Genomic DNA, 60,948 nt, shown 5'->3' with positions numbered 1-60,948 from the left:
TGTCATTATTGGTGGACTAGTTTTTATTTTATTTAAACATTCAATGCGATCAAGTGGAACATAAAGCATCGTTGTTGCTATGGTTACCAATGCAGTCCACAGTGAGTATTGTTTTAGAATCGCTTACTTAGACTTACTTAGAATCAAACTGCTTACTAGAGCGATGTTTGAGATGTCCCTATACAGGTCATGGATTTAATGGATGCCTGCCAGCAAATCAGAAACCAGTTGCCATGTTGCAGTATAATCGTATAATAAATGACCCACAATATTTGCAAGTCTTGTAGGCTGCTAAAGTTTAAAAAAAAAAAAAAAAGAAAAAAAAAAAGCCGAAACTACTGTGCTGTGACCAACTTGTTTGCAGTGAGCCGATGATGTAATCTATATAATACTAGTGACTTTCTGGGGATTTCTCACAACAAAGCCAGACACAGGACTTGTTTCCAGCCTTTTTTTGTTGTGCCTCCGCCACCATTGGAATGTGCTGCGCGCCATCACAGATCCTGGCGCCGTTGAAATCGAACCAGCCAGCTCCGCCGTTGAGTGCTGCACTAAAGCGGCGGGCAAAGCTGGCTGCTAGGTGGATGTCTGTCATCCACATGTTTGGGGGGGGGGGGGGGGGGGGGGTTGTTTTTGCTGAGCTGTTCCTCGCAGTCAGAACCGTTCCAGCTTGGTGTCAGGAGACGCCGCCAACATGGCCTTAACGGTGTGCAGAGGAACTTCCCCTGGCCCTCAAAGTTGGGCGAGGGTCAGAGGTCGGTATTTAGTCCGCAGTGTCGAGGCTTGGAGAGTGCGAGTGGAATGTCGTCAGAGGTATACAAACCTGTATGTGTGTTGTGCGCACGCATGGGCGTTTTTAAAAGCCAGAGGGAAGAGGGGTCGGTTTGAAGGCGGTGCACAGCAGCCCTTACATAAGATTTAAGAGGAGCTGCTCTGACTGAACAATGTGTACTGGGCTTCACGGAGAAGAGACTGAGCAGAGACTTTTCTGTTTGTTTGGAAAGACTGTACGTGTGTGTGCGTGCATGTGTGAGAATTAGCTGCTGTGGTCATATGAGAATGGAGTGTATAGAAGAACAAATCGGTATGTTATTGCATGGCTTTTATGTTTCTGCACAACTGTCTTTTAGTGTGTGTGTGTGTGTGTGTTGGCTGGCCTGGTCTTTGTTAGCTTGTGTTTTAAGATGTGTCTATTTTAGGGTGTTCCAGTATAGGTATGTAGGGGTATCCTAATTTTACACAGTGGCACTTTTAGTGATGGTTTTTATTAAGGCAGTAGGCCTGTTTTGCTCCCTTAAACAAGCAATAACGACTCACACTGGGTTTATCCAGTTTTATGTGTTTGCTGTTGGGGAGAAGAACAAGCCCTTGGATTAACCCTATTATTATTCACTCCCCTATTCAGCTCTGTTTGAGGTGTTGCTAATTTGAATAACAATGACCTGAATGTGTAAACCCGAATTTCTCGCTGTGTCAGATATGTCGCCACACAGGTACGGGCTTCAGTAACTATCAGCCCCGTGGCTTACTTGGTAGCTAGCTGTAGCATGTGGCAACCAAGTGATTACGAGAGAGGATAGTAATGCAAACACTTTTATTGGTCACCCCCCCCCCCCTCCCTGCAGTTTTGAGCTCCCCTCTCTATTCAAGTTAGAGGAGCTGATGGTGGTGTTTTTCACTCTGGTGAATGCTGTTTGATGTTGCGGCACTTTTTTAACATGAATACCGTATCCCAGATTGATTCCAACCCATGTCAAATGGCAACTAGGATTTAGTTTTAATGTGCAACTATATTCATATATAGGTGGGGTAGACATGTTGTGAAAGAACTTATTTTACAGCATGCAAATTGGAAACTCCTACCGGGAGTGTTGCAATACATTTTAAATTGACAACATTCAAATAGTATTGGTAGCAGCAACTAGCCTGGACCGTTTTTATACATTTTTGGTTCTGACCAATCAGGAAGTGTTACCTATTTGAGATTAGTCAGCAGTATTCAATCCTAACCTTCAGCAGCAAATGGAAAGAGATGTGTGTATGTATATATTATATTATATAGGGCTGCAACTAACTTATTTTCATTATCGATGAATCTGCCGATATTGTCTCGATTAATCGACCAAAGTGATGCCCTTTTCATATTTTTTTAAATTGCATCTTTTGTCCAGCCAGCAGTCCAAAACCCCAAAGACTCTTCATTTACCATCACAAACAACAAAGAAAAAGCAGCAAATCCTCACATTTAAGAAGCAGGAACCAGCAAACGTTTGACACTTTTGCTTGAAAAACGACAAACGATTTATGGATTATCAAAATAGTTGGCAACTTTATTTTCTGTTGATCGATAAGTCAAGTAATCGTTGCAGCTCCACTCAGTTCATCTGATTCGTCGATCAAAGTAAAATCAGCTGTAAACTATTTTGATAATTGATTAATTGCTCAAGTCATTTGCAAGCCAAAATGTCAAACCTTAACGCTTTAAATGTTGAAATAAAAAAATGGATTTTGCTGAAATTTTACAAAACTTAACTTTAGTGTTTTTTTTATATTTAAGAATCTCCTTTAACCAGAATTACTGTATTTTGTTTTGTTCTCCATGGCAACGGGAGATGTAGTGAAGTTACGGCATGATGCTGTTTCATGAAAGAATGGAGCAAAATATGACTGTAAAATCTTTAGAGATCGGGCTGAGGAAAGGGGGCAGTCCTTTCTTTAAAAGCTGCCAGTGCCTGGCCAGCCTGTTCCTCTGTCTCCCCTATTGTGTCAGGGCCAGCTGGTCTAACAACCCTATAAATAGCTGTCTTTGACCTCCAGAGCCATATCAGGCTCAGAGTGGGGGGGGGAAGTGACAGAGCAAGGATTACTGACAGAAGAGCGAGAGAAAGAAATCCAGTAAATAGAAGAAGAGGGGAGGGACAGAAAGAGACGGGGGAGGTGAGGTCCAGGAGGCAGAGCTACCCTTTCCCTTAGCTGGGACTGTGTGCTGTCTGTGGCCAGCTGGCCTCGTATTTGGTTCGCCGGCAGGGATGGGTGATCCAGCGACCCTGGTAGAGTCCGCCGCCCCTCCTGTCACCACGGCAGTCCCCGTGGTGGTAGCCGGGGAAATACAAGGTGAGGAAAAGCCTCCGTTCGAGGGCTGCTGGCCAGAGAGGAGGCCGAGAAGGACGGCGGAGCGTGGAGGTCATGGCGTGGGCCTGGTTGTGTGGTTGCAGGGTGAAGGATTGCGTGACTAACTGACATGCAGGCCTGAGGGCAGGTAGAGCCCCCTGGAAGCTCCAGTTCTTTTACCCTGGAGCCAAGATCTCAACTTACTGGTTATCTCTTGTTTCTGTTTTCGTTAGCTCAGTGAGTGTTGTGTCAGTAGTACATAAACACTTATGACCACGCCACTCAGTATTTTGATGGAAATATGTAACCAAGCGCGTTACTTGCGTTTCCAGCTGGTCGGACTATCTTTGACCCACATGTCCACTTTTAGATTAATCCTGAAATGGCGTTAATGCAGCATACCATATTCCCCCTGCTTCGGTATGTGTCCTAAACTAGGCTGAACTCCGAACAGACAGATGTCCGTAAAAGAAGCACAGAAACAAAGCCGACTCTGGTAAGGATTGGTGAAAGATGTGGGATGAACTGGGAAAAGTCTGTTCCTCAAACTTTTTGATCTCGTTGCTGAGTTTATCAAGCTATGGACTCGATGGATTATTATTGTTTTCTTTTTTTAAAGTGAAATTCTTGTATGCCATGAGCGTTAGCAAGGTATGTTTCACAATATGTCCTTGAACTATGCTCTTTTTAGCGCGTGTCTGAGTTTGACCTAGCACCATGTAGCGGACGTGGACACCTGTTCATTCTCTCTGCCACTATTTTCTCCCATCATGCTTTGTGGGATGTCATCGGCACCCCCCGGAATAGCTCCTGTGGATGTGGTTTACTTTTCTGTTCCCCTCTGATTCAAGTGTAAATATATAACCCTTCCTAGTGTCTTTTTTTAATGTTTCTGTGTAGTTTATCAACCTGACACATGGTTGGTTCTTCAGTCTAGCGTCGCCATAACTTGCTGTGAAACCATAACAATCCAAACGCTCCATCTAAATCAGAATCAGAAACTGTTTATTGCCAAGTAACATGCATTACAAGGAATGACATTGTAGGCTCTTCCAGCTGTTTTTTTTTTTTCCTCCACATCTGGCAGTTAGCCCATCTTCTATGGTTTTGGCTAAAAGACAAGTTTATACCGATGAGACGGCGCATCATTTCCATAGCAACAACTCTCTGTACTTCCAGTAGTTCCTTCCTTTTTGATGTCGAGGATGCTAAAGTTCTGCTAGGCAAGTTGATTTATCTCTAACTTTTGTTTTTTTTGTTGTTGCTGGAAATTATTTGTAGCATCTCTTTTTAAAATATGAATGGGTTAGGGTGATGGTGAGTCACTTGCTAGTATTTATCAGATTCATAATTTCAACTGTGATATTTGTTGCCCAGGGTGTACCGAACATCCCGCACTGAATGGATTAGGGGTGAATGCATATACAGTTGTACTCCTAGATCAAAGTCACCGCTAAGTTACCACAGTTTGGACTGTGCACTGTTTACTTTTGTCTAAAGGTAGTCTTAAGAGCTTAATTGGGTTTAAAATGATTAGAAGATGACAGGTGTTACTGTGTAAATTTGTGTGAGCGATGCAGTTGCTGAGGTTATCTTTTGCTGTTTTATTCCTAGACTTCACATCTATTTGAAAGTAAAGCATGGCTTTGAGTGAATGCCTCCCAGAAAACCTGTCAAAGTCCCCGTGTGAACCTGACATCACATACTCTTCTTTTTTTTTTTTTTCTTTTTTTCTGGGTTGCAGATGGTACGAAAACCCAATCAGCCAATAAGAATGGGAAGAAGGCAGACTCTGGGTCCAGCAGCAGCTTCTTCACCTGGTTCATTGTCCTGGCCCTGCTGGGCGTCTGGACGTCTGTAGCCGCGGTCTACTTCGACCTGGTCGACTATCAGGGAGTCCTCGGTAAGTACACAGCGCAACACGCATACATTTGGCTTAAAGAGTAGCTTTATGCATTCTTTTGCTGTAGTCTCTTCCACCTCCATGCACCTTTTTGCCGGAAAGGTGTTTTTGTCTTCACTCGCTTCATGTGTCGTCTGTCCACAAACACGTACACCTGCCACCTGTCCCCAACCATGATATTTACCATTCCCAGAACACCAACCTGACCACGAGCCTACTACAATCCTCCATGCTCCTTATCCCTCTTAATCCATTCTCTGATCACCACTCGCTTTTAAACCAAATATATAAGGGAAATAGGATGCACGTCAGGCACCAAAATGGCTGCAGATTAGAGTCAGTCAAATCATGTGTTTTTTGTTAACCATTAGATTACATTCATTACAGTGCCATTTCATGAACAACGTATATTTAACTCACCCCAACGAGCTAGCAAGCATTGCTACACCTGTCTGTGGCACGTGGTCCACATTATGCCGTACCCCATAACAATCTGTCTGCTTTAATGAGACGTACTGTCTGTCGCTAATCTGCACCCCTAATGATTACTGTTGAACATGTCTGTGTAGGACTCTATTGTTGTCTGAACTATGAATCTGTTTTTATTTCTTAATCTTGCTATTGTTTCAATATATGTGTTCTGTGTTTGCATGCAGACAAGGCTAAGGGCTTACAAATTAACCTGTCTGAGGCCTTGCAAGGTAAAAAAAACAAAAAGGAAAAAATCACAAGGCGTATTTCTCTTTGCACCATGATTGTTGTCTTATGATGTTGTTGTTGTTGTGCTCTCACTCCCTTACACACTCCTGTCAGAGCCCTGAATCTAAAAGCAATAAACTATCCAGATGTGCCACGAGTTAGTTTGGCACATTGTTTTCTGGCCCTTCAGTTGCATTGAAGGCGTCAAGTGTGTTCTTAAACTAAGCTCATCTCCCAAGACCGTGGCTGTATTATAAACCGCCTACTACGCTAGCAGTACGCACTGACTTGGCCAAAGTGTAGCATGTAGCATGCAGTATGCAAACAAAAGCTAAATATGTGGTATTTCACAAACACCCGGATGCCGTACTGATTTGGGGGGGGGGGGGGGGGGGGAAATCTCCAGTGCGCATCGGACCAGTCCACCTCGCATACTGTGCCCCATAATGCAAAGCGCTGGTGGTGGTCTGCCATTAACGTTGCATAAACTTTCACTAATTTCACCTCAGCGGTCCACCAACATCTGCTTCTGAACAAATCTGAGGCGATAAATAAGCGAGCCAGCTACTGAATGTTCACTCATATTAGACGTATGTAAGTATGTATTACATACTGCGTGTGTCAGTAGTATGTAGTAGGCAGTTTCGAATACAGCCTTGTACTATGGAGTACTTGTCGAAACACCCGATGAAGAGACGGCATGTTAACCGCTGTCTTCTTCTTCTGAAGACTTGACTTGAGTTCATGAATCTAACATTCATGTAATGATAAACTGTTCTAAGAGAAATGTTGCTGCAGCAGCTATAGGGCAACAAGTAAATTTAATACAAAGTCTCTCACAAACAAGTTTACTGAATGTATTCTTACCTTTTTTCTTTCTAAAAAATCATGTGGGCCACATTTTGAACACCCTTCCTCAGCTGGGCTCTGCTGGTTTTAGATCCAGGGCTTCTGTCCAACCTCATGTCCGCCCCCCTCCTCTGTGGCTGCTTTGATTTTGCCATCCTAAACCCAGAACACAAGTGGGAGGAAATAGTTGTCATTGTTAACAAGCTTTTTTTTATTATTATTTTGAGGGTAGGCTCCTCCCAAGTGTTCGTTAATGTTACTACAACAGTTTGGCCTTTGTTGACATAGACCATTCTAGCTATTGCCATTTCCTGTTTTTACCCAGTCTCACTGTGTCCCACATCCCCTCCACATTTTAAAGGAACTCACCAAGCTGTAAGCGGACTGCAGTCTTGGCCGACCAACCCAGCTAAATAATGAAGTATATGAAGGGTCCTCAATGATAAGTGGCCAGTCTCCCGCAAGCTTGGTGCATTTCTTTAAATGTCCGTCTGTGTTGTGTCATGCATGTAAATGTACAGTGTTCAATGTGTTTTGTTTTCGTTGTTGTACTTCCCGTGAGAACAACCAACAAGTCTACATGTGTGTTTGTTGCTGCTGTAGGTAAACTGGTGGCATACGACACCGATGGCGATGGTGATTTTGATGTCGAGGATGCTAAAGTTCTGCTAGGCAAGTTGATTTATCTCTAATTTTAGTGTTGTGGTTTTTGTTTTTTACAGTAAGTGTCTTGCAGAGGGGGTGGGGGGGGGGGGGGGGTCAAAGGGAATCAATTTGTGTCCAGTAACAAAAAAGCTACATGGTTTCCCCACAGCCACGATGCAGTCAAAACCTGATTTTTGATTTTTTTTTTATTTAAAGTCTGACCACTTCTGCAGGCCACTGATGAAGCGTGCATTGTGTTGGTTAATTGCACAAAATGGAAATTTGGGTTTCTTTTGCATGACTGTCTCCATGGTAACGGTCAGCTGTACAATCTAATGAATGAAAACGCAAAAAAATCTGAGCTCTCACTCGCGACCTTAATACCTCCTGTGAAGCTTTTTATGTTTTATAATCCAAAACAAACCGCATGCGTCTCTTTGAACGTCCTCACGCACTGATTGGTCTAAGAGCCCAAAGTCCCAACTAAGAAGGTAGGTGCTCTGTAGTAAAGCGGTAATGAACCAGTGGGGTTTGTGAAACGACTGGTTATTAAAGGGTGGAATGAACAAGGTTCATCACGCGCCACCCCGCTGACTTCCAAGGGACGTGTTCTTTTATTTGGGGCGACACCCATATCTGTGTCGCAGTGTCGTTTTTGGAGCATCTCCATGTGAAGCGCAACGCATTCAAAGACAGCTGGGCGCTTTGAGAAATGTCGTAGTTCCCAGTTGTCTTCAGTGCTGTTATTCCCCCATGTGGTGTCCGCTGCATGTTGCATGGTGTGTTGTTTTTTTTTTTTTTAATACCAGGATCCGCTTCTCATCTACACAACTCCAAACATGCTGAATGGTGTAAACACTCGTTTTGACGCGTTGGACCGCAGCTTTACGCCAGTGGCAAATTCCAACAAGGCATGAGAAGGTGTCCCCCATAGAATCCCAAAGAACAGGTTTTTTTTTTTCGTGTCTCGTTAATATTTTGTGCCCAGTTAAAACGGCTGCATTTGAGTCAAATGTTGAGGATCAAAACACTCTTATTCTTTGGATGGCACACTCGTATGCTCTGTATGCAATGTTCAAAATACTAGAATGATCTCTTAACCAATTGTTAGTTGACCTTCAATTTTCTGTTTGCTTGCTGGCATCAGTGTGTGTGTCTGCTCCCATAAGCTGAACTTCTCTTGCCCTTTTTCTTTTTTTATTATTTTGATCCTTTTTGAATCCCCCGCCTTTGCGTCCTTCTCTTTCTCGCTCTTATTGTGCGTTTTGAGCGTGCTCTTTAGCATCTTTGTAGGACGACATGTAGACGCACTTTTAATAGCTGGTACAGATTCTGCTGTACAGTGCAAAATAACTTCACCATTGAAACGTTTTCAGCACGCTAGTTTACCATGTCCCACTGGCTTTCTGTCTGCTGACAAATGCGTGCGCTCTCCACCTTCCACCGTAATAAATGTGTATTTACCAGCATGTGTCGGTGTCCGCCCACAGTTCAGATAAGGATAAGGAAATATCAAATCTACCTGCATGCTCGGCCAACTGTAGCTTCATTGATCTATGTCTATGCTTTTCTGTATTTATCTCCAGGGTTTTTTTTTTGTTTTTTTTTGTCCATCTCTCAATCACGTTTTTAATCTTAAAATAACCCTGAACATCAGAAAAACATGTCTTTCAAAATGTATTTTTGGCGAAAAGTAGGTTGTTGTTTTTGTTTTGTTTTTTACAGTTTTAGCTGCTGCTATTCTTAACACATGCTTTTATCTGAAAGCACGACCAGAAGGAATTGCAGTTTTGAGCTGCTTTTAACCTTCTCTAGTACAGTTTTTATGGAAACCCAGCTTCAGTCCCCCCTCCCCCCCCTTTTTTTTTTTCCTGTCTTAACTCTTGTCTATGATTCTCAGGCTGTCTCCACATGATAAGCACTGTGAGCTGAACTATCCCATGTTTTTATGATTTTTTTCTTCTTCTAAACAAGAAGGGTTAGGGTTAGAACTCCTTTTAAATTCAGCACAGCTATGAGGAAATAATGGCTCAAGCTGGCACAAAGTGTTGTTGTTTTTTTGTTTTTTTTTGATCATGTGTAGACAGCCCATCTCCAGCTGCTTATGATAAAGCCTGAGTAAAAGCCCTCGCTGCCTAACCTACGCTTAAAACTTCTCTTCCCTTCTCCTCTTGTTTCTTTCCCTCCTTCTCTTTACTCCTCTGCTCTTACTCCTTTCATTACATCTTTTTCTTTTTTCTCCTTTTGATTCCACATTTCTTTCTTCCTGCCTTTTTTCTTTTTTTAGTTTTTTTTTTTTTTTTCCACTTTCACTTTGTTCCACCTCCCTCACTTCCACACGTTGTGCTCCCGAACTTCCCCCTCCATCCACCCATGCCTCCATCCCTCCTCTTCCACCCCCTGCCCCCTGCCCCCCTCCCCTCTTGTTTGCGTAGGCCTGACCAGTGAGGGCGATGGTCAGGGTGAATCCGAGGTTCTGGATTGGTTAGAAGAAGTGGAGGAGGGCGGCTCTGATTGGTTAAACGGTTTCTTCACTTTCCTGTACGGTCTGATAAACCCCCTGGAGCCCTTGGAGGAAGAGGAGGAGGAGCAGCACAGTACCTCAGGAGGAGTCGTGGAGGCAGAGGAGGAGGAGGAGGAGGAGGATGAGGGAGGGGTCAGGAGAAGAGGAGCGAAGGATGATGGAAATCCCGGGCAGAAGATCGTCATAGTTGGCCTCCATAACCAATAGCCTCAGGCCAACTGCATTAGCCCAGTTATCCTCTAATGCACTTCAACCAAAGGGCCTCAACATCCAACAGCCCAAGCTATGATGTCTGGAAAACTGTCCCTACAGTATTTTCTCTGCTTACTTTGGAGATATTCATATCCAAAGCTACTGGCTGGGTTAAGTTGCCAGTCTAAGGTTGTATTGTGGGCCCGGGTTTCACATACTGGAATCCCCAAATAGTGTCAAACGTGACAAACAAGATTCTGCCAATTACAAGAATGAAGCTTGAGTGTGAAATCCTTTTTTTTTCTTTGAAGGAGTTTTTCTACAAGGTTGATCCCAGTGCTGGGATATGGATTTTGATACTCAGGGAAACATTGAGACGTCCCCCCCCCCCCCCCCCCCCTTTCTTTTTTCTTTTTAGACCCCGTTGGTAACACAAGCCAGCAACACTAAATCATGCAAGGATGATTTGCACTTGGACAGCTGCTTAGTTGTCCCTTTTCTCTGACATTTTGTGTTTCCTACTGCTGCATGCCATAAAAACTGATCCTCAACATTTATTCTGGACTCTTGGACTATAAGCATGAATTTGTACACTTTTTTCTTTTAAGAAAAAAAAAAAAAAACAACCTCAAGTTTAAGGCTCTTTGTTTTGTCTTGGACCGCATTTCTACTTGGCATTAACACGTGATTCATATCTGGATAAGAATAATGCGCGTTCATGCGGGCGTAAATGCACCCCCCCCCCCCAAGAACGCAATGCAATTGCGTCCGGACCACATCTGAAGGTGGTCTTGCTAATCTCTAATGGATCTCACCCAATTTCAATGACACCTGTACAGTTTGGTCACATCACTAAGAAAGAAATCAGCCTAACAAGTTGAAAGGTCACTGAACTAACCTCTGCCTGCTATCTTGGCTTCATGTGGAAAAAAAGCTACAGACAACTTCTGTTACTGGGATTGCCAACCTAGCACGAGACTTAGCAAGCTTCTCCACTGGCACCGATTACCTTAAGTGCCCTTTTTTTTTTTTTTTTTTTTTTTTTTGAAAGTGCACCTACATTAGTTGTCAGCCATGAAGCCTAAAACGTGCTTTAGTTAGAGGTTCAGGTTTGACCACACACGGGTTCATGTTCAAACTGTTGCCTTTCCAGTTTGTGTTGTGGGTCAAAGGTGAGCGAGGAGGGCTGAGACAAGTGACGCATAGAAGATTCACTAAGCATGAATCGACTAATTGCTGCGACAAGCTGAAACCGCTGAGAACCAACGGCGGGTGTATTGCCTGCATGTGACGGGGTGTGTCGACAGGTTTGCGATGAACTTGATGGCTGTTATGAATGCATGGGTGACAGCTGATTTAGAAACGGGCTCTTCCTGCTCCGGGGAGCCTTGACTTTCACTTTGTGTAAGAGCGACTCTACATGATGCCGTTGAAGCACAAACGCAAACACGGAAGGATGCAGGATGTACGTAACTCTATATCTGCTTTAACTTGAGTAACAGTCGGCCTGATACTCCCACACCCAACAAAACCCACCAGGTTTGTTCTTGCCTCTGATGCACATATTACTTGGATAGTCACAACAACTGTTAAACCATCATTATAAAACTTGATTTTACACCATTTTTTTTTTTAGAGCTATATTTTCCCAGCCACTTCATGAATAGTGCATAAAATTCCTCATGCTTTCTTCAGCCATCACTATAGACCCCTTTTTGTTAGTAAATATTGTGACTTTTTTTGTGGGCGGAGCTTAGGTGGAGGCGGAATAATTCCTCAACACGTTAGCTATCAAGTTTTGTTGAGGATAATAGGAGTTTCTCTGAATTTATACGGTCACTCACTCGGTTAAAGTTGAACCAACCGGGCCGGACTGGCCAAAGAGTTAACGAGAGAAATGGCCTATTCCTCAGAGTTCCCCAGTTGCTGATTAGGTTCTCATGACAAACCTTTAGACGCATAACGTTACCCATACCTACAGCAGACAACACTTTTATTTTACCTTACGTGATTCGAAGTCTGAGCCACAAACACGGTCCAATCCTTTTGTCTTATCGCGTTTTAACCATAGCTGTCTTTGATTTGTTTGACTGGCAGCGGCAGCTCGTATGTGATCAAATTTCAACGTGGAGCCATTACTCCTTCCATTCTGGCAGCCAACAACACGGCAAGCTATATTTTCAGGAGGTTATGTAGCCGAGTCGTGCTTTGCTTCCAGCGAACAGTGACATAATCATGACATTTGCGCTAAAAAGGTCTATAGTAGTATAAATACTGCTCGGAATCTGGCTTTCCAGCCTCTGTAAACCTTTTTTCACGCTGAGCACAGGTGTCATTGATGACATTAAAAAAAACGACTGCATTCCGTTTTTAGGCTAGTTTCAAAGGTCTTGGTATTATGCTTGCTGGCTGAATTTCATGGCTTATTGGGACACTTGCTGGAACTGTGTTTCACTTCCTGCTGTGAGTCAAATTGTCTGCTGTGATAAAGGTCCATACCAGGCTGAAGTCAGATTCTGCACAGCTGAAGTAGAGTTTGGGCTCACATTGCTGTATGGCCAAATTCTCTGTTGCATAGCAACAGTGCGCTTCAGTTTGAGGCTGAGATTAACTTCATGCAGCATTGGACTTGGACAGCATAGAGCCATGTAAGTGGCTCGTGTGTAAAGTGCAACTGATATTGGACAGTAGGAATGACTTAACATTTGTGTTAATGGGCTGATCACTTTGCGGTGTGTCACAGCGACAAAGTTATTGCATGTGCAAGTCAAGCGTTGTAATTCTCGCCTTGTTTGTGTGCAACATCAGATGAAAAACCCAGAGACGCAGCCAGGAGAGGAGCTAAGAAAGGTATCGTCATGCAGCCACGTGCATGAAGCTGTGCTGTGTTACCGTGTGGGCTAGACTAATGGGTGAAGTTTCAGCTACTCACAGCTCGGTGTGGTCTCGGATCCCACTGAGTGTCTTTATCTGATTAACAAGCAGGAACCCTCCAGGTTCTTGACCTGTTTTTTGAAGGGTTGATTTGCAGTGATTTTTAAAGATTTTTGGCCTAATTCTGTGCTTGAGTAAAACGTGTTAACCCGAGTAGTGTACTAGAGCCCCTTCATTTAGTACTTTTTTTTTTAAGAACTACTCAACTGAGTGTGCTCTGCAAAGTCTACGCAATTCTTAGAGGAGTAAGTAAGAAGTATGGCATGGTAGCGGTCTTGCTCCGGGTAAATACGGTCTCGGTTCATTCAGACATGCGCACGCCCGCCTGATGTGTGGTGATGTTCAATAACCGTACATTTGAGCATGGTGTTCGTCCTATAACAACTCCATTTCACAAGTGGTGAAACACCAGTGTTGTTGCTCATCCACCCCAGAAACCTCTCCAACCAAGGATGTGGGCTGGAAGCTTCGGGAGGCTCTAAAGCAGCAGCTGGCCATCATCCACGAGCGCGTGGAGGCCAAGAAGCTCGCCAAGCTGGCTCTGGCCGAGGTCAGACAGCTCCTGGCCAAAGAGGAGGAGGAGAAGGTGCTGGAGCTGGGCAGGAAGGAAATAGAAGCCAGAGTGAAGGAAAGGGTGGCAACCAGGCTGAAAGAGGAAGAGGAGAAGATAGAAAAAGAAGAGATGGAGAAGGCTCTGGAGAAACTTAGGAAGGAAAAGGCAAAACAGGATGAGGAAAAGGAAGAAGAGGGCAAGGAGGAGAAGGAAGCGGAGAAGTCGAAAGGAGGGGAGACGGAGAAGTCGGAGAAAAAGGTGGAGGGGGAGGGAAAGAAAGCACAGGAGGAAGACGAGGAGAGAGGGAAAGAGTCTGCCAAAGGAAAAAAGAGAAGCAAAGCCGAGAAATCGAACAGAGGAGGCAGGAAGTGAGGTGGGAGAGGAGGCTTTAGAGGAATATTTTGGTCCCATAGGAGGCCAGTGTTAGCCAACGCTAGGGCGTCATTTCGGTACTGACCAAAATGTTTCCGTTGCGCCAACTTCATACCCATGATCCAATTCTACTTGTTCTACTCCCAATTCCTGACTTGGATCAAAATGTTGCCATATGAAGGTAAAAGGGAATTTGAAAATGACCGTTTTATAAGTAATGAATCGGGGGGGGGAAATATCCTTTTGGCATCTACACAAAACTCTGGTATCTCCGGCACTGTAATGTAAAGATTTCAAATTATGCCCAGACATATTTGGCCTGTGTACAGATGGAGTGGTCACCAAGTGGTCCATATTCATGGAGGCACACGTCTGCTAATCCGCCACCTACTGAATATTATTTGGCAAAGTTTTTAGGCTTTTAACTCCCAAAAATGTAAGTATTGTAGCAAAGTATATGCTAAATAGGCCAACAACAACAACAGGGCAATAGAACGGTTTCTCTGGTTAAAGAGTCATTTTCCAGCTAGACTTACTTATGTTTGGTGCATTTTAATATATTATGTGTATTACTTTTGGCCATATTCTGGAGCTAGCTAGCTAACTAGCTACTTCTATGTCCATGCTACTAGTAAAAGAGAGACTCTCGGGACTGCAATGACCCAAAAAAAGAACCTATGTCACGCAGTGAGTGGGCACCTGCTTAGTCACTGTGCTATCCAAAGTGCCGTGCTGAGAACTTGCTAGACTTGTTGGTCGTGAACTATCCTTTTTTTAGTTAAAGGACGAGGAAAGATTGGTGTGATTGGGAAGGATGGGAGTAATGGTAAAAGGTTAGGGTTAAAAGTGTGGCGTACTTTCAGTGTTTATGCTCATGTTTTTAGATGACTTAATGTTTTCAGTCTAGTCCAATCTAAAGTGTTTTTTTTCTAAATTTAGGGAGGTTTGTGTTTTATCATAAATGTGTGCTATTTTCTTTTGTGAATAAAGTTTCTGGATTCATATAAGTGGCCTTTCTTTTATCCTCCTAACACCTGAAAGTAAATCCCCTGTCAGAATGTGTGTGTTCAGTCGGGGGGGGGGGGGGGCAACATCCAGTTTAGACCCACACACCACATTAATGACAATTCATTTGAAAACCGGTGAAATGTAACAAATGTTTCTGTAATCTTAAGACAACCCATAACATGACGATATTCAGTCGGCAAAAGAAACCCCATGCCTTTTTTTTATTTTTTGAATTTGAATTTGTGTGAATGTGAATGTTATATGATGACCGTCTTTGCTGCACACAACTTTCACTTGCGAGGTCCGGTACAAGTTCACACACTGTGCATCCCATCCACATTGCATACATGCCCCACTATCCAGCAAAACCAGCTAGACACAATCTGACATATTTTAAAAAAAAAAAACCTTTTTTTTTTTTTTATGTGCTGGATCAAGGACTCATACACTCACACACATCCTTTGTCTACATACGTATGTTTCCTGCCAACAACATGTGCATCGTCTCACGTAGGACTGAAAGAGAAGGCCGTTGTCGTCCTGTCCCGCCGCGAAGAAGTCGCCGCCCCGGTGGAGACTCCTGAACCTGCGCCCACACCTGAAGGTACCGCACGTAATCCATCATACACGCACCCCCCCCCCCCCCCCCCCCCCCCTCTCCGGTGTTGTCACAAGAACATGTGCATAGTAGCAATATGACAGGACCTCACACTGGGCCTTCAGTTCTAGTCCACCTACTGAAATATGTTCAGAGCACACACAAACGGGCTCTTCCATTTTCATTTATTTTGAAAGAACTTTTTAAAAGAAGAGCCACGATTTGATGTAAAATTTTGTTGTTTTTTCCCCCCAAAAAAAACTCTGGCTGGGTGTGGCTTATGAGTGACACACTCGCCAGTGCTTTATTGGTAATAAATGCACTCATGGCAAATGTTTAATAAGCGAGTTGAGATTAACGGTAAAGAACATTATCAATCCTGTCATTCTTCACACATGCAAGCGTGTATCTGAATGCAGTTATTTATAGTAACATAACTTTATTTATATATTTATATCTGTTTCACACAGTATCTCATTTGTCTGTACCGTAACTTTTCTTTTTGAGAAACTTCTAAACATTTAATATTCATTATTTTTACAGTAATTTAAAATGTACAATGGCATACATAGACTGTCAATGTAAAAGGCCCAAAAATGTGCTTTACACAATACTATTTATTTCCTACATTTATCTGCTATATCAGAAATGCTTTATTGATCCCCGGGGGGGGAAATTACAAATTAAATTTGTATGAATAATGAATGTTGTGTAACATTTTGAGTGATTATCACTGAAGATTTGTACATTGTTCATAGTCTCCTGTGTCTTTATACTTTAAATAAAATGTGAATATGTCAATTTATAAAAGATTCTTCTTAGTGGCTCATGTGTGGACCATGTAACATCCCCCCCCCCCCCCCCCCACCTCTCTCCACAGCTGTCATTGAGCCTGAGCCTGTACCTGTGGAAGATGTGATTGAAGCTGCTGTAGCAGAGGACACTAATGCGCCTCCACCAGGTACGTACGCGTGTGATCAATGCAGGCCGGCGGCAGTTTGCACGTTTGCCGTGTGGAATGCCACATATGGACACCGACAGGACTCGGCTCAGTACATGGCATGGCGTCAAATGTCTCCTGCAGGATGGACCCTGCAAAAGATATTGTGACGCTGCCGGCGCTGAGGTGTGTGTGAATTAGAACCTAATGGTACAACTCTGTACAACTCTCTGCTTGTCCCTGCTAGAGCCTGAACCCGAGGTAGCAGCTGAGCCTGAGGTGGTTGCGTCGGAGCCTGAGCCCGAACCAGAACCTGAGGCTGAACCAGAGCCTGTGGAGACTCCTGAGGTTGGTACAGGCCGGGGTGATTTAAAAAAAGTCATCAAGCAGAACTGGGTTTCGAGTTGAAATAGTAAAATCAAATGTACACAAGAGGTTTAACATTTTTTAATTGGTGAACCACTTTGACAAACACGAGTGTGAACCGGTTGCTGACACTTTCAGGGTGTGTATTCCTTTGTTCAGGTGATCGAGGAGGATCCAGAGGTGCTGGAGGAGGAGCCTCGTGCTGTGGAAGAAGATGCCCCCGTGGAGGAGGCTCCCGTGGAGGAGGTGTGTAGTTACTGTTACTGTGCGTTGCGTCATAAGTGCGTACCGTTCTCTCTCTCTCATATACACTTTACTACTCAAAGGGGGGGGGAAATTCCATCTCACACACACTTGCTTACTACTGGTGTTTACTCAGGTGTCCATCGATATAAATGGAATTTTATTTTTTCCGCTTCAAAAACTACAATAGGAATACATCCTTTCAGGAGTAGCCCACGTCCCGGTAGATTTACAAGGTTTGCAATAAGCCCAAAAGGAAATATTTGTTTAAAACAAATACAAACACAAACATTATCCGTCACGTCTCTGCTGTGTAACTTACCCTGGGTGTGCTGTTGCTAGATCGCAGCTAACTTGCTCCGGGTGCTGTGTGTGTGTGTGTGTGTCGTTTCACTCTACATTTCATTTCTATTTAATCTAGACAGCAAAGGCTGCTCAGGTGGGTGGTGTGGCTCCGGGCGTTAGAGGCGTAAAGGGTTAATCCCTAATCTCACTGTCCCCGAATCATCCCCGACTACGTCATCCCCTTTTATTTATTCATTTATTTTTAACAAGCCGTTCTGGTTTCTGCCCTCGCCTCTTGTCTAAATTGTCTGAAATCGGTCAGCTGTAACTTGACCCGTCCTCCCGTGCAGTTGCCAATCGGAGCAGTCGCGCATTAGCAAGGGAAGCGGCCTAAACTAGAAGCGGGCCTGTTACTCAAAAGGGGGTCGAAGGCACAGGGCTAGCGAATGCGTTCCATTAACACACATCTCCGCACATTGCGCGTGTTCCTTATACTTCCTACAGTGCGCAGGAATGTGCTAAATATGGACAAAGGAATGTGCCAAAAAACTGTACGTCTCTCATTCGAAAAACAGATATTTTTCTATGTATTCTTACTATGTTTGTTGTTATGCATCAAAATACCGACGCACATTCCTTGTATGTGAAATATTCTGAATCTTTGAATGAATTTCTTCCAGATATCACTTGGTACCTAAAGGTGCTCTTGTGGGCGAAGTGACTTCTACATTTAAATTCTGTTAACAGTTATATGAAAAGCCATGTTTTTTTTTTTATAACCCTTGATTCAGGCTCCAGTTGAGGAGGAGCCAGCAGCTGAGGAGGTTGAGGAGGAGCCAGCAGCTGAGGAGGTTGCAGAGGAGGTGACGGCAGAGCAGCCAGCAGAGGAGGCAGCAGCTGAAGAGGCTGCAGAGGAGGTGGAGGAAGTGGCAACGGAGGAGGTGGCGGCGGCGGCGGCTGACGAGGCCGTGGAGGAACCTGCTGAGGTGGAGGCGGCCTTTGAGGAGGCCCCAGAAGCAGAGACTGTAGAGGAAGAGATCGATCCCGCGGAAGAGGCGGCTGAGGAGCCGGCCGAAGAAGAGGAGGCTGCTCCTGCAGAAGAAGCTGTCGAGGAGGCAGAACCTGCAGAAGAAGCTGTCGAGGAGGAGGAGGAGGAGGAGGCAGCTTTGTCAGAGGAACCAGCTGAGGAGGCCGCTGAAGAGGAGGCTGCACCTTCAGAGGAAGCTGTTGAGGACGTAGTGGAAGAGGAGGAGGCACCTCCTTCAGATGAACCTGAGGAGGAGGCGGCTCCAGTAGAAGAAGAAGCGGAGGCTGTAGAGGCAGAAGAGGAGGCAGCGTCTTCAGAAGAAGCTGTGGAGGAGGTAGTGGAAGAGGAGGAGGAGGAGGAGGAGGCAGCAGCTCCGTCAGACGAACCCGCTGAGGAGGCCGCTGTAGAAGAGGAGGCCGCGGACACAGAGGCAGCTCCAGAAGAAGAAGTAGCGGAGGAGCTAACAGCACCAGGTAAAGAGGAGGGGTTTAAGTAAACAGTGAGGTGGAACACTGAGCTTATTCTGCCAGAAAGTGAACAAGCGTCTATCCCAAACTCCCAAGCTTCGATATCTAAAAATACAGGACCAGGGGAATGTTGACATTCAAACAAATCCATTTCCATCACTAACTCAGCCAGCTTCCAGTCCTGCCTGACGCAACAATGCATAACGCCACTTTATCAGCCGGTCATAACTCAGCACTGATAACTGAACCATCAGGCCAGATTACAGTTGTTAAAAGTACACATTTTATTGTGTTCTAGTGGGCCAATAACATTATTCTTGAGATATTAGTAAGTGCTCTATCACTCAACATGGTGTCTGCACAGCTGCACTGTTTGACACAGTTATTCATGGTTTCAAATGTTTTGTTTGTTTTGTGCCACAGAGACAGAAGAAACAGCACACGAGGTAGAAGAGGCAGCAGAAGAAGGTGGGTACACACACAATCTTGTCCTTGTTGCATTGTAAGGACACCAGACCAGACCATGCATTCTGGGATCCAGCCTTTCTGAAGGTTGTACAGCACTGGGGGGGGGGGGGGAGTCAGGCAGTATCCTGGAGTGGATATAAACAGATGTCACTTCAAATTATAAATCTGACAAAGTGGAGTTCCCTCACCTGTTTAGGACACCGTCTGTTTTTTCTGTCCTGCTACGTGAGGTTATATCATCATTACAATATTTTCACTTCTGCATGTGTGTTTCTCTTTGCTGCAGCAGAGTTTGTCGAGTCAGAGGAAGAGATTCAGGACGAGCCCACAGGTAAACACCGTTTTCACCATAGGAATGGCTTGCCCAGTACACGACCTCACTGTAGAATACTACACCGGCCAGCGATGAGCTAACAGTCCTTTTCGTTAGCAATGAATCTGCTGATTTTTCTATTCTCAATCTCAAGCCTCCGAATGCCTCGTTTCGCTCGACCAACGGTCAGTTGACAAAGTGATAACACAGAAAAACAGCATTGCGAGGAGCCGAAACGAGGAAATGTTCGGCACTTTTGCTTGAAAAATGACTGGCGACTGTTAGATTATCGAAATAGTCCGCGATGAATCTTCTGTGGATCAACTTAATCAATTAATCAACTTCAACGTCTGAGCTCTAGTTAGCTTGTTTTCACACGTAAAAGGCCGGAGTCCACGCTCGTGTCAAGGTTGCATGTGAATTTGTATTCGTGTCGCGGGCTCTGTTCCCACTCTTATCCTGGCTATCTTTTTAGAGATAGAGACTTATGAAACATTATGTAACACGAAGGTCTTGGCATGCGGCCCGAACAGCTGTCTGCTGTCAACATGCCACTGATAACGAGCTGCACTTTGGCTGCTCTTACGGAAACGACATTATCTGCTCTTTTTGTCACTGTAAAGCCTCAGCTAGGACGTCAGTCTTTTTATCCCCCCCCCCTCGTTCCCAGAGAGAGTGGTTTGTTTGTTGTTGTTTTTTTGTTGTTTTTTAAGTGTGACGACTGCATTAAGGGACGCCCTGAATACTGAACATGGTCCTGTTTGTGGTTCCCGCAGAAACGTAGAGGCCAAGCTCGGTCATGGAGCAGGGACCCGCTGACGTCGCGTCGGCGCCGCCTGAGCGCGCTCGGACCGACGATGCACCTCTCCAACCCCCCAGAGGATCGATCGAGTCATCATGACAACACTCGCCTCTCTCCGCATCTGCCCCCCCCTACCCCCACCCCACCCCCGTCTGTTTTTACACCTTCCTTTTGGTATAAATGTGTGAGATAATGGATGAACTGTCTACTAATATGGTACTCGTTTTTCCTTTTGAGTCTTTGCTCGCCATTCTTTTTGTTCTTTTAAGTAGAGCACCCATTTTCTTTTTTTTTTTTTTGGTCAGGGTGGGTTTGTTCTGCATGACCGTGGCCAGACCGGCTCGGGCCAGTCCACCAGAGTCCTGTATCTGCCAGAGCTGTAAACATTAAACCGGTCTGGAGCTTTTATTGTGAAGTCCCCCGGTGACGTCGTTTAGGCTTCCTGGAGCTAAATTCTGTAAACTGAGGCCCAAGTTCTCAGCTCTGGTCACAAGTGTTGTAGATTCTATGCAAGGCCGTCACCCGCCCTTCCTCACCCCTTCCTCACCCTTCCTCACCCCTCCTCACCCAGCCAGTTTATTTACCACTCAGTGTGTGAGCGTCGACTCCAGGATGAGCCATATGCTAGCATGTGAATTCAGAGGAAAAAGCTTGTGTGTGTGTGTGTATGTGTGTGTGTGTGTGTGCGTGTGCGGATGTATTCCTTATGTACCCCCATGATGTTCTCGTGTGTGTGTGTGTGTGTGTGTGTGTGTGTGTGTGTGGACAGATCTCTTTCTGCTAATTAATCCTGACATCGTTTGAGACTGTGTTCAACTTTATTTTTTTCTTCTCGTTTTGTTTTCGAACTACCTTTGACCTCCTGTGTGTTTGTGTTCCGTAGACTCCTAGCTGTTTTTTCTTCTTCTTCTTCTTCTTCTTCTTCCTGTTTTCAGATACGATTACCGAGAACATCTAACTAGACTATCAACCACCTTCTTTAGCTGAAGTCGTACCTTCTTTTTTTTTAAACTTCAGCTCTTCAAGTTTAAACTGTGATGTAAACTAGGACACCGTGGACGGCGCAAAGCTGTCGCACTGTGGTGTAAAGATTATTTCGTTTTTTCCTTTTCTCAAACACACCAGCTATACATGGGATCCAGCCCTGGCAGGATAGTCGCACTGAAGCATTTTAACCCCGTGTGATCCAGACACCCCCCCCCCCCACTTTATTGAAACGGTCGCTTCAGTGTCAAACGTCTGTCTTCAGCCATAACTTAGCTGACTGACGCCAGTGAAATGAACCAAGATCTTTTGTGTGTGCGTTTTAGTATTATTAATTTTTTTTTTTTTTATCATCAGTGGCTGAAACTTCACTGCCTCATTCTCTCTGCTGAAAAACTTTATAGTTAGTTGTGTGTTTATTTACTTAAAGGGAAACTTGGTGACCTGTTTCTTTAGCCACTGTTCCCCCCCTTTTGTTTTTTCTTTCTTTGTGACATCAGGGTGTGTTTTTTTTTTTTTTTGTTTTTGTTTTTGTTTTTTTTAAGTCACTGATCCACACTAGCAGAACAAAACATCATCTTCCATCGCCGAACTAAAATGGCTGAATTAAGAAAGCCAAAAGAGATGGGCTCGGTATCTTATTTTGAAGGTGATGGCCAGAGCTGCAGGTGTTGTTGCGGTGCAGCACTGTGGGATGACACGTTTGTAGTGATGCTGACAATAAAGAACACGTAGATCTGATGTCGTAGGATTAATCCCAACGCAACACGCCTGTTACAGTAGAGGAGAAAGTAAAAATTGTATCATTTTGGTGTCTGTTGTCCTCCATACTGTAACTACCTGATTTTTTTTTTTTTAGGGATGCAACACATTCCAGTGCAGTAGTCCTTTTTTTTAGGATGTCTTGTCTTTTTTTTTCTTTTTTTTTTCCCTGTTAACACTAGCTGTTCTTTTCTACTTCCTAACACTTTGTAAGTCGATGTGAACTGTAAAACCTTTCTAACATTGAAGATTACAATCTTTACCAAGAGAGAGAGTTTCTAGATTTTTAAAAAGGAACATTTTTAAAAAGGACTTGGAGAAATAATAATAATAAAAACAAAAAAAAAAAATTCTAATTTTCTGAAAAATGCTTTAAAAGCTTTTTACAAAGCCATAAGCTGTTTGTGACAGGCAGGTTTAAGGGGCTGTGCCGCTTCAGGACAGACTTCATTCTCTTTTTAAGAATACGAAAAAAGAAGAGCAATAAAATTTCAAAACTGCAGAGCGACCCGGTGAAACATTTTTATTTTATTTTTTATTTTTTCATTGCTAATCTTTGATCAGAAGTCGTGTGCATGCTGGAAAGGGTTGCGATGACATGGACAGCGCCGCTTCCAGACAGAGGAGGGAGGTGGCAGTTGTTGCCTCACAGCGTGTACGACAGCTGTGCAGGAGACAGAGCTGCTCATCTCTCTCTGCGGAAATCTAAAATACTGTCCTGTACTGACGACGGTGACTAAATTATTGTGAAATAGTGATGACGACGATGGAGATTTGAAGTGTCAGTTTTCTGTAAATGATCTGTTGCTGCAATAAAAGGTTTGGGACAACACAGCAGCAGACTCCAGTCTTTTCTTTTTTGTTTGTTTTTTTATCAATACACATGTTTAATGTCTGCCAAATCCTTGGGAAACGGTATTACCGACGTTTCATCTGAACTGTCTCGACTTCTCTCTGTGATTTGCTTTTGGTGAGTATGTTAGATGAACTGACTGTTTTGGGGCCACAAACGCTTTCATTTAAGTGAAATCGCGCGAGATGTTTAGAGGAGGAAATGTCATGTCATTAAATCAGTAATTTAATCTTTAACCAGGCGTTGCGTTTTGTAAAATGACCACATGTTTCATGTAAAATCTTCATTTGAGAAGTGACTAGTAACTTTTAGCTGTCAAATTCATGTGGTTTCCCTCTGAACTGTAGCGGAGCAGAAGTATGTAGTAGTCAGTAGTCAAAGACAAGTATCCCAAATTTGTACTTTTGCACAGTACTTGAGTAAAATGTATTTAGTTGCTTTCCACCGCTTAATAGAGGCTGTGTGAAGGCAGCACGATCCGATGCCCTGCCGTACCGAATTTGGCCACAAGGTGTCACCATGTGTCTTACTGAATGAGGAGCTCTGAGGTCTCTTATCAAGGAGGCAAAGTGGCACTTCATGCACAGGAATCCATCAGTTTATTCTTTATTTAATTACTAAACAATACATTATTTGCAGTAGTAACCTACGGGCCTTTTACACAGCAGACATTTTGGCATGACATGGCAGGGAAAGCACAGGTGTAATTGATAACATTAGAAATGGCTGTGTTCCATTTAGCTGAGCTAGTTTCAGGGTCCTGTTTTTTGTTTTTGTTTGTTTTTTGCGCATGCTGGCTTTGCTTACTGGGGCACTTCATGGAACTGAGCCATCGTTGGCAAAAATTAGTTTCACCTTTTCCTGCTTTTGACAAGTCAAAGTGTCAGGAAGCTGTGAAAAAGGCCCGTTGAGGTGGTAACCAAGAAGCAGAAGAGGAGACGATGCTGCTGTTGGGAGCCTTCACCTCAGCTCTGCAGCTCAAGGTAAAACCAACAGGGGGGGGGGCTGTTAATCAACGATGAACCCAAGAAAAGAGGTAGACTCGCTGACTCTGCGCTGCTTACAACCTGTAACGTTAGCTTTGGTGTGTTTGGCTTCACTGGCTAGCTTACCGCTAACCGTCGCACTGAATCCCGAAGAATCCAGAGATTGCAGTGCTTCTTTCAGGTGGGCCTCGTCACTGTCATTGGTGATCGGGCCCACCACAGTCTGGTCGGGATTTCCAAGGTGTGTGACCTTGGAAATGTAAAGGGGGACTGATCTAAATAATCTGCAAAACATGTGAATGTTTGAGTTTATGCTAGAGCTAGTAAGAGATCATCGTTCAGTGTAGACCTCATGTACTTCTTTTACCTCTCGTTGTGTAGCTATTGCCCTGCGATTGACTCTTGCGGGTTGTACCCCGCCTCTCGCAAAGAATAAGTGGTTACAGTAATCGGATGGGTGGATGCGTTTTGCGACTGAAGCCAAGACTCGACAACAAACCCAGCAGTGTGACGAAAACCTTCCCATCATCCCACCAGCTCTCTCCACGCCGGAGATAAGTTGTACCCCTGTGTTTTAGTTCTGCCGCTGCTTCTCGACAGCATCCAATTTCACCAACAGCGGGGAGGGTGCCATTCAGGTGCCAACGCAGTGAGGAAAGCCTTTTATTTACATGAACATGTCCACACAGGAGAGAAACCCTACAGCTGTGACCACTGCGGGGGGAGACCTTCAGGAAACACAGCCACGCTGCCGCTACACTGTCATCAGTGTCGACAGTTTAAGGGACCATTCGCCCAGATCATAGTGTTTACAACATCTCCTGCTGCTAATGGCGCAACGTGTGTGTGCGATCGGTGTCCTTATCCCCTGACTCTGCAGTTTAGTGTCCCTCAGCTGTTTGTTTCGGTTCCACAGCTTTACTGTTTAGGCTCACTCTCGCCACCTCTTTTTCGTGTCATGTTCACAAGCAGGCATCTGTCTTCAGTTGGAAAAAAGAAAAAGGTGGACAGAGACGTGGCTGCAAATGGACGCTAATGTTGCGTCCAAACCATCGTTTGCTAACATGCTCACCATTACAATTGCCGCTTGTTGCACTGCCCCCAAGTGGCCCAAAAAAAAAAATCTATCTACTATATTCTATAATCTATTTAAGGTAAACAAGTACTAGTTTGTCACAGGGGCAAATGCCCCCCCCCCACCATAGAGAGTATGTGCACGCCACTGTCAGACAGAATCCTCTGCAGCCGGCTGTCAGGACTGTACACCGGTTGGCTGCTCGGCTGGATCACACATTTCACTTCCATTTTGTGTGCGCGCGCTTCAGTGTGCCGAACTCGTACTAAGCCCTCCCGCATAGTTGCCATGGTGAATTTCTGACCAGCCAATCAAAGCCCCGTCTGCACAACACAACGTACACAAAGCAACATGTAGCACATGCTATATAAAGACACGCGCCACATAAACACACGGATGCTGCATTTCGGCTCAGATATGTGTAATAACGCACATCTCGGACCTCCCTCCCTCCCTCCTCTTTGCCCACCCCCCCCAGTCTGGTTTGGTCTCTCTGCTCTCCTTCGTGTTATTGCCATGGAAACTCAACTGGGGTTGCAGTAGCAATGAGGGGAATAGGTAGAGAACTGAGGGGTGAATGAGCAAGGGGGGGAAGCTGGGGTGAAGAGAGATAGTAAGAATATTCTACAAGGGACATACCATCTTTTTATTTTAAATCAACCAACCGGTGAATCACCATTACCACGACCCCCCCCACACACACTCTATCCCTCCCTCGCAGTCTCTGTCTTTTCCTTGAGCGTCTGTGATTCAGGTCATCAGTTATGTGACTTTCTCGCTGATCACAAGTGTTTTTGTGCTTCACCCTCCCTCCGTAAAACCCCCCGACGTCGTTGCACTGCTTCCAGCCACAAGCGAAGGTAAATATGAGTTTGGCCTCGGTAAACACCCCCGTGTTTCTCCCTCCCTCTAGCGATCCAGATTTAAATGACCTTTTTAGAATATTATAACTAGGCCCTATCACTGTCACTCAACATGCTAATAATAGTGAACGCTCCTATTCAGCTTCCTTCCCTCTCCTCCTCCTCCTCCTCCTCCTCCTCCTCCTCCTCTGTGAGAGCCTTGCTTGATTTTCTGACTTTAAAAAACTCTAAAATCCTGCCTACATCCCTTTTAGCTACCTAGTAAACGCGACTGCAGCTTCCATGGCGTGTGCGGAATGGATACTGCTGATTGGTTAGGGAAAAAACAAAACACCCCCGAGGAAAATTGCTGTTCCTTTTTTTTTTTTTGGAAGGAAAATCGGACCATTCAAAACGAGTCCTCGTTGTGTACAGTTGATACTTCGTCATGATTGACGGCTGTGATTGACTGTGGTGTGCTCGCGATGGGGGTGGGCGGGGCGGGGCGGGGCGGGGCGTACGGGCGGGACATCGATCTCCAGCCTAAGATGGCTTCTTTTGTGCAGTGGGAGGAAGTGGAGAGGCGTCGGCCATCTTTGTATATAGGACATACAGTTGGTAATCCAGCCCCAACACATCCATCCAGGTGTGCAGAATGACAGAGGCAGAAAGGGTGGTGCAAAGGGTACAAACTGAGGCAGACAGGTTTGATATCAAACGTTTTATTTTGTTACAGAGACACCACTGGAAAACAGAAACTTTAGGATGTCTTGTCACTGTTGTACATGTTCACAGAGTCCGTTCAAATGCAACAGTTCAGTCTATTAGTCACACCGTTCACTCGTCCACGCTGCCGTTAGCCCTCAACATAGACCTGCTAGCCCAAATATGATGGCACAATAATCCTAGTCCCGATGCAAGTCAACACTCCAGAACCTTTTTTTTTTTCTCTGTGGAGAAGGGGGGGGTGGTGGTGAGGGGGGGGGGGGGGGGGGGGCTGTAGGTTCATGTGAAGCGTGGAGTGTTACAGTCACAGGATGTATGACACAACTTGATGGTAGCTATCTTTACACGTACACACTATTTGGATACAGACACGGCATCCCAGCTGAGTGCAAGCTTTGACAGTAATCTGCACGGTAATTAGCATTAGCTAGCTAACATGTAAAAACAACACAAAAATTGAGATGGACAAAACTATCTGTAGCCATTTTTTCCCCCTGCTAGCTGGCTAGCTAGCCAGCTAGCTTACATACACCACCTAGCTAGCTCAATGCTCACTGTGAAGCCAAATCACTGGTTTTGGCGGCAAATGGTGCCACCGTGAAAGTTTCTCAGGCTTGGTCAAAGAGGATGTGGTGTATGTAAGCCAGCCAACAATGCAGTACTGTACAATGGAATAAGATACACAGAATAGCGTGAGCAGTGTACACGTAAACATAGCCACGGAGCGTGACTACACAGATGCTGAATTCTATTAATACTCGCTGGATATAAGTTATGACACAGTTTCTGTCTCCATCAGATTACATTTCCTCTCCTGCTTTTTGCTCTCAACTTTTGGATTTCTGATGTTTTCCTTTATTCCTCATTTACCAGTCATGCTGATAGCTGCGGGGAACACCAGCATTCACAAAACACGTGGTTACCGTTGACTCCCACTGATTTATGGGTCTTGCAGCAAGCAAAGCAGTCAAAGTTTCCTACAGCTATCGGCATACATACATACATCAGGTGCATAACCAAGGTCCCAAACGAAAACCTCCACACTTATAAATATAACTTCTCGGGACTAACGTAGACAGTTGGCGTTCAGGATTAACAGGTGTGCATTTATACAAAAAGATATATATTTTTTAATGAAATCCCGGATTATGAAACAAAGTGGAAAATCACACCTAAACTGGAGCTCCAAGGTACTTGCATGACAGCAGCTTTTTTTTTTTTTTATAACCACTTTCAATCAAATTGTTAGTAAGTCTTGTACAGTACCAAACAGACGCGAGGCCTGGGGTCAATCCACTGAAACCTAGAAATGGAGTTTAAAATGTAACTACAGTGACGTTTCTGCCACGAGACAGTCTTCTAGCCAACTTAGCAGTGCATAAGAATCAGTGGGCTATAGACTGAACACTGGTGTCTGTTCAGGTTGTGGATGGATGGGCTAGGGAGGTGGATCGGCTCCAGGCCTGCCTGAAAATGTCTTTTAGTCTATGCTAAACATTAGCATTTTCCACCGAGCTAACAACCCAAACCATCAGTCTGGGTTCACACACAGGATATACTGATGAGTATAAAGATACAAATGTCTATTTACAGCAATAGAAACAGCAAACCGTTACTGTTGTCGATCATTATAAACAGCTAGTAGCTCATGTCAACTGATTATAAATCTGTTAGAAAAAAATCCCCAAAACAACAACAAACCTAAACGTACACCAAGAATCCAATACGTTTTTACAGATTCACTTCTGTTCATGTTGGATCCTGGACTTCCACAACGTAATATATAATAGCATTGTCTTTCAGGACAGTCCACCGTCTTGATCGTATTAAAGAAATGGTGCAACATTGGGGAAAATATGCTAATCTACCTTCTTTCCAATAGAACTGTTTGAGCATGTAAACTACAAATTGTCTTTTTTTTTTTTTACATTTCTCTTTGTGTACGGAGATAGGTCGTCCGCTTTAGAGGTGTTGGTCGGTGTATTTTTGAACTCGAGACCAAACCAGGCTAGCTGTTATCCTCTCCTTCCAGACTTTATGCTAAGCTAGGCTAACCACGAGCTGACTCCAATTCTGTGCGTAGATATCAATCTCTTCATATTGCTCCTGGACTGAAAGCAAATAATGTCTAGTTCCCCAAATGTTGAATTATTCCATACAACTATTTTTGAAAAAAAAATTTAATTACATAAATCTTATTTCAAGATCGAGCGAGCGATCAGTCTGCTCGCAGCCGTCACCGGACTAGTCCTCTGTCTGATGAAAACAGCCAACCTGCTTTCTGTTGTATCAGTGGGTTGCAGGTGCATGTGAAAACCCACAGCAATGCTGATCTGACCTGTCTGCTGTGAGGCAACAGCGGTGAGTCACAGAAAACTATAGAAAATGAACTGAATTCCAGCAGCTGGTTTCCTGACTGACTCGCAGTAGAAATGCAAAGTGCTCAGAATCCTCGAACAACAGCTGCAGAACACTCCGGACTTCCAACGTCACTGTTCGTATAAGAGTCCCTTCTCGACTGGCTGTGGGACTAACTGTGAGGATGCAGATCATGCACTCACATGAGTGCCGATGGTTGCCATGGAAATTAGCAACACGCTTGACAAGCAAATATAAAAAGTTCTCTCTCACTTACGCAAAAATATCTATATATTCATCATATCAATAGAGATTCAATGAAAGGAAAAGACAAAACAAAACAATGATTATTAGAAATATTATAATAATTATTAAGTAGTTATCTGTGGATCACATTCAGTCTATCTGATACATCTTTTTATAACAAACTTTCACCAGCTGGTTAAATGTATGAAATGTGTCGTAACCAGGAGGCCATTAATTGTGTAACAATAGGTAGTATGAAGGCTAGCTACGTGGCTGCTAGCATAACGAACCACATCAACCCAGGTACCCTTTGTATGCAAGTAAGCTAATGAACTGCATTTTAACCACCAGTGCCAACAACAGCTAGTTCAAACCCATTTGAATATGCATATAATATATAAGTTAATTGAGTCGTACCATAGGCTAAATTGAAATGTTATCATTAAGGCTGCGAACAAGTTTTGCTCGAGTATTCCAGGTTTTACAAGCCGGAGTCAATAATACAGCTAGCTAACGAGCGACGTGAGAGGGGCGTCATTTGAATTTCGTAGAATATTTACCTCTGCAAAAGCAAATCATACAATGCGACTAGAATGACTTGCAAATTAAAACATCCCCGTTACCATACAGTCAAAAGCCGCAGTCGCGGGACGGTGCAGAAAGAGTGGTTTCCTGTGGCTAAATCAGGCAGCTTTTGAGCCCTACTTTTGTGGCAGTGATGATCGGGCACAATGACATTCTCACGGTGAAACGCTAATTGCTGGGCTCACCGTGGCATCGCGCGCAATTCCAAACCATTGGTGTCCGCAAATGGCACACATTCCTCTTTCATGTGAGTTGAGCTTTCCATTATCTTCATCCGAAACACACCTGTTAGCAAAACCGTGACTTTTTCTTTTTAAATTCACCAATGCAGAAGCTTCTTTAAGTGCTAAAAAATAGGAATCATATATTTAGAATACTTTAGTTTAAAGACATCGTAACACAAGCTATGAACATAAACATGCTGTGAGGTTTCTCCGCCAATACTTGTGACTGTTGATTGTACGCCTTTCTTAATAAGCGTTCGGGTTGTAAATCCAAAGGTCTCCTTGCAAACACACAAATCCGAAATCCATTTCTCATTGTCACCAATATCATTACAATGTTCCCATCAAATGTATCTTTTCCATTAAAACACACGGCCTTGGTTACTCTCGCTAAAAGCACATAAAACTATACTCAAACTAAAGATAGATATTCACTTTAAAATATTTGTATTCATATTTGTACCGAGTGCGGGTAGCTTCTTAACTTAAATTATACACCACTGGCATGCCTTTTACATCAAATTAGATAAAATGTTTAGCCTTTGATTACAAACCACATTCCACGACATCATATCAAAATATACTTCTCTGTCTCCAAGGCTATACGCAGGGATAGCACGTTTATATATGCGATTATTTCTTTTTACAGGGACAGTTTCACTGCATCACAGTATTCTTGTTCAACAGTCTCACTGAAAGTCATGACATGAGAACGCTGGAGACGAACAAAGAGGCCTCGCTCACGGAATGTATGCAAAAATAACGGACTTTCGTGGGAATATCGTAGTATTGTTATATTCATTACATTCCTCCAGATTGTGTTGCAATAGTAACACGACTGTATCCGGCCATTTACATGTGTTTCGTCGCGAGAAAACATTTGCAAATGGCTTAGGCTGGTAAAGCAGCTTTGGTTTAGGGGTAGGTTATCTGTATACAGTCACTATTTTTATGGTTAAATGATGACCAAAAGATTTGCAAAGTGAAGCCAGATTCATGGGGCAAACAGCAAACACACGTCCACCTGTCCATGGCAGTTTATCTATTAACCTTAGCTTCCTCTTCACGCCTGCTGAGGCTACGCTACAACAGAGCGCTGCAGGAATGAGTCCTAAAACCCGGAAAGAAGTTACACCTCCGCTTCCCTCGTCTCGAAGTCAATGGGCTTTTGGTGAAATGCCAGAAATAAGGTCTGTGGTTAACACAAGCGACATAAGATACATCAGTAGATACCCCCCCACTTGTGAATTTTGGATCTTTTACGTGTCTTTTGCTAACAAGCGGCTAAATGAGACCACAGAGGTTGTCGCGGACATTAAACGTCTTCATGCCGAACACGGAAAGTCATCTTATACTCTATATCTATCTGTCTATATATCTATATCTATCTACAGTCTCTTAAAAGTGAAGCTTAGCGGTGGTGACGTTGAAGTAACACGACCGTGTTGTAGTTCCTTTATAGCCTAACGTTAGCTTTTTACTTCTGGCGATTCCATTTCCGCTTCAAAAATCCTAAAAGTGGTGTTCATCAGTGAAGATTATCTCGCTGAGCAAAACCAACTTAACCAATTTAGCTCACGTTTAGAAATATATCACATCTGGCAACATAACTAAAGGTTTAGATATGCGACTGTAGAGAGCTGTGAACTTTAGCTGCTTCAGCTAACGTTAGTGTTAGCTTCATAGACTGGCGGGACGAGCTGCTTTTCGCTGTAAATCCCAGCGGTCCCGATTTAGAGCTTTTAAGTTGGCAACTTTACAAGTTCTATGATGTGCTTAAAAGTTGAACAAGAAGATTCCAACTACTTACCATTTAAAACCCGACTACTAACAAGCTAGCTGCTAGCTACCTGCCTTAAAACAGCACGAGGGGATTGTTTATCTAGAGACGGACACACACACCACTTCGTTGGTCCTATTAAACAGCAAAAAGTCCCACTGCAGTTTATCTTTCCAACATCGGAATGATTCCGAATGGCGTCTCTTTGTCAAAGAAACAATCGTTGGCCGAACGTCAATAGTACTGACGCTGGCATGCAGAGAGCATATTAGCTGGAAAACAGCCCCGAATTTCATTTTGTGGTCGTTCAACTCCAGGGATCGACTTTTTAGTGACAGTTGTTGTTATAACTGGGAAAAAAAAATCAACTGCCAGTAATTATTTCACTTCATAGAACCTCTTAAGACACCAATGTTCTATAGCCCAGTTCACCGTTCAGCTCTGGCTGCAGTCTTGGCTAACATTCAGCACTGTTCTTGCATACACTTGTATTTAACATTTAGTATTTAAGTCTGGACTAGTACAATAAGATTGCCCTTAGCTCCATACGTAAACCTTCTACACATAAAAAAACTGGTGGTCTTTGAATAAGTGGTGACTCTACAGTAGCACAATCGCTATGGTTCTGGCAAGCATCTATTATAATGGTGGCGAACAATCCGAAAGTAAACCCTCCATTTAAATGACTCGAGCATGTCCTCTCACATCCATCAAAATGTGGTCTCCGTTACGCAATACATAGCTGCTGGCTGTTTGTGAAGTCAGCAAACGCCGCGCGCATTGCAGTGTTTGCGGGTTAAAATGATGACGTGGCTTTTATGCCACTCCAAAAGCGTCCAGCCGAAAATGAATAATGACGGCAACAAACGCAGAAAGCGCACAACATGCCCAACTACGTCACTGGTTACCACAAGAACGGGCACAGAAACCGTCTCGTTTTTTTTTTTTTATTGTTTTTTTTTTTTCATACCAAACGCAGCCAGTGTTTCTTGCCGACCAATCGGGGTACTCGCTTGCAAGCTCTACGTCATATTCAACCTGTTGTTGGGTAGAAACGAAAAATGTGTCCAAACGCACCAACACATTTATAGCGGTCGAGTAGAAATTAAAAAGCATCTCTCACAACTCGACCATATACTCCTGGTACATCAGCTTGTTTAACTAAAATACTCCCTATAATAAATGTTTAGAGGATTAGAATAGAAATCCCGTCCACTCAGCACACATTAATAGTTGTTTACAACGCCATTAGCAGCAGCAGCAGCAGCAGCATCACCTCCAACAACAAAATCACCTAAATCTTCGCCGTGGCCCCGCACCTACGAATGCAGTATAATATGATACAAAGGGTTATATCTGGCCAGAAGTGGGAGAAATAATATAGACGTGTACACAGCTTTGAATATCCACTGTGTGTTTTTGTTATCTGTCTTTTTGGCACCGGCCATCGAGCTGCAGTAATTGTGCTTCCTTCAAAGTCCACGTGATCCAAACGCCGGGGGGGTCTTCGTGCTCCCAGGCACTAACACCGCATATCTATGTGACTAGCCCACAGCCACATGACTTTTCTTTAGATGGCACTTGGGCACTAAGTTAAACAAAGAATGTAAACACTGGGCTAAGAAAAAAAGAAAAAAAGAAAAAAATATATATATATATATATATATAAGTAAATGTCTGTGGAATAGTCCAAATGGTAAACATTTAAAAAGGAAAAAAATAATAGATTTCTTTTTTTTTTTTCTCCAACATCCATGGAGTGGAAATGTCGGAATGTTTTTATACTTTATGATTTCAACCACACATGCAAAATACCAAAGCAAAGTTAGTGTGGAATATTGCGCTACGACTGAGAATTAGGGCCACTGTTGGGAGGGGGGGGGGGGTGCATTTCGTCATCCTGTCATTATTTATCATATTAATAGTATGCCTGTTTTCTAAAAGTTAAAACACGTTTTCTCAGTATATTGTTACATAACTGCTGTAAAGTTAGTAAAATCACAACTATTCACGTCCGATAAGGCCTTTTTTCACGTAGAACTACAACTTTATCGCACAACATTGCAACCTTTTTCTCAACACATCACAACTTTGTTCTCGAAATACCCCCCCCCCCCCCCCCCCCACAACAGTTGCCCTAAAACTCAATCACCCATACTGTAATGAGTTGATAGAATTAACCAAACAAAGAAAACAAAAATGCGTAACTTCCTTTTTAGTCTTTGGACTTGTGTAAGGTTTAAGTTTGTTCAGATGATTCACATGCCGCATGTGCCAGTGGACAGTACAGCTACTACACGGTAAAGGATAATCCATACACTGCACGTCATTAAAACACAGCAGGTAAAAAATAGAGCGCTTGTTTTACTATACTTAAACACAATGTATGCCCCATGATATTGTTCTTATCCAACACAAACACAATACCACCATGAACTAAGAGATACTGTTATTGCCCAAAAGGGACTCCTTGTAGCCCAGACACACTTGAGACTGTGGGTTCAGTTTCCACTGTGTTTCCACCCACAATCATATGTACAAACACAGCACAGTTATGGGCTCTGAACGCAAATTTCCATTTAATGGCGTGTTATTTAATTGTAAAAGTTTATATATCGACCTGTGTTTGACAACAGGGTGAAAGCTGAGAATATACTGTATGTATAAATGTTGTGATAAGAATGTTATCCCATTTACAGCTGACATAACAGTCAGACAAAAGGGGGGGGGGGGCGGGCGGGGGGGGGGCAGAGTCATTAGGCTGAATCCATCCTCGCTGGCAGGGAGCTGTGGGACGGACCAAGGAGGCTGGAGTCTCTCCTTGTGAGTGAGTTAGAGACAGCAGTTTGTTTAGCCCATTGTGCCTATGAAGCAAGTGCACCCACACTTGCATTTATTACATTTACAAAAAAAAAAAACTGACTGGTGTACCCAGCAAAACAAAACAAAAAATCTTTAATCAAACTCACCCCTCATATGTTGGGCCCTGACTATAGTCCTTTCTTATTGGCCAGTTGGAGATCAGGGGCAGGGCTAATTGTGTTTGTACTCTGCATGGCTGGTGACCCAAAGTGGATCGTGAACCTATTGCTAATAGGTTTTAATAAGCCTGTAGTACGTCTCCTAGTAAGACGCAGCATTTATCTCGTGGAGTACTAAACCAGCTGGGATGCTGGGGAGGGGGCACAATTGGCCGTATATTGTACCCTAATTGGCCAGGTGAGAGGTTGTGGGTGGGACTAACTTGTTTTTGGCCATCCCCTGTTGGCTGACCCTGGGTGATGGACAGATTTAACCAAGTTAACTTTGATTTTGGGCCCAATCTGAAGTCCTGTGTGGCCCAAGCAGCATCTCCATTGAAATTTTGTACTGCTCAAAGTAGGACACATGAACTTAACACTGGTGTCATTCTTTATAGGCCAACCCCAGAGTAGGAGGTGGAGTGTGAGTCAGGATTGGGCGGGGTAAGGTAGGCGGAGGGGTTGGGCTGGGACGGGCAAACATCCCCTGTAACTGCCTGTTGGGGTGGTTGGGGTGGTTGGGGTGATTGGGGTAGTTAGGGTGGATGGGGTTTTCTTGAAAACTTCGAAGGTTTTCGTGGAAACGGTTGGTGCTTTCGTTGTCGAGGCGGTTACCGTCGTCACAGAGGCGGTGGTTGTTGTGGAGCTCGGGGGTGGGCCCTCGATCGGGGACGTGGGCCATGTGGGAGCCACTCTTCCTCCTCAGAGTAGACTCACGGCTGGACGAGGCAACCGATTGGCAGTCTGAGCCGCCGTCGCTGCTGGTAGCCGTTCCCTCCACCGGGGTGACCCTGATGGTGGTGATGGCCTGAGGGTGGGGGTGGAAGGGAGGAGCAAACGTGGCAGTGGGGGTGAACGGCATGTTGGAGTTAGTGGAGTTGGGGTTGAAGTTAAAGTGAGCGTTATTAAAGTTGGGATTATTGGGATTAAAAATGGGGTGCTGGAAATTGTTGGGGTTATTGGGGTTGTTGGGGCTGAAATTGGGGTTCTGGAAGTTGTTGGGGTTGTTGGGGCTGAAATTGGGGTTCTGGAAGTTGGTGGGGTTGTTGGGGATGAAATTGGGGTTCTGGAAGTTGTTGGGGTTATTGGGATGTAAGGGATGTAAAGGGTGTACAACATGTGGATGGTTTGTGTATACACCTCCTCCTCCACCTCCCCCTCCATCTCCTCCCCCTTCACTCTCTGTTTCGGTCCCTGCCACACTCCTCCGCCCATCCACCGACCCTCCATCCCTTAGAGAATCACAGCTGTCAGTGTGTCTGTTCAGGTCGTTGAGGGTGAAGGCTGACTGTCGTAGCGACACGCGTTGTTCAGGTGGTTTCCATCGCCAGGAGCCACTTCCGTCGGTGCTCGGGGGTCTCACCACAGGTTTGTTTGATCTGGACTCTGGGTGGGCTTCAACACGGACAATACTGCCACTTCTTTCTAAACCTCCTAAAAGAACAAAACAAATGAGTGACTCAAGAGTTATCTTCTACAACTAACAATGATAACCATGATCTTGAATGTTTAAATCCATAAATCTAAAGGCACAGTGGTCATACTGCTGTGACTGCCACTAAGGAGCCGAGCCCAGCATCTGATACATTAGGTCCCAGTCCTTACCAACCTTCATACTGTCAAGATCTTATTTAGTCTCATAAGTGAGCTCCTTTCACAACGTCAAGTCTTTGTGTGAAGCCTAAGTAGATACTCCTAGATGTTTAACAGCGCTGGAGATACAGAGTTGAAATTGATATCCATCAATTGAAAACAATTGTGTTTCCCCTGAATGCTAGTCTCGCATAGCCAGACCTACCTCCACACTTTGGAGAAAGATCTGGCTCAACCCATTATCATTCTGGGATGGGGGGGGGGGGGAGCTCTGGCTTGTTGGTATTTCTTTAAACCAATCACAATCGTCTTGGGCGGTGCTAAGCCCAGGATTCAGCGACAATGACGTTGCAAAAGGGTAACACACAGATAGCGGCAGGGGAGGAGATTTCCTTACCTTCCCTAACAAATATATAGTTGTTGTTTTTTTTGGGGTTTATTTTCAAAAAAGTCTCAGTAATGTCCTAAAACAGCTGGTCACGGTAGTTTTTAGCAAATGTTACTCAAACAGGAGTAAATAGTACATTTATTGGGGACTATTTTCAGTGGTGGATTAATCCACATTTGGCGAGTATTTGGGGCAGCAGGACGGTGTATTGAGTCAAAATAAACAGTGTGTGTGTTCATTGTAATGACGGAACATGTCACCCAGTGCAACAGTGTGTCTCAACAATGGAGCTCTATGGCACAGAGGAATAAGACACAAAACACTGGTTAGTAGATACATTCATGGCTAATTCTGGTCTCTATCTTTAGGGATTTGTGGACAAAAATAAATATCACCAGACCTATCCTTTACCTGGTCATTGACTGGCCACTTTTCATTTCAATCTCAAGTTATTTCTGGCTATCTAAATCTGAGTCAATCTGCTTTAAAATTAGAAAAGCATGCGTCACACTACGGTGGCAGAGAGGCTAAGCATCGAACCGCGCTAATTTTTTGGTACGGACCAAAATGTCTGTTGCAGTATCAAAAACTGTCCTGTACCAAAAGCTGGAACCAAATTTGAAGTGCTAATGTTTCACAACACACCAGATATGCATATATATATTACTCTGTTAGCAGTACAGACCTCCTCCTCCCACTGCTCCGGTGGTGGAGGCCGGTGGTGATGGGTCCTGGTCCGTCAGGGCTCGGTACCGAATGGATCCGGTGCAGCTGACAGTGCTGCCGCCATCCTCCGACCGAGGGGAATGAAGCAGACCCTGCTGTTTGGATAAGGCTATCACCTGGAATAGGAGGATAGGACAGTGAAATGTAAGCTATTCCGAATTTTGCAGCTGGGATACTTACTCATTATCAAGCAACCTGCTCTTCTTGTACACAAAATATATAGCCTGCATTGAAATTGTACAATTGTACGGTTATTAGAATAAATTCCTGATCTCATCACATAACAAATTAAAAAAACAACCACTCTTGTCGACAGCAAATACCTCAACTCTGTACATATATTGGTAGTACAGTCAGGTCAGAACTTTCACATCACTACATCACCAAGTCTATCTTTATTTGTTTAGCCCTGTAAATAATCGATTCATTGTTTGCGCTATAAAATTTCCAAAATAACGACACATGGCCATCATAAGTTATCAGAGCCCACAGTCACAACAACGAATGCGCATATGGCCTTCATTTTACAATCATATGAAACGAAGCAGCAGGAAAAGATCACATTTAGGAAGGTGGAACCATGACATGTATATGTTTGGGAACTTTATTCGATAAATTACTTAAAAGATCAACCGTCAGAACTGTCTTTAATCAAGTCAACTCTCTTACTAATTGACATGGAAAAGATCGGTGTCTTAACCATGCAGGAACAGGGGTTCCACAAGGCTCCATCCTGAGCCCTTTCCTCTTTTCCCTCTACACGAGGACGCTTGGTGCTGTCATGCACTCGCGTGGCTTCTCCTACCACTGCTATGCCGATGACCCCCGACTATCCCTCTAATTTCCCCCCTCGCACGCATCACTGCTTTCCTGGCAGATATCTCAAACTGGATGGACTTCTTTCAATGGAGAAATACTCTCCAGTTCTGATATAAGGGATGCTATAGCGGCATCTACACTAACCTCTTTAGGAGTCGCCATTGTTGTGTTCTAACCAACAGTTGCTTCTCGCTGATTGGTCCAAACCACTGTGGTGCGGCCACAAATGCATAGCTTGAAGCCTGGCAAGATGGATTCTCGCATGATCTCGCGAATCCAGCTGCCCGCCCCCAGCCTGAAAACCCACCCTCTCAGACTTTGCCTCGACACCCCGTGCTAGCACCTTCTTAAAATGAAAATAAAAGAGTCTTTGAACTTCAGTTCTCTGAACATGTTTTTTGTTGTTTGTTTGAGAGGGATACATTTCCAGTTTTTGATGACTTCTAGATCTTGTACCTATGGAGTTTGAATGCACTTCTTTGTATGTAGCTTTGCACAAAAGCCTCCTCTAAATCAGGTCATGTAATCAAACAAGCAACTGACCTCACAACAGACCGAGATGTAGACAGAAAAGTTGTAAAGAAAAAGAATTATCAACCTGCACAAAACAAGCGGCCATTCTTCCATTTACCTTAGTACAATTTTCTATTCAGTTTCTTTCCAACCTTCTTGTTGCTTGATTGCAGATTTGATCCTGTTTCTATAAAGAACTCTTTAAATTTGTTTAAAAGCTTCTATGACTAAAGTTTAGCATCATAATGTTGTAGTAGTAGTAGTAGTAGTAGTAGCAGTAGTAGTAGTAGTAAAGACAGAACAGAATTGAACCAGAACGCAGTTATGTGGTATGCGTCCTGACCATACAGCTACAAAGGCAGGTTAAAAAAAAAAGATGGCTAACCTGCATAAGACGAGGCTGTCCTCCAGCACTGAGCGGCCTACAGGGGATGGTGGTCTTCTCAGCCACTCTCAGCCACTTTTCCCTCACTGACCCGCCCCCGTCCATAATGCTGTCCTCTGATTCGCTCTCCTGATCCCTGTAGTTGGGGTTTTCCTCCTCAGGGATGTGAACCAGCTGGGAGGATCCGGGCCGGGACTGGATAGACACTCTGGCCCCACCAGCCAATCCGGTGCTGCCGTTATGGGCCAAGTGATTATGATTGGCCATAGGAACAGAGCTTGCTGCTAGTTTCATGTATTGTGCTGGGATGTGGGCCCCAGCGCGCAGCTCGGTTTCCTGACCAGTGGCTAAAGGCAGATGTGTTCCACCGCGGAGCTCTGCCTCCAGGCCCATGGCCGAAGGCTCAGAAGAGCAGCGCAGCTCCATGTTCCTCTGAGGAGACGAGGAGGAGGCTGGTCTTATTCCATCCATCACCTGCAGAGACAGCTTCCTGTTGTCATTCTTATTCTTCCATTGGCTGAGCAGCTGTTTGGATCGGGTTGAGTCCATTGAGGCATGTATGGAGGCGTGGCGCCGAGGGATGCGGCCTTCCTCCAACGAGGAGCCTCCGTGGGACCTGGAGGAAGAGGCAAATAAACTTCACGAGCAACAAGAAAGAAGATATTGTGGAAAGAGTGCCTCTGCATTTTATTGAAGTGAGCTCATGCTCCCCTTCGCTCACCGCTGACCATAGCTAGCTTACCACTATACTATGCTAACCACGACCATGTCATTAGATAATAAATCACTAATTTGTGCTCTCAAATGAACAAATAGCCTTTTTCAAATTAATTGTGCACACAAATGATCAATTTGTGCTCTCGAATACGTCTAGGACCCATTCTGTTACCTTTTTGATTCCTTAAACAGACGTTAAAAAGCAGCAAACGCACTGTGCTCAAGTCCAGTTGCTTATCCGTAGATATATATTGTAGCGTGTTACTGCTGTGTTGAACATTTATCATTGGCTCCATTCTTGTGAATCAGTGCTGCTTAGTGCACTCACGCTGCGAGTGGCTGAATTTGGACTGACTTTGGGCGATTTGGAGGCCGGCAGCAACTATAGCACAGTTGGAAACAAAGCGGGGATCTGGAGTGCGGCAGAACGCCAGTCATGACAAATCAAATCCCCTTTTGCCCTCTCTTTCGAAAGCGGCCTACTGTGTACCGCGGAGAAAATGACCCGGCACGAAAGCCATTTTCCTCTGATTCCAGAGGAATTCTGTCTGAGGTACAGAATCACCGCCAGCTAATATGGAGTATTTAAAATTGAATTAGCTTGGGGAGTAGATGACACATTTGTTTACCGCATTGTTCTGGACCATTTCGAATACAAATTTAATACAAATTTAACTAGACGAGGAGCCGAACAGGACCGCAGGGACAGTTTGTCGACATGAGGGCTCGGCGTCCTCCCCACCGATTCCACCACTGGCACATCGTCGACTTCATCACCGATACCCCCCCTTTTGTCCCTCTCTTTTTAAAATCTGGTGCAGTAAGGTGCTGTGGTGAGTTGCTCAAACACTTCAGGCTCCGGGAGAATGCCAGCAGCCCTGCGTGTCAGTGCCCGCAAGTATTTCGAATGAGTCGTCTTCTCAGTTCCACCCACACAAAACCTTTATGCTTCTCCCTCAGATTAACAGTCAATTCTGTCACATCTCAAACCGCTTTTCATGCTCCCTCAATGTTATTACACAGACAAAGACGACAGATTGCTCATGGTAACAGAAGAACAGAAAATCAAAATGGAACTTAAACACATGCACAAGAAATGGGTTTTTTTTTTAACAGTCCAATAAAAAAAAAAATTGTTTCCACATGGTCAGACTGAGTCAATTGTATTAAATGACAAATGACTAACATGATGTAGCACTGTTTATTTTGTAAACAATGAAGTGTTGGGAGTCACTGTGTTAATACTGTGAATTTACATTCTGTTATTTTTACCAGGAATATTCACCAAAATCTGCTTCCTGGTTTGGTTAATTTAACCAAAGCTCGTACGTGTGGTCCGATTTTAAACCGCTATCATTGCAGCAAACTGGCAGCGTTTTCTTCCATTTACTCCTCATGCTAAAATGCATTCCAAGATTCAACTGGTGGAGCAGTGTGTGAGACAGCTAGACACGATGTGTTATGGGTAAATTAAAGTTCTAGCGCCTCGTTTTCTCTTCCGAACCAAACCTGTGGATGAAAATGTTTACCTCGGCAGTGTGCTGCTGCTGAAGGTCATCATGTTGTCGTGGTTGCCCAGGGGGCTGGATGGAGTTATCACCTCCACCTCGGCACTGGCTCTCTTCAGATTGGACATAGAGGGCTCTCGGTAGGAGGCGCTTCGCGTCAGGATGGGCTCTGGGAGGTTGGGGGACAAGGCGTGGGAGGAGGTCCTCGTGATGATGGGCTCTGGTAGGCTGGGAGCCAGGGTGTGGTGACCTTTTTTGTGGACAACAGTGGAGCGGTCAGAAAAAAAAAACTTTCTGGAAGCACAAATTCACTTTTTAAGAAGGTCAGCTAAGACCTGCTATGTTATGTCTTGTTGTCCGTGCTTAGCTTTCAGATTAATCACAGGACAAAGATTTATTTTCCCCCTTTGATATTGTTTTTTACGGCATTTCACTTTGAGTAATTGCGTTGTTGGTCGTCAGTGTGACTGCGCTCATTAGCATGTGCAAACTCAAGACTTTGGAACCCAAGCAAAGCTGAACCGCAAGATCTGCTCATGTTGTAATAAGGGTTATGTTTTTTTTTCTGGAAATGGATTCTAGCAGTTGACCCTGTCAGGGCGGGGTGATCCGTAATTTCAAGAGACGCCTGGGAGGCCTGGTTTTACCTTGGTGGCTGTTGCTAATTGCCGACTGGCTGACATTGGGTAGGGAGGAGAGGGGGGGCTCTCTCAGGGTGGGCGGAGGCGGTCGACTTCTGGACCGATCCTCACTGGGCTGGAAATTCCCCACCGCATATACACCCTGCGTACAAACACAGATGCAGTGAGACACAGAGGAGCATGCAAATGGCAAATCCAGTTTTAGGTGTTTTGCGCACATTTATCATATAGAAATTAACACAGGGACAGAGTATCTTGTGAACTGACATTTCAATTGGAATAGCCACTGGCAGATAGCAATAACACATCTAACTACCCTATTGATACCCATGAACAATTCCCTAATTACCAGTGAATAATCAATAAGGACATTTACTAAAGTATTGTACTTTAAGTGAGACTATGCACTGTAACATTTGAAAAAGATACAACAAATTCTTCCTCTTACAAATAAAAAGTGGAATTCATACACGATAAAATACACATTTACTCGACTTAATATGCACAGGGGTTCAGCTGCTACAGCCTGACTAATTAAGGTGGTTAATGTAAGCTAATCTTACATATAAGATTAAACGTTAGCTAACATTATCTACAATATCAATGTTAGCTAACACTGTGCAAAATGTAATGTCAGCTAATGCTAACTAGGATTATATATTAAATTTAATGTTAGCTGATGTTAACTAAGATGATACGCAAAATGTAATGTTAGCTAATGTTAACTAAGATTATATACAAAACTTAATGTTAGCCAAGATTATATATAAACTTAATGCTAGCTAATGTTAACTAAGATTGTATGCAAAATGTAATGTTAGCCAAGATTATATATAAAACTTAATGTTAGCTAATGTTAATTAAGATTATATACAAAACTTAATGTTAGCCAAGATTATATATAAACTTAATGCTAGTTAATGTTAACTAAGATTGTGTGCAAAATGTAATGTTAGCTAATGTTAACTAAGATTGTATGCAAAATGTAATGTTAGCTAATTTTAGCTAAGATTATGTACAAAACGTAATGTTAGCCAAGATTATATATAAAACTTAATGTTAGCTAATGTTAATTAAGATTATATACAAAATGTAATGTTAGCTAATGTTAACTAAGATTATATACAAAACTTAATGTTAGCCAAGATTATATATAAACTTAATGCTAGCTAATGTTAACTAAGATTGTATGCAAAATGTAATGTTAGCTAATACATTAATACATGCCTGAAGATGGAAGAGTTAGAAGGCTTTTATCTTTATTTTCTTTGTTGAATAAAAAAGTTCAAACAGGCATCTGTAGAACACATTAGTTCATCACAATACAACTGAGAACAGGACGGCCACAAATACTGATAAAAGCAAATGACTGAAATTAAGAAGTGAAGTAATTAATACATTTTTACTATTAATATGTCTCAAGCAGTTTAAAAAGTCGGCCGACTCAAATCAAATTGCTTGCAGGACATTCAACCCTCGTTTCGTTGAATAGATAGGAGTTTAATTGCAATTATTCCTCTGCAGTGTGCAGCCATGTTTGGTGTACGCCGTTCTTTTGATTTCACTTGTTGATTTCTTGCTTGTGTAACAGGAATAAAAAAAAAAAAGTGTTTCCTGGCAGAGTAAGAAACATGCTGTAATCAGCAGCTTTCCTGCTAAACCTGACCCAGTGCAGCACTGAAACAAGCGGAGGCCGCCAGTCGGCCTCAATTTATCTACTTTTCTTTTGATTTCTACTCTGAAGGTAGATGATACAGTGCCAAACAAAGAACCTTAAAATAGCCCAGTGAAGCCTGTAAAGTGCAAAATGATTGCCTGGAGAACAAATGTGAGTAATGATCTCCACATAGAGCAGCATAGAAATCGTGCAACTTAAATTAATCATAGAGATCCTTTTCCCAGGTTGACAGCTCGTTATTTGCATAAACAATAAGGGACCTCCATTGGGGGGAAAAAATGTGTTTAGTTCAAACTATGTTAAGTAACTGGTGATTCTGCATCATCTGATGTAGAGCTGATGTTCCAGAGCACAACCTAGCATATCTGTGGCCAACGTTTCTTCCTGCCGGAGAAGGCAGAACAACAAAAGTGTAGGCAGTTGAAGAGGGTGTGTGTGTGTGTGTGTGTAACTGCTTCAGTTCCGCTCATGTCTGTTTGTGTGTACGCTGGACATGTCTATCCAAGTGTGTGTGTGTGTGTGTGTGTGTGTGTGTGTGGGCTGGAGGTCGATGGTGTGTGGGAGGTATCAAATATACTGAGCGAATATCCACCGGTTTCTACTCTAGATTTGAACACCCATGTCTCCTTTCAGACAAAAAAGACCGTACTAAATAACACACGTACTGCAACGACATCGTGTATGTTCTATAGCAACTTGTTATCTCTTTCGTGGACAACCCAGCGCAAAAAAAATGAGCAGAAGATACATCATAGCATGGATAGAAAGTACTCTTTTTGGCTGATGCAATCCATGGCAAGGCCAATTTACACAGCAGGTAACCGTAGCAACTGTAGCACACCACTGGTATAACTGGTGAGGTCATGAGTTAAACTGACTCCAAAGCATCAGCATACCCCGTCATGTCATCACCCCTTTCATATTGTTCATCAGTGTCATTTCTGACTTTTTAAAACAATCACTTTGCAACAAAATCACAACCCACTGGGACTTCCAAGACTTTCCAAAGACCAAAATCGACCAGTCCTAAGCCCGCCACCGTCCTCCAATCACAGCCGGCATGAGCTTGAACAACCTTGGGTCAGCTCTTTCTGGTGTGCCACTCGTCCAAATGCCACCGCACATTTAGGTATTGAATGGATATTTAGGGTCAAACGTACTGCAACTCAATGTCTCAGGGTTGTGAAGCCAAGATGGTTGTCAACAAACACACCTGGTGCTCGTCCGACGTTGCTAGACCGACGCCGTTATCATTTTCAAGCCCAGCGCCCGCGTTGTTTAAGTAGCACGTGTGCTTGCGCCCAGCTGAGGTGTGGACGCATTGCTATCTTGTGACGGCGCCAATGACCGACAAAAAAACGCAAAAAGGCGCATTATTCAGATGCTTTAAAGGGAAAGGGAGATGACACTCTGATTGGTTTAATTCATGTTACGGCCAAAGCACACCTATGAATAATTGAGGGACTGAATACAACCCCTTTACGCCCAGATTGTGCACAGTTGGACACGCCCTAAACGCTTTAGACCATGCGCTATAGATCGTTTAAATAGGCCCCTAAGTCATTTAAGTCTATTCAGAAATGTCCACAATAAACCAGCTTGGAAAGGAACAGACAGGTTGTTGGCAGAGAAGTGTCCGCTAGTAACCAACATGAGATGCTATTTTGTTTTATTTTTTCTCAGTTTACCCAACAGGCTTCACCTGAGGCCCAAGAGGGACATGTATGGTCTGAATATTGGCACAGAATGGACCTCAACCACCAAGTTCCACGTTTTCATAGGCATAATGGACTTCCATATGGCATTAATTGTTAGCAAGTAGCTTAACGCTACCCATAGGTTGAGAGGCAGTGTTTATTTATAATATGACCATCCTGTCTCCTCAGCATGACATGACATTTGCATAAAGTTCGGTTTTTTTTGCTCAATTTCGCGGATGTGATGGAAAAGTGTACTTTCCGTGCATAGTGTGTTTTGTGAGAGTTACGACGGCAAATGTTCGGAAAGTTTAAGAAACGTATCGGAAAAATGTCAAAAGGCTTGTGACTGATCCAGAATGCTGCGGCACGTGTACTGACAGGAACCAGTAAAATCATATTTCTCCTGTGTTAGCTTCTCTGCACTGGCTCCCTGTGAAATCCAGAATAGAGTTTAAAATCCTTCTCCTGACCTACAAAGCTCTCACTGGTCAGGCACCATCATATCTTAAAGAGCTCATGGTACCCTATTACCCCACTAGAGCACTGCGCTCCCAGGATGCAGGGTTAGCTTGTGGTTCCTAGAGTCTCCAAAAGCAGAACAGGAGCCAGAGCCTTCAGCTATCAAGCTCCTCTCCTGTGGAATCGGCTCCCAGTTTGGGTCCAGGAGGCAGACACACTCTCCGCTTTTAAGAGGAGGCTTCAAACTTTGCTTTTTGATGACGCTTAACGCCTATATGACACCCCCTCTCAACCCATAGACTGTATATAAAGATGGACGACATGACAGCTCCCCCAAAAGTGAAGCCAAAATGTCTTGACTGGACTGGACTGGCTGCGTTACCAGATAAACGGCGATGGCAGCTCCCAGCAACCATCCGCAGTAGACGTCGACAGGGTGGTTTCGGAACTGGATGATCCTGGTTAACCCGGCCAGGATGGCCAGCATGATGAAAGAGAACACCAGGAGAGGCTTCAGCAGCTTGGCCGAGTCTGTCAGCACCGTGTTGAAGTACATCTGAAAGCAACACAATGTCAACGCAAGACAAACATTTTTTTTTTCTGTGGTGAGACTTTAGGCAACGTCGTCAGCCACAAGTCTCATATATATATATATATATATATGAGTGTGTATATTGACCGCTTACTGAGATGTAGACAGCAGCAAAGGCAGCCAGAGTTGCATGCTGGGAGGGGAAAGACTTCCTGTAACGAAAGAAAGAAAGAGAGACAGAGTGTTCTTTTCTGCTGATTATCATGTTCAGACAGCTAGGGACAAATGCTGAATATTCATCCGCAAGAGGGAGGTGACTTTCAAAGAAACGTGTGTGTGTGTGTGTGTGTGTGTGTGTGTGTGTGTTTCTGGTGCTTATTGTGCCCTAGCAGGTGTTGAATAAATACAGCGTATGAAGGGCACATGGAGGCCAACGACTCTAGACCTCTCATGTGTGTTTTTGTCACTTTGTAGCCCAAATAGTACAAAAGTATAGCCTGCTAATGAACTAAAGTTTTATATATATTGCTGATACCGCAGTGTATTAAGATTATGTAATTATTCATTGTTTTTAATTATAAGACCCCCCCCCCCCCACGATGACGTAGTGTACGCAGACTAAGCACCACGTGTGGAAACCAGTTGCAGTGCTTCATCTGTCCACCAGGAGGAGTATGGAAGCCTTTTCGGTTTGCACTCAATGGGCCACCGTTGTGTCACCCTAACAGGTCTCCCAGCCCCCACACCTCTTAGGCAGCATAACGGATGCGAGCGCAGACCCAGACGAAGAAAGGTTGTGTGTTTTGTGAATGGAGCATGGTCACTGGTAATACAGTATAAATGAGCATATATGAATGATAACCATTATTCACGTTCCAGCAGCTACTGTAAGTCTGGGAAACATACTATCCAAACCATGGCCTAAATAAAGAAATGGGTGGGGGTGGGAGTGGGGGGGGGGGGGGGGGGGGGGGGGGCTCCTGGTGGCTTGAACATGGCTGGAAACTGGAGCAGCGACTCTGAGTGGCTGGCACTGCAATGCTTCATCATATATTTTGATGTGGGCTTTTGAAAGATAAAACTGGCACAGCAGTAGTTCATTAGGTATCTGTACAATACAATACAATACACTTATTATAATGTCAGAGAGATGTTCATTCAACTCTGTCGGCTTTTTTTAGGGTGTAGTTATGGGTGTTTTTGTATTGGTGAGACAGCCACCCCCTTCTAAAGGTTTTCAACATGCGGAAAATATCAGTATATGGATATGGAGGACCGTGTCAATGTTCCATTACAAATGTGCCAAGTTAGCTATTAGCAGTCTCCAAGTCCTGGAGTTGATTTCTACGCAGATTTACGGACGATATCCTTGGCATTGTTTTCGCAAAGGGAGGCACCTCCTCCGCTTGGTGGCATTTCCATTTGGCTTTTCAGCTTTGGCTCAACATCACGGCAACGAGACGTCCTCTAGAGAGACGTGGCTGGAGGTCTCGATTCTGGTTCTACCTCCACGCGTTGGGGAAACCGCTCTTCTGTGCCGAGTTTCAAAGTAACAAATACTCCAGCTCCACCCAAAGAGACACTGACAAGTTGCTTTGGAAGACAAGGACGCATGTTTGGTTTGGCTACAACTATAACGTGTCGTACAATTCAATGTTTTGTCAGTTATTCTCTGATGCCCACTGTTTTTGTTCACTAACGGGATTAAACGGGTTGCGTTCGGACATTAAGGTCACAACTGCAAACTGCAAATATTGAGAGAAAAGCAACAGTCTGTTTAATCTCTTTGCACAATTGCATAAAGAAAGCTCCCTGTAATAAAAAAAAAACCCAAAACATTTTAATTATGCAGAGGACATGGCGTTTAGAGATTTAATGGAAAGAAAAAAAAAAAAAAAACACATCCTGGGATTTTCCTTTTTTTTTTGTATCCTGCTTCTATCCTCCAGATAATTTCACTGTACAAACTACGAATCTGTGTGGAGCAGCTTCACCAGTCTGGTGTGTAGAGAAGCACAGAACATTCTGTACCGTTCATTTTTTTTTGCCAAAGCCTGCTGCTGTGTCAGAAGGTTTAATTGAAGCGCACACACACTGTTTGGGTTGCTGCACAATTGGGCAGTATTTTGGTTAAAATGCTCCATTTATGAGCTTTTTTCGAGAGGTCTGTGCCTCTTCCATCGAACGCTATGAACGTTTCTCTGTGCACTTTATGATAATTTAGTAGATGGTAGCACAAGCAACAATGGGTGCACTCAATATGCACACACTCTGCTGTAGCACTCAATCCACCTTAGTGCAAGTAGGTCACGCACAAGTGCATTCACTAAAAAATAAAAAAAAAAAGAAAGAAAGTAGAGCCTCCTCTGCCCTGTCTTGCTACGTGTTTACGTGGTTACTTGCCAGCCGAACACGCTGCAAACCTTTGGATGGGACTTCAGATAAACGAAATAGTCCGTCACAAGCGCAGATTAAACTGCACGCACATGTTGGAGCGTCCATCGCTTCCTGCTTCATCAGGATCCTTTCAAAATAAGATTATAGCCCTTACGCCGCGAGGAGCGCGCGGTTGTCTACTAGGTGTGCAAGTGCAAAGGTTCCATCTGTGTCTGTAGTTGTTTATGTCACAAACATATCTGTATTTGGATTATACAAGAAAGGGGCATGGCTTATACAGGAAGTTGTTGGTTCAGTCTGCTTTATTCTCTGCGTTAAATTCTTTTCTATTCCCATTTATAGCCCTCATACATACATCTATAAGTTTAACTACCAACAAAATAGTGCCGAGACCAGAGCTCAGATGCAATAATGAACATTAATGGCGGAAGTATTCTACGTTCACGTACAATCGATGCCACGCGAGTTGGCTGATGCGAACGGCAAATCTTTTACAAACTGTGTCCCTGATTTTCTTACGTGAAACAAATATTGACTCGTAAGGTAGAATACGCCTGGCATCCAACACAATCTGCATGTTGATAGAGTGATTTTTTGGGGGGGCGGGGGGGTGTTATCTCAGGGTGACCTCCTCTAACCTCTCACAGACCTAACTCCAGCCAGGCAGCAGCTACTTTTAGCGTTGGGATGTTTTGTGAATACAGCCCGGTGCGCTCAGCCAAATTAAGTGAAAATACCTGTGGGGGTGTAATTAAGCTGTGACACCTAAATGTAACCTTCATATGGGTCGTTTGTAACCTCGTCACGGCCATGTTGTGTCCTGCTATTTAGCTCATACTTTCTTTGTTTCAGTGCTTCTCCTGAGAGCAGATTTGTAACCATAACAACAGCAGAAAACCAGTCTAGGATAAGTACAACTACAGCTACAAGAAGATTATAGCCTGTGCATGTGTGAGTGTGTGACTGAAACACACACACACACACACACACACTCACAAACACCCCCGCACGTCCTCTGACACACTCGCTGGCTTATTAAAACAAAGCCTTTACCTCCCAGCGTTGATGAGCCCCATGTCTTGTCCAGAGCAGATGTCCTCCAAAATAAAAGCCTCCTCACAGGTGGACATGTTAATGTGGGTCAAGTTGGGTTTACATACATCCAGCCAGTAGGGGGTGTGTTGACCGGTGGACAGCTGGAGAATGTCAGTTATCAGTGCTGTCACACACAGGCCAAAGATATGGACACCTGTGGAAAACAATGCATTTTATTCTGTTCTCATTAGTTCACTCCCGTTCCAGCCACTGAAAGCGTGCACATAATCGCTTGGCGGGTATAATGCATTGCGTCCTCCCACCTATGAAGCGGACGGCCCTGCGAATGTAGGAGTTGAAGTTGCAGCCCGCAGCGTTGATGTTGGCCTCGGTCTGCGTGGCTGATGACCTCCTGGATAGATAGCAGAACAGGATGGCCTCCCCTATCAGGATCTACACGCCAGACACAGACAAAGCAATGCAGGTTCTATATCAGATGCATTTGTCTCACCGATCAGCTGAACACACTCAACATTACAGGACCATTTATTGCCGCTAATATCCCACCTTTATGACTGATAAGTGAATTTGTACTGAGTTTACGGTTTTGTTTGCTACTTCGTTCGTTATCCACACAATTAAAAAGAAAATAAAGTTAAAGGGGACCTATTCTGCTCATTTCCAGCTCTATATTTTCATTGTGTGATTCCACTAGAGCAGCTTTGCATGATTCACAGTTCAAGTCCTGATTTATCTTCTCCTGGCCCTTCATGCAGCCCCCTCAGTTCACCCTCTGTCTGAAACAAGCCGTCTGAGCTCCTGTCTCTTTAAGCCCCCCCCCTTAAAGCCCACTTTCTTCTGATTGACCGGCCAAGTTCCAGAAGTCTTTGGAAACTGTGAACCTAACGTGACTAAGCAACGTTGACATAAACATAAACATCTGGTCTGTGCCTGGAGCAGATGACCATATAAGGACATCCGTGCCTATCTGACATCAGATAGACCCGGCGGTTGAAAAAACTGAAACGGAGCGTTCAGAGCAGTTACTTTACCTCATTATTTGGCAACTTTGGCATCGTTCAGTATGAATATCAAACATTGTAACATTATATATATGACAGAAAAGAAGGAAAAGCATAATAGGTCCCCTTTAAAACACAAGCAAAGAAGTTCAACCAGATGTAATGGAATTGAGCTGGGGCGTCATTAAAAGAGCCCCAGTCAAAGCTCAAACGGTGGAATATGACATTTGTGTTTTGTTTCATGTATTCGTTTGAGGGTTATGGTCTCCTCATCGCTTCACACAGATCCGTTGCCATTTGTAGTCTCTTCAGTGGAAGCGTGAGTGACAAATAAGCCACATCTCAAGTGCTGCTTCCGTTGCACTTTGTTTTAAGGGATCTTTATCAAACACAGTGAATCTTTTAAACTCATAAAATAAAACATCCGCCTCAAAAATCCAGCATTAGTGGGCCATTGGGCCATTGGCCATAATGCTGGCAAGGGAAGCCGTGTTTGTTGTGCTAGCTAGCTAGTAGCCCGCTACAGTAATGCCAGCTGTGCACAGATACAGTATGAAATAATGCTGGTATCGATGCTAGATACTGGTACGATTCTCAATTCTGGGAAAACTGGGAATTTGGAGCATTGCAAGCACTACCACAATAGTGCCTTTTAAATTGAATTGTATAGGAGAGACCAACCCGTGGCTATGGGAAACGTCATTAGCTTAGCGTGGACACTCCCTGCATGTATGATCTCAGTCCCTGAAACCGATCAGTGTGTCAGCCACATGCAGATGCTACCGAGCGGTACGGCGCGTGAGACAGAGGAGGCGGAGGTTTACTTACAGTGGCGGTGGGTGCAGCGAACGCCAAGCTGAAGAGCAGGGGCAGCGGGCAGACTTCCTGTCTGGGCAGGATGTAGGGCAGGGACAGACTGCGGTCGTTACAGCTGTACCCAGAATGCACCGGCTGGAAAATATCGGTCAGCTCCAGGAAATAAAGACTGACAACGGAGGAGGCCAGGATAGGGAGCTGCAGTAAAGGGGAAAAGGAAAAAAAAAACAATACAAAAGACTTCAGAAAATTGTTTTTGTCTCACTCTGAGATCTTGTGAAAAGTGAGTTGTAAGACAACAAGTATTTCTGGTTAAACAAAAAGGGTCTTAAACAAAAAGGTCTACCTCTGTAGGCATACTTTCCACAATGCTGTCAGACACTGGGAAACGCTAGCCCTTTTAGTGGACGTACGTTTCACGGGCGCAGTTGGCTCGACCAAAACGTTTGGTAACTATGACTCATTTATTCACCAAAATTTGTTTTAAAAAAAAGGTTTTAAAGGGGACCTATTACGCTTTTCCTTATTTTCTGTCATATATATAATGTTACAATGTCGGATATTCATATTAAATGTTGCCAAAGTTGCCAAATAATGAGGTAAAGGTATGTAAAAATAATCCCTGTGAGCCAAAAGCTCTTCTTCCAAAGACTTCCGGAACTTGGCTTTTGGGGGGGGGGGCTTAAAGAGACAGGAGCTCAAACGGCTTGTTTCAGACAGAGGGGGAACTGAAGGGGCTGCATGAAGGGCCAGTAGAAGGTAAATCAGGACTTTTTTCAACTGTGAATCGTGCTAAACTGCTCTAGTGGAGTCCCAGAATTAAAATATAGAGCTGGAAGTGAATCATAATAGGTCCCCTTTAACACTTGGACGTACCAGCAGGATTTATGACATCACAACCACTTTGGAGCCAATCATGGTCCAGCACGCAGCTTACACAAGTTAGCACTAATGAGTCTAAAATACAACATGTGGTAAGGTAAACAACACTGTTTACCGCAACACGCTGTAAGGCCTATAGCTATTCATCTCTTTTTGTCTGGCTCGGACTGTCTGGATCGAAGATGACATTCGCACACACACCTTTTTTATCCTGAAGCACTTTGTCCCCACACAAGTTAATGACTACTTTTATCTCGACAAGCTTGTGTGACAGCAGTGTGAAAAGTGCGTTATCTGAGCTTCCGTGCAACTGGTAGTAGCACTGAAAAGCTCCAGTCGATTTTAATGAATTAGTCGATCGACAGAAAATGAACCAGCCGACTCGTTGGCAGATAAATAGTTTTGAAGTCAGTGAAGTTTTACGGCTCCAGCTGCTCAAATGTGAGGATTTGATGATGATGTAAATTGAATAGGTCTGGGTTTTGGACTGCGGCTCAGACAAAACAAACCATTAGAGGAGGTTACCTCAGGCTCCATTTTCTTTCTGACATTTCATAGCCTGAACAATAAAAAATGAAAACAAAAAGTGTGGATACATTAATGGCTAAAGAAAAGAATTGTTAGGTGCACTGAAAGCAGAATGCTTGATTACCACCAAACTAACTCTTCCCTAGACCCCTACATAGTACTGCCTAAAGTTAAGAGGCTGCGTCATGCCTTGCTTCCCTGCTGTTCGAATTACCAGCGACACAATCTGCCTTTTCGCCTGAGGCGCCCACATTTCTGACTGCAAGAGTTATGTAAAGACCTGTCAGTGGCTGTGAAATGCTCTCCGAAATGCTTTCCCACAGCCTCGCAAGACGGCATCACCCACTCACCAGGGTTGCTGTAAGTTTCTCGCGATCCCTGGAATTACACATTTACCGATTCTTACCTCCCGACTGCGCGACGGTGTCAGCGCGCCTGACAGTCCCTCAAAATCAGACGGTAAAGGTGTGATTTGGTTTGGCAATGTCATAACAAGACTAGGAATCCACAGTCATGCTAACAGCTCTGTGAGGCTGCGCTTCAATCGTCTAGAATGCCAACGTTGGCGTGGCAAAATGATTACGCCGACAATGCTAGCGCGCCAACATTTAGCCGGTATAGTGTTATGTTCAGCGTCTTACTTTGGGGAGATCGCATGCTAACGTCTGCTAACTAGCGCTAAGAACAAAGCAGCACAAACGGCTGAGGCTGACGGCAATGTCATTAGTTTTTGCAGGTATTTCGTCATGAATCAAAGTATTGGGCAAATACATTCATCTTCTGAAAGTCTGTAAGACTTCACGACTTTCATACCATCCAATCGTGGGTTACTCGAGATCACCGGGGGGCCGGGGGGGAGCTACGTCCCGGCACGCCAGTGAAATGCCAGCATGGACTTAGTCTTAGTGTCCATTTGCACTGACCCCTCGATTTAAAAGTGCTGTTGTCCATTTCTAAGTATGTTTTTATGTAATGAAGTTTAAAGCTTTTTAATTTCAATTCACAATTTGACTATTGTGAACTGTTTGTGGTTAAATAAACACACGACCTTTTTAATAACATTCTTAGTGTTTGTGGTAGGCCCTAGTAGTGGTATATTTATTAGTTTTTATTGAACTATTTATTGTCTGTTTGGCTTTTTTTTTTTTTAAATGACGTTACCATCTAATTTGGATTAAAGATTTTGAACAATAACGTTGAGCGTGGCTCAGCATCTGGCGGAGCTTGGAAACGATCTAGCCTTTAAGCCTTCTGCAAGCACTATGTTGATGATTCCCTTGCATGCAGCAATCATTTCTGTATTTATTCCTGGTGAGAGATGAAACAAATCCTTCAAGTGTAGGAGGGTTTACAAAACCATTTCAAGGTATCAGTCAATAGTACCTGCAGTAAAGCCTGCTTCCTGCCCTAAGGAGCTGCTCAGCCACCTACGAGAATTTCAATACCCTGCCCTTTTGAAAACTCCAAATTCCCAAAAACAAACAACAACAACAACAAAAATCACAATATTAGAGACTGTAGTGTCCAAACTGTGCTGTAGTTATGTTTCCGAAATATTAATTGTCGTGCTTATTGAAAGCTTATTAGCGGTGGAGTGTTGTCCATGTTACCAGCTACGTCCTATATAGTAATATATATATATATATATATATATATAGTAATCGTTTTTTATTGCCCACGTGTGAACGGATCGCAACATCGCTTTAAAAAATTAGACCTCTCGACAGAAGTCTTTCCTCCATACTCAGATGCCCAGGATACTCGCTAGCAAAAGGATGCCAGCTGCTGTTCACTACGGCCACTGGTGTCATTAATAACAAGGAATTTCTGAATATTCCATATATAGAGAACCTGTTACAAATCTCTGTAAACATTGCAGTTATGCGTTAGATGGAATAGAACAATTCAAACTCTGTCGAGGTCACTATTAAAGCTGCGTTCGTTGTTTGTGTGGCCACTTGGGGGCAGCAGAACGAGCTGAAAACACAACACACTGGCACGTTATCACCTTATGAAGTTGATACGGCGGGTTTATCAGGCCATAAAACCGAAACAATGAGCTAAAACAGGCTAAAAGACTACAGAGTTGGCATATAGTTATTTGTTATTATAGAAATATTGAGTGCAGCTTTAAGTCACACATTAACAGCTACAAGAAAAATCTTTTTTTTTAATTAAAAATAGTCCTTAGTCATTGGGACAGGTCCCAACATAAAGAACTGTAGTGAGTTCCTTTAACAGAGGAGACAATATTCACAATTCTCATCCAACAAATCAATTCCTGCCCCCAGGGTTATTTATCTTGGTTAAAATGAATTAAATTATCATCAAAAAAAAAAAATCCCCATTTAGTTTAGAATATGGACATAAAAACCTCAGTATCATGTTTCGGCTTTTTTAGAAGAGCAAAGATAAGAAAGCCCCTTTCTGAAATGATACATTGAAAGCTGAAAGCTAGTGGAAAGCTACCCTGAAAGTGGGTCAGCGCTCTGTATTTCACAGCTTCAGTTCATTCCGTGCCAAGCAGATGTGTGCACCAACAAGCCAACAGAAGAGCATTCATTAACGCGGCAGACGTCCCCGGTGTTCTCAAGGTCACCGACGGGACTCACGGCCCCTTTCAGTCTATGTTTGCATAGGCCCGGCCGATAAGGTGGGACGGTTTGCAGAATCCTTTTCTTTGCCTCCTAATATCAAATGAATAGGAGAGTAAAAGTATTGTATCCGTACAAACGCTATACAGCATCAGCTTGGAAGAACTAAACTAACAACAACAAAAAACCCAGTATAAGATAGAAGCCGGAAAGTTTTCAAACATTTCGTTAGCATCATTCGGTTGTTCTGATCAGCTAATCAAATGCATATATAGAAATTCGTATAACCTTAAAATCAAGAGGGCTTCACGACCACTGGTACACAGTGGTTCCCAGCACCTGGTATATGCGGTGTAAAATGAGAGGCCGGTTTATCACAGATAGATCTGTATCAGCAGGATGTTGAATGTATTGAAAAACCAATATTGGTCCACAAATCACTTTTTGAAACTGTCAAATATCGATATCGGTATCCGCCTCACAAATCCAGTATTGGTCGGCTCTAGTGCAAGCAAAAAGTGACGTGCATCTTGTGACCCCCCCCCCCCCCCGACACACACACACACACACACACTGTTCACTGAACCAAGTGTGTGCGTAAAGTGGGCATGATTATTTGTTGTATATATAAATATATTGCAGCACTTCTGAATTTTCAGTCAACAACTGAAGACCCCCCCCCCCCAGGAGCAAGGCAATAATGTCACAGCATTAAGAACAGTGACGCTGCTGCTGATGTGCTAACTGATGTACGTTTCAATGGCGTCAATAGCTTAAAAAAAACCAAAACCAAAAAAAAAACAATTATAAACTTCCGGCCTGTAAATCCTCGGGCGGGGGGGGGGGGGGGGGGGGGGGGGGGGGGGGGCTATATCATGCATATCTGATGAAGGTGATCATCGTCATCACGGCGATCATTTTAAAAACACATGATCCAAAAGCCTCAGTGGCCGCTGTGCACACTGAGGAAACGCAGGCTGCAGCAGGGATGTTTTTCTCCTCTTAACGTCTCCAGCCCTGAACACACAGATATAAAAATACACCCCATTCAGAGGGCCATGTTGCCTAGCAGCCAGTCAGTGGGTAGGATGGTGTGACAGTGTGTGAGATAGAAAATGTAGGGAGACACGAGAGCGGCTCTTGTCAGCGAGAGAAAGAAGAAACAAGCAATGGTTTTTGATGGATTCGGGAACGTTTTGGGGTTTGTTTTTTTTACCCCAAACCGAGGGAGATTCAGCCCTCTCGCCCCGACACTAATGCATACTGATGTGCAATTTTGTGTTCTCGCCAGGGCAAGTAAACACGGCAACATTTCAAGAGAAGCGTAAAATCAGCAGAAACTATTTGCCAACAGGCTTCTCCCTCATTAGTCAGTCATCCATAATTCAGTGTGGCGAACACATAAAAACCCAACGCTGCCTACAGCTTGGTGGGATCATGGCTGTGTCGTCTTATTTGGTGGTGACCGGTTTCCCCACACCGGCCATGCATTGAGCAAGAAGGCAAGGGAAACACTCCGCCGCCCACCAACACATCTACATCAAATAACAACTCTGCGTGTGACAGCTCAGAGGAGTCGGATTTCCCGACTGAACACAAACTCCAGCACAACTTCGCCGCCGCCGCTACGTCTCCATAGTAATACCCGGCATGTGCCATTACACTGGCACAGTTAGCAGTTGCTGCTTTAACCGACGCTGTTAGCGTGCGCCCAGCCTTTTGTCAGATCTGTGCCCTTAGAACCCTTTTTGGAGCGTCAACTGTGGGTGTAATTCAGTAGACTTCAGTGTTCCTGTGATCAGCTTACTGCTAACCACGCTAGCCACAATACTAGCTCTCTGGAGCTAATTAAAGGGCCCATATTATACTAATTTCCAGCTCTATGTTTTTATTCTGGGACTCCACTAGAGCAGCTTTGCGTGATTCACAGTTGAAAAAAGTCCTTATGTGTCTCCTCCTGGCCCTTCATGCAGCCCCTCAGTCCCCCCCCCCCTCTGTCTGAAACAAGCCGTTTGAGACAAACTGAACAACCTCCAAACACTTGAAAGAGCAGTCCTGAACAGAGCGCTCCGATAACTTGAGCGTAGATGAGCGTGTCCCTGTACTTGGTGGGTGGTGCAGATGACCTGCTGGGGGGGGGGTGTGGCTGACTTTGTAGTTGTGACATCACAACCTTCCCGACGGCTTTTTTTTTTCTGCGTAGACTGAGCGTTTTGATGCTTTCCCAGTATTTATACAGCACCCAGACCTGCTTTATAATCAAACAAGACATGGACGTCTCACTCTCTACAATATGGGACCTTTAAAGTAACTGCTGAATTACTGTTGGATCCCTGATATTTATACCTCTACTCTTACCTATACACTATGTGAATGTTTACTAGATTAGATATGCTGTACTTCCTATGGGGGCTTAACGTTGCTCTTTCACTGGCGATACTGAGTTAGGCAGTGCTTCTCACTCATTTGGGAGCTGGCCCATACTTTTGTGAATCCAGTTTCCTTGTTACTGCACCAACTCATTTTTACAATACCTTTGGTCTGACCCTTGTTGTATCTTTTCTGAATAACAAATCATAAAACCGCTTTCGGTTTCACAATTACTTCCAGTAAAAACTTCAGAAGCAATCTGCTGTCTTCAACCTTGGTTGGAATTGAGTTCAGCTCAGAGCACAGCTGTGCACCTGCGCGCAGGAGAACCGTGCTCTACAGGTTGCTGTTATACCTACCCCCTCAAATCTCATCACGTAGCTAAATGGAGTGGGTGTAGCTTAAAATAGAGGAAATGGTTAGCAACATGACATGATCAGTATAGCAAGTTTAGCTAACTGACATCATAAACGTTGTTCACTGATCCGGAGGTGGACACGATAATACAGGAACCTCAGATACCAGATAACATTTGCTCTTGTTTTTCTGGCGGTTCCTGTGGTTGCCATGGTCGCCTGGCGGACCACGCCACCGAAGGGGCAGGTCACCGGTTTAACATGTCATGGCAAATTTTCTAATCACTGTAACCACTCAGCCTGGATAATGTCATCAGAGGGTTATTGAGGCTCGGGCACAGTGTGCACTATAAACCAAGGGCGCTATGGTTTGTCAGGTATTTAATTCACTGGATTAGGCAAAAGCAGGAAGTCCCATCCAGTTATTCTTCTATAAATGTTTTTTTTTTTTTCAATTGAGCTTTCACAAAATGTACTATATTTAAAACTACATATGTCGATATCATGATATAAAGTTACACAGACCAGGATAGACAATTGCATTATGGAAAGTTAAAGGTACAGTAGGCGATATCATCGAATTATAATTTCGGTTGGAATAACTAATTCTGTAGAACGCCCTTGTTTGTACAGAGTCCATGTGATTGGCCAGTTACGTGCTAGTTAACCCAGATTGGTTGTTTGATTCAGACCGGGTCCAGTTTTTAAAAAGACTAAATACAAAGGGGGGGGCGGGTCCTCACAGACGCACTTTTTTTAAAGGAGCCCTTCAATTAGATATTGTTAGTGACATGCACTGGTCAAAATGAGTTATTTCAACCGAAATTATAATTCAATAATATACAGCTTTAAGGTTTTGTTACGTGACCTATATTAAGGAATAAAAGTCAGAATATCTCAGTCACCGGACTTTATGGAAATGCAATACTAAATGGTTTGAGTATTCTTTTCACTTGACTATCACTCGGGAAAATATGCTCACTGTGAACCACATAAATGCCTTAATTGTTATACATAAAATTCATCTGTAATTCAGTTATTTGTGAGCATGTAAAGCTGCTGTCTGTATTTGTCACAGTATGACCCGCCAGTACATTTTTCAGTGCACTGTCTGTCGTGGCAAGACTCTATTAAACTCTATTAACCCGCTTCAACCCCCGAATCCAACACCTGATGATGATGATGATGATGATGTTGATGCAAGCAGGGGCTGAGCAGTAGCAAGCAAACGCTCAACACAGTCCCAGGAACAAGACCGTTCGTACCATTTCAATCTTGGAAACCAGGATTATAGGAAATCGGACTCCAGGCAAACGGACCCGTGTTGGTGCTGCTCGGCCCGCGGTTTCCTGCATCATCAGGTGGTGAACAGAGCATGGCTGCCACCGAGTTATGTTGTGCACTGTATAAGCATTCTGACACTCACACAAATGTTTTACTATTACCACCACCACCACTACGACTAATAACAATACTAATCACTTTAAACGTTGAAAGAACTGCACAGTGTCGAGCCTACAGGAAGGCTGTTCACACAGTCAGGGGGCGTACGAACTAGATGCAGCATCACTGTAGGCTTTAGTCCTGGGGCGAGGAACAATTACTGTGAGACAGTCCGTGGAACACAGTGATCTGTCAGAGGCTAAACTGTGGCCCTTCATTCCTGGTGATTAAACGGATTTCGCGTCTCAGTTGTGTCGGTGGTGGCATGAAATTGCAGCACGCGCTCGTGTCTGGATAGTTGCTGTCATTCACAGTGGTTCGCTCTTGTCCCTATCAAGGTGTTTTTCCTACACGGATGGTGAGACAACTGCGTGTACTGTGCAGAGCTTTGCATCCTGCCCCGCAAAAATTGCGTATACACAAGGAATCTTAATATCCCGTGGAGACTGCAGTGTCACTGGCTGCAAAAAAAAAAAAAAAAAGAAAAGGAAAAAAAAAGAAAGAACAGGGTAAACAGGGACGAGGTGAATACAGATTCTCAGTAGCCCTGCTCTCTGATGCCAGGATTACAGCCCCGTCTAGCTCATCGTTATGTGGCACCTCAATAGCATACAGCATCTTTGGCATGTTCAACTTAGTATGTGCTCGCGTCAGTAGCGTAGCCTGATTGTTATTCAGTGTGGTTTGCCCTCTTCCTTGGGCTTGCGGGCCACAAGGAGTTCACAACGGCCAGATACCGGACCATCATCTGTCAGCACCAACAACCCCCCCCCCACACACACACACACACACACACACACACACACACACACTCACTCTCTCTCTCTCTCTGTGTGTTGTCCTCACATCAAAACCAGAAGCACCAACAACACATAGCCTACAGGCTGACTGACTGAGAGCTGCCAGTGACTAATAACCAGCTGACCAGTCAGTCAACCAATATACCAGTCAACCAACCCAGCAGACAGCAGCCTGCCAACCAGTCAGTCCCATCAGCCATACATTTGCACCTCTCTCTCTATATATATATATATATATATAAAAAAAATGTTTTCTTAAATATATATTATATATATTTTTTTTATCATCATTATTATTTCATGTGG

At 43.9% G+C, this 60,948-nt stretch overlaps 2 protein-coding genes and 2 long non-coding RNA genes across 4 annotated transcripts in view; 3 read left to right on the top strand and 1 right to left on the bottom strand.

Moving 5' to 3' along the window:
* Positions 1–3,016: 3,016 nt before the first annotated feature.
* LOC139296473 (probable serine/threonine-protein kinase kinX) lies at positions 3,017–18,559 on the top strand (the record flags this gene model as incomplete). The annotated part of the gene is made up of 7 exons (XM_070918879.1): positions 3,017–3,114; positions 4,856–5,014; positions 7,166–7,234; positions 12,732–12,773; positions 13,292–13,778; positions 17,903–17,912; positions 18,014–18,559. Coding segments are annotated over exons 1-7 (1,398 nt in total), but the record flags the coding sequence as incomplete, so codon positions are not given.
* Positions 15,309–16,941, top strand: LOC139296775 (uncharacterized). Its single transcript, XR_011598454.1, has 4 exons — positions 15,309–15,394; positions 16,269–16,349; positions 16,576–16,676; positions 16,854–16,941. It is a non-coding gene; the product is annotated as an uncharacterized lncRNA (long non-coding RNA).
* A 62-nt stretch (positions 18,560–18,621) lies between the features above and the next one.
* Positions 18,622–19,515, top strand: LOC139296776 (uncharacterized). Its single transcript, XR_011598455.1, has 3 exons — positions 18,622–18,722; positions 19,140–19,184; positions 19,471–19,515. It is a non-coding gene; the product is annotated as an uncharacterized lncRNA (long non-coding RNA).
* Positions 19,516–35,125: 15,610 nt separating this feature from the next.
* LOC139296605 (phospholipid phosphatase-related protein type 4-like) overlaps positions 35,126–60,948 on the bottom strand; it is a 25,931-nt gene continuing 108 nt past the window's right edge. The window contains exons 2-11 of the mRNA XM_070919063.1: positions 51,682–51,867; positions 50,155–50,284; positions 49,850–50,045; positions 46,554–46,611; positions 46,250–46,423; positions 42,037–42,172; positions 41,411–41,639; positions 39,165–39,780; positions 37,407–37,563; positions 35,126–36,174 (exon numbers count right to left, since the gene is read on the bottom strand). Of these exons, the coding sequence (XP_070775164.1) occupies positions 35,126–36,174; positions 37,407–37,563; positions 39,165–39,780; positions 41,411–41,639; positions 42,037–42,172; positions 46,250–46,423; positions 46,554–46,611; positions 49,850–50,045; positions 50,155–50,284; positions 51,682–51,867 (2,931 nt within the window). The remainder of the gene's footprint in view (positions 36,175–37,406; positions 37,564–39,164; positions 39,781–41,410; positions 41,640–42,036; positions 42,173–46,249; positions 46,424–46,553; positions 46,612–49,849; positions 50,046–50,154; positions 50,285–51,681; positions 51,868–60,948) is intronic.

Source organism: Enoplosus armatus, chromosome 14 (genome assembly GCF_043641665.1).
Source record: "Enoplosus armatus isolate fEnoArm2 chromosome 14, fEnoArm2.hap1, whole genome shotgun sequence".
In the NCBI taxonomy this organism is placed as follows: Eukaryota; Metazoa; Chordata; class Actinopteri; order Centrarchiformes; family Enoplosidae; genus Enoplosus; species Enoplosus armatus.
Note: the sequence above shows the minus strand (reverse complement) of the source record. Positions and strands in the feature narration are given on the sequence as shown.